Consider the following 72,089-nt stretch of genomic DNA (forward strand, 5'->3'; position numbering starts at 1 on the left):
AATCTAAACAAAGTGTACCAAGCTTTGATACTAATTGAAAAATAAAGTGACTTCTAATTTATCGTGTGTGTGTAATATATAACAAAATTTTGTAAAAATAGAATTTAAAAAACACAAATATTTTGTTAACGAAGTGAGAACTCAATTAAGAGGAAAACCATTTCGGGGCAGCCAAACCCATGATATCCACTATTTAGAAGACAAAGCAGTAGCACTCACATACCCTTATGCAGTGGTCGTACCTTGAACTCTAACGTGTAACCCAACACGAACGCCTCCCAATCAAGTCACCTACTTGAAAGGGTTTTCAATGGAATCTTTTACATTAGGACTCCTCCCTAAAATAGACTTCACACGAACACAACAATAGCACTTCGACAACAGCTTGAGAGTAAGTGGATCAGCACAACAACTCCTAAAATATACTCTCTAAGCTCTAAGGAATTCAATACTGAATTCTTACAAATTACATGCCTAGAGACCTCTATTTATAGGCTACAGAAGACCTAAATCGAGTCTGAATCGATTTTCTCTAGGTGGCATCCGGACGGACAACTGTGCAATTGGCTTTCCAAATTCGCTAAAATTCTTTCCTGAATAGAGCCGCTTCCGGACGGAGTTGCCCTAGCGTCCGGACAGTTGCACTTCTGCTGCACGCAATTTTCATAATGACTGAGTGTCCAGACAGTGTAGACTGACGTCCGGACGGTTGAGCGTCTTCTACACGACTTGCCTTATCAAGGATAGCGTCCAGATGGAATAACCACGTCGTCCGGACGGTTGCAGCTATCTTCCCATATCTGTGTTTGGAAAGGAAATGCCTTTACTTGTCGAACACTGAAAGACGTTCAAACGTGTTGTTGAGACGTTCAGACGAATGCAACCTGGAACAGTTCGAAGCTTCATGACACAAAAGGGAGTTCGAAAGGAAAGTTCTCATCGTCCGGACGGATTTTGCTTGTCTGACGAGCGTCCGGACGGAATACCACGTCGTCCGGATGGATGGAAAGGATCTGAACTTCACTGTCTTGCATTCTGCACAAAATCTTCTTGAAGCATATAACCAAAGTGTAGACTCTAAATATAACAGTATCCCTAAAAAGCAACATTACATAGAAGTAATTTTGTCCACCAGAATACAGCCAACCACAAACTAACACTCAGAAAAGTTATTATCAAGAATACGAGACAAGAGGTGCATCATAATTGAGTCTCGGGAATGCAGACATCCGAGGATCGAGATTCAATCAAGTCAGCCAAGGCCCAGGACAAACATGTCCTGGGAACTCAAGTATTAACCACATCCCAAGAAATCCATATTAGAGTTCTACTGAATTAAGATAGGAGTCATGGTCCGGATCTCTTGGGATCGCGCCCAGTTCCTGGAAATTTGGGATTGAAGCTAATCCCAGATTCATTGTTGAGAATCTCGAGATCGTTAAGGAAAGAATCCTGAGATTTGAAGATAGAAGAGTCCGAGTCTATGTTAGACTTTGACGGCACTCCTAAGTCAAAGAACACGAAACCCTAGTAGTAAGGGTGCTCATCATTCAGCCTATAAATAGGTCCATACCCCAAGTATAAAGACGGACTGAATTTTTTTGTGATTAAGCAGACTCTTTCTCTCAGAAACTACCTTAGGCATCAGAGAGAGACCCCCGGAAGGGTCTTCTAACTTTAATTGTTTTGCAGGATTCTTAGGAAGGCGTGAAGAACCTAGCAGGACATGCTGTGTTTATACCATATCAAAAATTGACTCACATGGTCTTCTGTAGGGTTGGCAATTTTTGACACGACCTGCGAACCTGGCACAAACACAACTCGAAAATACAGGGTTTGGGTTTGGGATTATCGGGTTCGGGTTATAATTTGGTCAACTCGATCATGACCCGATTATAATTATGTCTAGCGGGTCAACCCGCGGGTTGACCCGCTAACATGATTATAACACGGTTTGGCTCACTGTTATATGATATATATGTTGGAATCGTTGGATCGATGGATCTTGGGATGTTAAACACCCGAACCCATTTGTACACACGCCACTGAAAAACCTAGCCGCACATCATTCATTACTTTTCACGCCTCACAGTCACACACAGCTTTAAACTTCACAATGTTCACACACAGCATCAAAGGACGAATCCTAGGCATCATCCACCGACCACTTCAATTCAGACCCACCATTGTGATCATCCTTACCCGGAGAATCTGCAATTGCATAAGGAAGAGCCTTCATCGAAGGAGAAAGGGAGATCCCAGCAAACGACGAAGAGCAAAGGACGACATAACCTTCACTCACAGTCACGGCTTCACACTCCGTCTGACGCCCATCAACTCCACACTCTATCCATCCGGCACAACCCGTTATACTTAACGGGTTCATCGGGTCGTGTCGGGTAACCCGGTTTTCTATCGGGTCGTGTTAGGGTTATAGGCTTCAACTCGATTAATAATCGGGTCGGGTTCGGGTAAAACTTGTTGGCGGGTAAGTCAGGTTGACCCGAACCCGACTCGTTTACCTGAATTGCCAAGCCTAGTCTTCTCATTTTTATTCTGTTTGTAGCTTGATAAGAATGTTTTGTGCAACTTACTCAATTCTCGACACTATCTCGAATGAGGGAATCAACGATTCTCAACGTGGTGATGCTAAAGCGGCTTATATGGTATTGACATCATTTGATTTTGCATTGGATAAAACAGATTATGGGATTTACTAATTCTCTTTGCCATGCTTTGCAACAAAATTCTCAAGATATTTTAAATGTCATGTGTGCAGTTTCAACTGTAAAATTATTTATTTAAAAGTTGATAAATGAAGAGTGGGAGCCTTTCCTTGATACTGTTAAATCATTTTGTGAAAAAAAATGAAATTAATGTTCCTAATATGAATGCTCGTTACACTAGAGTTTGAGGTAGATCATGTGCGTGAAAGAAGATGTAAAAAAAAAAAAAAAAAGAACAATCATTCATTGTGACACAAAAAATAAAAATGTGGGACCAACCAAACAAGAAAGAAAAAAAAAATATGGAGGAAGGAGATTTGCGGATTTTTTTTTTTTCTCTTCTTGGGTCTCTTTCGCATAGGAGGCTGGACGTGAAAGTGAAGAGAAAAGGGGAGAGAGATTTTTTGGAGTTCTCCTCCATTTGGTGGCTCTTTTTTTTTTCTTTCTAAATTTATTTATTTTTAGCTTTTATTTTCCTTATAAATTTATTTATTTTTTTTGTGTTTAATGTTCAGCATTTTGATGATGTAATTTATTTCCATGGTTATCAGTAGCCAATCTTTTATCTAGGGCTATGGGTAAAGCCTAGCATTTTTATTATGTGATCTTGAGACTATTTTGGATGTACTTCATAAATTAATGACTGAATGTTGGGGATGATTTTAATTTTGAGAAAGATTTCATGTTGACTGGTTTTTGAATCATTATCAATTTTGTTTATATCAAATGATTATTTTTTGTTTGATTTGTTATAATTCTGTTAAATTACCACTTATCCCAAAAGTTTAGGGTCTGTTTGAGTTTACGATTTCAAAAAGTGCGATTTAAAATAATGATTTTAAAATGTGTGATTTGAAAAAGTGATTTTTAGAAACGCAGTTAAGTATTTGGCAAAATCGCAGTTTAGCCTTTAAAATCGCAAATTAGCCTTTAAAATTCTGCGTTTTCAAAAAAGCACTCCCTTACTTGCGATTTGAAAAAGGCATATTTTCTACGTTTTTAAATCGCAATTTTTAAAAATACAGTTCCCAAATGATTTATGTTCTGGGATTTGGTTTAAAATTACACTTATTGTCTACGAAATCGCAATCCAAAACGCACCCTTAAGCTGATAGGAAGATGCAAATTTAATCACTTAATTGATACTTTAACACTCTTCCTCACGTATGGGCTCAAACTTATTTTTAATAGGTGGGACCCAACACGTAGAATATTTAATTGAAATGGGAAGTAAATGACGAAGTCAAGGTTCGAACTCAGGACCTTTGGCTTTGATACTATGTTAAATTACTTCTTATCCCAAAGGCTTAAGCTGATAGGAAGAGGTAAATTTAATATTCAAATTTATACTGAATGCTTAATATTTTTTAACATGTCATTAAAATCAAATCTTCAATCAAACCCATCTTCAATCGACCTTATCTTTTAATTAGTGTTTTATTGTTAAATATTCTAATTAGGTGAGTTGATTCTCTATCTAGTTGAGTTAAAAATGTCTCAATAATATGTAATAGAATGGTAGGTGGATCCTTGAGGCCCTAGTTTTTTCATATTTATTTTCCTTAACTCTATTTTACTTGTTAATTTAATCAATCAATTGCTCCAATTCTTAGTGGAAAACAAAAACCTAATAATTTTTTTTTTCTGCACGATAATATAAATTTTACTTGAGTGTCTACCATTCTCTGTTGATCAACATCGCTTACCGAGAATTTTATTACTTACGATAGCTTGCACTTGGGTTTTGCAATCTTTTTTACGCAGAACATTTGGAGTAGTTACATTTTCCATAAGGTAACATTTGAACTTCAAGTCCATTTTTCACAAGGATTATACATTGACCCTTTTGTTTATTAAGCATTTTGTGAAGTCTTATCATGCTATGTTGAGTTCATGATTTATCACAGGAGGTAGTTATTTATTTTTATTTTTTAAAAAAAGTAAGAACTTGTCCATATTTTTCATGTTTTGTCATGTTGTTATGATTTAATATGTTTTCATATAGTTAGAGAAGCGCCGGCCCTAGAGAGAGTTTTGTTCCGGGGGGGGGGACGTTTCACGCCTCCCTCCCCCGGTGGTGTTTTTCCCCCCCTCCCCCTTGCCCTTTTAGGCTGGGGATGGTCTTTTGTTCCTCCCTAACTAGTGCCAGTGGAGTGTTTGTTTTCCTCCAGCCATTAGGTTTTTGGAGTTTTTGTTCCCCCGGGTTAGATCCGGTAGTGGTTGTTGTTCCCCGACAGAAGACTAAAACGGGATTTGGGTTGGGAAGCGACTCTCTGGTGTGTTTTTTTTTTTCCGGCGGAGTTTCTGACCTGTTTTCTTTGTTTGGGTTTCATTCTTTGGATCTGCTCACTTCGGCGGGTTCTTCCAAGACACGTGCCTCACCACAGTGGTCGCCGGCTCTTTTGGTCCAGCAGCCTCCAGCCAAGGCAGTTTCGGTCCTTCACGCTCGGTGCATGGCCTACACGCGCCAGGGAAGTCTTTCCCAGGACCAGCGTGTGTGTGTCACAGCTTGTCTTCCAAGGCGAGGTTTGGGGTTTTTCGGTGGATTCGAGGTCTTCTGGTGGATTTCTGCTGTTGAGGAGGTCTCCGGTGGCGGCGTGTGTACCACATGCGCCGTCGCCGGCGATGGCGCCACCCGATGCTGGTCCCGATTTGTGCTTCTGGTTTAGGGTGTTTTATTTCGTTCTTTTAGTGTTTTCTCACAGTTTGCCTTTGTGATGCTTAAAAGTTACTGGACTATTTGTTGGCCTAGGTGCTAGATCTGCCCTCTTCTATTTGTGAGTTGTGCTTTAAATGTAAAGAGTGGCTCATTGTTGTCCCTGTAACGATTTGTATTGTTTAGGTTGTTGTTTCAAGTCAGATTTATCTGGCTTAGGGTATTGGGGTCTTGAACCTCTTGTTTTTGTCCTTGCGCTGGGACTTTATTCATTAATATATGATGGCATATGCCATTTGTTAAAAAAAAAAAAAATGTTTTCATATAGTTATTACAGACTTTGGTGAAGCTAGTTATTATAGACATATGGTTTAATATGTTTTCATATATATATATAGTTAGATAGTCTTGCACCGAAGGTTAGGATACACGCATACTTAGCTTCATACATGAGTTTGGGAATTGCGCAGTGTGTAGATGGTTCGCGTGTTGACTTCCCTTTTTCTCTCTATGCCAACAGGTTGATATGACAAGGTCTTCAAGGAGAAAACACACTAGAGTCATAGAAGCGATGACAAAGGTAGCTTCCAGGTCGACTTATAAGACTACCCTAGGATTAGGCTCCAAGGAGGAGACAAAGCCTACCGAGGAGGAAGCTAGATTTAGGGATGATATGGTAGTTAGAAAGTATACAGAGCTCCTGCGCAACCTTGCTGTATAGGTAGAGCGCAAGGTGAACTTTGATGAGCTCATTGCGAACTATCCATCGGTCTTATAGGTCATCACCACGCAGGGTTATGTACATATGGTATCCAACACAGTCACGACATGACATGATACTATTATGATAGAGATTAGTCGTCATGATATGGCTCATGAGTCTTTTATCATCACAGATATTCTTGATGGGAAAGCCACCCCTTTTTGCTGCTCACTTGTCGTCTGCACTATCGGAGAAACAACATATCATTGTGGCTCGGTGTTGGATTGCAGGCGAATGAGTATCCCAGGTTCTGAACCCTTTGTACTTTGGTGATCCCATCTCCGCCCGCGGGTTGCGAGTGGGTCACTAGGAGATCTCGGCTTGCAGCCCACCTCGGGGGAGATCTCCCCCACCACTCATTGCGGGGGGATTTCACCCACGAGGTGGGTTCTCCGCCACCCATTGGGGGTGTGATCTCCCCTGTTGATGTTTTTGTTTTTATTTTGTTTATTTTTTTTAACCCTTTTAATTTTTTTTTTAAAATGTTGATGTGGCATGGGGGACACTTGTCGGTCTTCGAGAGGTCTTGACGTGGCATGTCGTCAAATTTTTGGACAAAATATGGACAAAAGAATTAAGTCCGATAATTAGACGACCCCAAATTTCACGTGTGATATTTTTTGAAAACCAAAATGTTCCGAAGCACAGGTACTAAAAAAATGTATTTAACGGTAAAAATTAAATGAAAAGATTGATTTGGCAAGCCGTAAAACTTATGGTGCGTTTGGATGCTAAAAGAATCAAGATTATTTTTGCTACAATGTCGGGTTTTTACGGGCAGGCAAGATGTTTGAATAAAATCCTAATTTGCCCCGAAGTAAACCCGTTTTACTTCAAATTTCAAGCTTCATCTCGAATTTCAACGCATGATTTGCTCTTCCAACGCACATTTCATTCACTTTTTTCATTGACCAAAGTGTCAAACAAGTAAGCGGCGTCTCATTTGTTTTTTGCGTGGACCAAGGCAGTAGACACGTACAATGCTCGGAGCTTCGGCGACGGTGGTGTGGTTTTAGGCGAGGTTCCAGCTACGATGGTCCTCGATGGTTGACGAGGTGAGAAAGCAACCCATTCGTCAGGTCGCCGAGCGTGCGTGGGACATTCACATGACCGCTCTTTACCCTCATGTGGACAGGTTGCTTGGCGCCTCCAAGGCGGTCGACGATGGTGGGGACGAGTGCATTGAAGTGGAGCTTGAGGTGGTCATCGGAGAGCTCCTTGTGAGACCTTGAAGTTATTGTCCTTGAGGAGATCCAAGCAGCAGTCCACCAGCGTCTTCATCTCCGCCGCGCTCAGGCTCTTCCACGAGCCCTCCAGCACCTTGTGTAGGCGCTCGGCGCCCGTCATCCGTTCCTTCATACGCGCCAGCTCCTATGCTTCCTCCATGGTCGCTCAGATTTGGTCAGGTTGAGTGTGTGAAAGAGAAAATGTAGAGAAACATGGGAGAGAGCGTGAGAGTGAAGCTTGGAGAACATGCTGGAAGGGTGTTTGATTTTTCTTGGATTTAATGAAATCCGTATTTTTTTAGCATATCGATTTTTTTTTTTTTATTGTTTAATATATCAATTTTTCTTGGATTTAAAAAGATCCATATTTTTCTTGAAATAAAAAAACATATTTATTTATGTTAAACAATTTATTTATAATTTATTCATATTTATTTATATTAAACAATTTATTTCAATAATTATTCCACACTAATTTTCATAACCCAATCATTATATACAACTTTTCATACCTCCAACCATTTCCTACTATGGTTATCCGTGAAAAAACAATCTCATAGAACTCTCATCCAAACATAATTTCAAATTCAATTTAAATTCTACTTATCACCTAAACACTTTTTATTTGCCTTGAAATTCGTAAACCAAATATTAATTCAATTTGGTTCCTCCATTGCCGCTCGGATTTGGTCAAGGTAAGTGTGTGAAAGAGAAAATGTAGAGAAATAGGGGAGAGAGCGTGAGAGTGAAGCTTGGAGAACATGCTGGAAGGGTGTTCGATTTTTCTTGGATTTAATGAAACCTGTATTTTTTTAGCGTATCGATTTTTTTATTGTTTAATATATCAATTTTTCTTGGATTTAAAAAAAATCCAAAATTTTCTTGAATTAAAAAAAACATATTTATTTATATTAATAATTTATTCATATTTATTTATATTAAATAATTTATTTCAATTATTATTCCACACTAATTTTCATAACCCTAATTATTATATACAACTTTTCATACCTCCTATAATTTCTTACAATGGTTATCCGTGAAAAAACAATCTCATACAACTCTTACCCAAACATAATTTTAAAATTAATTTAAATTTTACTCATCATCCAAACATCTTTTATTTTTCTTGAAATTCGTAAACCAAATAATAATTTAATTTTTAATTTCAAAAATTAAACACCCAAACGAACCTTTAGATATTTAATTATTAAAATTAAAAATTAAAAAGTTTTAATTTAGGGAACGGCCAAAACTTTGGAGGGATGACGAACAATTTTCCCATATTTTTTTTTTTTGAAATCAGAACAGTTTCCGTTTTACTGTTTTACAGATGCATAAATCACATGCCAACCCAAAATCATTAAAAAGAAAAAAGAAAAAATTGATTCGCTTAATCCAGACCCCCGGACTTATACGGTGGAGCGAAGGTCCGGGTCTTCAAACGCTGCCAAGAAATAGTAAAGCCCGAGTCGATAAGATTAATTATCAGAGGCCTTTTTTTCAGTAAGAGCATAACAATGGCCATGTCACTCGCTCAGGCCACCATCTTCTCCAGAACCTCACTCTTTCTCTCCAGAAATGCCCTCAGAAGCTTCACCTTTTGCGTCCCTTCCTCTTCTTCTTCTTCTGATAATCTTCGCCGCAAGAAATGGAGCCAACCGGTGGCTTCAGTGCTCGAACTGGGTGGCGTCAAGATTGCTCGAGAAGGTAACTTATCAGCTTCAAAAAGTTCATGATTTTATAATCTGAATTGGTCAGGGTCTTTTATTTTAGTTTATTATACTGTTTTAGATTGTTTGCCATTGAGATTTTTGTACCGAGTTTGCAATCTTACAATCGTGTTTGGTCCAAAGTTCAAAACTTTTTCTCTTAAACTAGGATGGGTATTATGTACATTTGCAGCTTTTGCACTGGCTGGTCTGGTTTTTGAATTCCCTCTCTCTCTCTCTCTCTCTCTCTCCCTCTCTTTTGTAGTTCTGTTGTACTTTCTCATTTTTCTGTTATGTTTATGCTGTACGATTGTAGTTTACGTACTTGGTGAACATTTATATTATTTTGATTGGTTAAGTTTCCTTGTCGTACTGTTTGGCATTCCCGTGCAGTCTTGAGCGGTTGCATTTTTCAGATTCTGTTTGATTTACTGTTGAGGGTGTCCATGAATTTAAGATTCATATGCTGGGTTTTCTAAATTTCTTTGACTGCTTTGATGTGTGGTTCTGGATTCTGGGTTGTAAAGGCATTCAACAATATTATGCCCATAAAATGTCAAATGCAAAATTTTATTACTGTTATGTTAGTCTGGGTTTTTGTGAGACCGAATTTCTGTGGGTTGCTTGCCCGAGTTACTATTTTGGAAATGCAGGTTCTTCACAAATAAGACTTCAACTTTAAATCATTTTGGCTGTTATACTGTGCTTGACTTTCAGTTTTGAGGATTGTGGGGCTTGTTTGAATGGCCATAAAACCATTACCCAAATGCAAACAATTCTTGAACCTGTTGAATTTTTACATCTGCCAGTATACTGTTTTAATTTTGTGCGCATAAATTCACCTAGTTTTCATATATTTGGATACTGGATTTGTAGATGTGGTGAGGGATGATCCTACAAACAATGTCCCGGATATAATTTTTTCGAGACTTGGAATGCAACTTCATAGGAGGGATCAGCACCCGCTTGGGATTCTGAAGAATGCAATACATGAGTACTTTGACACCAGTTATTCAAATAAGTTTGATAAATTTGATGATCTCTGCCCAATTGTATCTGTAAAACAGGTATCTATGCGAATTTATATAATCATTCATTCCAATTGCATGTTCATAATGTCTTTCTCTGTTTAACTAGTGTTGCTTATATGGCGACTAGAGATTTTTTTTGCATTTGCAACCATATATCATAACTATAGATTATACAGTTTGTATGCCACTTGTGTGTTGAACAAGGGTGAGATTACCTTCAGAAAACTTTGCCTGCAAGATTGGACCTCTGGTTTCCAAACAATAACTATCAGGACCATAACTTCCAAAATGAAGCTCTTGATCCCATGGTTAAATTTAAACTGTATGTCATTTTATGTTTTTAATAAACAAAGCAATAATCTAAGAATATTGTGCACGTGATTTTGATTAAATTATTACATAGCCATTTTTATGCTATCTCTCTCTCCCCATCCCCAACAATAATAATAATAAAAAAGGATCTTTGATCACTTCAAGTGCACGGCTTTGATGAATTCATCAGAATCACCTGACCTTTAATTTTCATGAGACACAATTCAAATTATAAGAGTTCAATATGTTTAGTTCTGTTTCTCATGATCTTATACTTCTATTTTGTTTGTTATCTGGATTGCATCTTCCTTACTGGTGATATACTTTGCTTTTCTCTCTCTGTCTCTCTTCCTATCATTTTTTAAATTATGATTATAGATACATGTTTATTGTGATAGTTTTGAACTTTTTGTTTTTTGGGTTTTCTTTTGTCTATTTCGTGATGGTAAGTTTACTTCTTGCAGAATTTTGATGATGTCTTGGTTCCTGCTGATCATGTAAGCAGGAGTTATAATGATACATACTATGTTGACTCTCAAACTGTTTTGAGGTGTCATACAAGTGCTCATCAGGCGGAGCTATTGAGAAATGGACACACTCATTTCCTTGTAACAGGAGATGTGTACCGTAGGGATTCCATAGACTCAACTCATTACCCTGTGTTTCATCAGGTTTCTAATATCTGATTCTGACCATCAGAATTATATCTTGTAGTTTCTTCTTCATTTTATTTGATGAATTTGTCTTGTGAATATTTAGATGGAAGGTGTTCGTGTGTTTTCACCAGATGATTGGGAAGCATCTGGCATAGATTCTACATCTTATGCAGCTGAGGACTTGAAGAAATGTCTTGAGGGCTTGGCACGTCACCTATTTGGTAAACTTTTGAGTGAACACCTTGTTGAGCAAATGCGCACATGTTAGAATCAGTTAGTAACCACAGAAGATGCTGAGTTGGGAAAAGAAAGAATGAATTTGAAAGGAAAAACTCAGTTATAGGTGGGAAAAAACACCAGCATAAGTTTGTTCTTTGGAGTTAAAGCTTGGGACAAATTTGTAATTTCCAAAATAATAGTATACACATCGCTCAATTTGAATTTGACGTATTTAAATTCTTAAAGTTATGATAAGATGTCACAATCTTTGTTCTAAGGCTTTATGCTTACCTTGTAATACTACTTTTTGAACACTATGAGTGAAATTTTGCTAAAATTATCAGGTGCTGTCGAAATGCGCTGGATTGATACTTATTTCCCTTTCACCAATCCATCATTTGAACTTGAGATATATTTTCAGGTATGCCATTTTCTTGGGATATATGTTTTCTTTAGCAGTTCATTTGTTCTGCCTTTCTTTAAAATTATACCACCTATTCTGAAGAACTTTGCTCCTCTTGTTTTGCCTCTTCCTTCTGTTTGGTCATTGTGAGAAAAGATTTAATTAGGTTAAAAAATGCAGGAAAATTAAAATTCATAAAAAGAAAGTAACATAAACTCTTCTTTTATTCAGGGGCCTATCTGATTCCTTGTGTTGCAAAAATTAAGAATCAAGCATTGATATGAAATCTGAAACTTTGTGAAAATGCTAATAAATAATATGAAATATGAAAAGCTAAATGTTACATTATCAATAGTAGATTAAGTTGCTTGAATGATACAAGTTCTCTTTCTCCAGATTACTTATAAAAAAAAAAAAGTTCTCTTTCTCCAGATTTGATATCCAAAAATAGTCTCTGATGTATTCCAATGCTATTTAGGTCCTTATAATTCAGTTGCTATCGCATGTGTGTACATCTCTTTCTTATGGTTTAATGTACCATATTATAAAAGAATTTTCACAGTTATATGTAGTGAATATTACTTATAAAGTATGGATGGTTGTGGGTGCATGCTTTCTAGCTGCAGCTGAAAGCAGATGCATGCAGACTCATTGATATATAGACCTGTGTTATACACAATAACTTACAAAGACATATATAGCCATGTCCCTTTGTCTAGCTCAGGATTCAGAGGACGTGTTCACGTTGTAGCGCAAATGTCCATTTTTGCTGATTATGGATATGTAGCTAGTGGTTCTATTATGATTTCAGAAAATTTTCTTTTCTTTTCCTCCTAATAAAAGTTAGCCTTCGCATTTCATGTGGCACAATATGGTTATTAATGTGAGATTTGTAATATCGTATTGACTTCAAGTAAAGGAGCCAGTTACAATATGTTGTATTCAACAAAGTACATTCTGCATTTTGTACAATCTGGTGTTGCTTGGATCCTATGCACTCCATATATGTTTTGGAATAAGTAAGCATTAGGAGGACGTTGCATAGTGTTTAATTTATAATACACTGTTCCATCATGCTCAATTTGCTAATACAGTATTCCGTGTTGATGATCTTGTGTAACCAATTACATGGGTATAAGGAAAGCTCAACTTGACTAAGCTTAATTCCAACTAAATTGGGATCAGCTCTATTTATCATCTTTCCAGCTAATTGGGGTTGAGTTAAATGTATCACTTTCACTAGCTATCCCATATAAGTTCATACTCTCTAAATTCTAGTTAAGGCGTTGCCTGTAAGGTATAAGGAAGGAATTGTTGCAAAGAATTTTTTTTTTTTTTGATAAGTAATAAAAATATATTAACAAAGCGTAAGGCGCCCCTAAATAAACAGGTAGTATACACAGGAACAATTAAACCGGCCCTAAAAAAGAGAGAAAGAAAACCAACAAACCTGCTAAACCCTAAAACCCTAAAACCCAAGAGGCACTCAACACTACATCATGTGAGCCTTCCCTTTCCAACACTGAGAAGGTGCGCTTGCATCGCCGTAGTTAATGGTGCTTTTCAAGTTTAAGAGCTCTCTCATACCTTTTGTCTTTTGGCACGCAACCAAAGTTTTCCGATGAAACTCCTCATCAATGGCATCCAGGATTGTCAAGGATGGATCCTCGCCCTCATCACCATCCAACGCCCAATCCAAGGGCATGTCGAGATGTAAAACACCCAAAGGGTAAGGGGATTCTTCATCCTCCCCATACCAAAACTCGTTGCTCTGATCCCACACTATGCTCTCCCCATTCAGGCCAAAGCCTACCAGCCACTTTTGAGACTAAATCAGACCATTAAACCCGGAATCCTCATCCTTTTCAACTTTAGGAGAGCTGCAACCACCCAAAAGAGAAGGAGTCCCTTCCACCCCAACTTCCTTAGCAACAACAGCCGATGACGACGCGACCGACACTTTAGTTGAGAGAGTGGGTTGCACTGACCGATTGAGAAACCCCCTACGAAGAAATCCCCTCGCTGGACAAGATTGCTTAACAACAGCCTTCATGGAAACTGCCTTACTGGGATCCTCCACCTTAGAGCGTTGCAAAGACTTGGTCTCATTGACAATATTTGTCCTCATTGCCGCCATCGTCTCTGCAAATAAGCTCTCATCCAAATGCACTGCTCTGCCTTCTCTGGCTCTCCTATTGTAACTCTGAAACGGCTTAGATACAACAACGCTGGAGTAGAGAGACATAGGCACCATTTGACAACCATTTCCTTTCCCCCTCTTTTTTTTTCACTTCTTCCAAAAAAGTCAACTCCCAAACATTCCAAATTTTTTTTTTTTTTATATTTTTTTTTTCACTTTTTATATCACATCAATCATTTTTTATTACTATTCAAATAATAATAAAAAAAAAACTTACTACAAAACAAAACTTTTTTAACTTTTCCATAAAACAATTCTAAACTTTTTTCTACTTTATATTACATCAATTACTTCTTACTATTATTCAAACAAAAATTCACAACACGACTTTTTATCAAACACACCCATAACCTTTCTCCCAACTCATCTACCCCAGAGAAAGTCACCGGAAGAAAAAGATATCTGCCTTGTGGAGGTAGACTGAATCCGATGCTCAATAGACCCATCACCAATACCTATTGGTGCCGAAGAAGACCCCTCAGACCTGAGGGAAACTTCCTCTTCAGCGTCTTTTGTTGTCCGAGAAAGGGGTATAGTGGCAGAAAACAACGGATCAGAAGAGAAAGTCGGCGAGGGAGGAAAAACAAACCTTGGAGAAACATGGTTTGCGATCAAGAGAGAAGGTAGAGCTACATCCTCCAACACCGACACCAAAACAGAATCTACTGAAATGGCCTGAGCTGAAACACACCCACCAGTGAAAGCAGACCTCACCTTAGAAGACCACGTTGCTGGGCTTCGAAATCCCCGATCGCAAAAGAAGACAGTGGTTCGACCGTTGATGGTGAAGAAACAAGCCTCACCTGAGGACCTACGACATCTTCAGGCAAGGAAATAGACCCAGGATCCAAAAAAACCTTAAGACTCGCTTCGGGTCCCGAACCCAGGCTAGAACCCATTTTCTCACAAACTAGTTTGGGCTTAGTTGCGAACCGGCTCAGACGAAACCCTTAAAAACCCACTGTGGGTAAATGATCCAGCCCATAACCAACCACCCGACCCACTTCGGCCTTAATCCGATTGCACAACTTTCTCCACGCAAACCCTAGAATCTTGTTTTGCGAGCGATTGACGAGAGTACCCTTCATCTTCTTCATTGGCCCAGAGCTCTCCTCTGAACCAGCATTCGCCCTCTTCTCCATCTCAGAACAATCCACTGCCAATCTCAAATTCTCAACTCCGTTCTCCCGCTCAAAACAAGCCGCCATCGGAAACAGATCAAGGAGGCCCAAAATCGGCTTCTTTAACCCCCAAGAGTCCGCGGGAGAACTGATTGTAGCTTGCACCACTTTTGCGAAAGAGCGCCTAGACGAAGAAGCCTTCACACCCTGCTCCCACCTGCTACCTTGCCGAAGAAATCTTAACAGAACCCTGCAACTTAGGCTTGGCTTGAAAAGGCACCAACAACTGACGCAACTCTCCCATAAACCTACGCCATCCCCACCCTCCACGACCCTCAGGAAGTTAGATGATACCTTTCCGACCACCCTCTGTAGAAACCACCACCTCCAGATTACGGCCGGCTTGATTTTCACCCCCACGGACCATTAGCACCTTCTCAACTTCACGATAAGGCTTGGTGAAGTCTTCTATACCTGGAGACTTCACCTCTTCAATTGTGTCCACCAGTCAAACAGAGCATTGGACACCCAAGAACACACACCCAAAAAAATCTTTCCTACTTTCCTCCAAACGAAATTCTGCCTTGTCTTCACGCACCGAAAAGAAGAATTTTTTCACTTCCACAGAGAAATGCCGCTCCATATCAGCACCGCATGATAGCTCCACACGCAACCCACTCCAGCACCAACAACCTCTTTTAGCTTCTTTCTTATCTTTCTTTTCCCTATTTTCACCATGTGAGTTTTGTGTTTATTGTTTTTAGGCTTAATATAGGCCTTTATAAAACTATTTGGTATCACTGGATTGAATGAGGCCAATTAAATTTTTAATAGACTTGTGTGTTGAAGGAGAGGGCATGGATAGGTGGGAGTTACAAAAACTTGAATTCAGTTTGATGTGTTTAAATATTTCTAAGAAGTTCTCCATTTTGACTTTACAACAATTTCGGTAAAAATCTAACTCGTTTGTCCTTTTCTCTTAGCTAGTTAGATGTCAATTTTTGGCCACCGGTACTTTTCTTTAAGAAAAATGCTACACTCCCCAAAATTTCTCTCCCACATTTGCTCCCCAAATGATGTGTCACAATCTTATAAGATGGTGACACATTTTCCAAAATAATAAATTACATAGGATTATACTTATCAAAAATAAATTACATAGGATTATGACACATAATTTGGGGTGCAAATTTGGTAGAGAAATTTTGGGAAGTGTAGCAGAAATCTCTTCTTAAATTCATAAGCTTTGATTAGTCTTAAGTAGATCTTCACAAGAAGTGTTTCAGAGCAACAAAGTGACATGGACACCAGACATGCATGTCTGTGTTTGTGTGCTTTCGGGAAGGTGTATGCAAGGGTTTATTTTGAAGAATGACTGTTAATAAGTACTAGGCTTTTTAGATATTCTGCTGGCTGACCATAAATTAGTTTGCTGTATAATCTCTGCTTGGGCTCACTGTTGGAATGACCCCTTGCAGAGCTGGCACCAGCTTGTACTGTCTACTTTTTGGACCAAACTATTCCTTTTCCCCATGAAAATTTGGAAATGGTCCCAAGGCATTATGGCTTCCTATGAAAGGTCATGCCACTAGAGATCTTTTGGGCCGCTTTATAAATCATGTTTCATTAACGATGGTTCTATATGAACCCTTAGAGGTTACCTTCTTTTCTGATTCTTTTTACTGTTTGCTACTGCTCATATTCAACTTTAAGCACATTCAAATTGACACCTGCCTAAATAAATTGTTGAAGTCTCGTAGTTAATGAACTACAATGCTTTGCACTTTGTTTGGTTTTTGCTTAATATATGAGTTGTTTTTTTTTAGAGTTAAAATACTTTTTTGCCCCCTGTGGTTTAAAGACTTTATTTTTTGTCTCTTGTAATTCATTTTGTATTGTAGATGGTACCTCGTTTATGACTAAAGACGGAGATGGTACCTCCGTCCACGTCATTGGCCTTAAAAACTGACACATGTTCCTATGCATAATTAAAAATAAAAAAATATAAAAAATTATTAAAAAAAAACTTTTAGAAAAAAAAAAGAAAAGAAAAAAAGAGGGTTGGCTCAAGTCACCCCCATGGCCGGTTTGGGGTGGTTCGGCCACCCCCAAAGAGCAAAATGAGGGTGGCCGAAACCATCCCCAAGGCTCATGGGGGTAGTTTCGGCCCACCCCCATTTTGTTATTTGGGGGTGGTCAAACCAACCCCAAGGACCATGGTAAGCCACTCCTTTTTTTTATTTATTTTTTATTTTTTTTATATTTATTTTATTTTAATTATGCATAGCGATACATGTCAGTTTTTTTTAGGCCAATGACGTGGATTTCCGTCAATTTTTGGACGGAGGTACCATCTTCGTTTTTTAGCCATAAATGAGATACCATCTACGATATGAAATAAACCACATGGGGCAAAAAATAAAGTTTTTAAACCACATGAGGGTCAAACATATTTAATCATTTTTTTTAAGTAACTGAAATATTATTAAAAGCGTAAGGCGTCCCTAGGTATACGCGAAGAATACAAGAGAAAACACCTACCTAACTAGAAGGAGAAAAAAGAACATGATAACAGAGTACCAAGGGAGAAATAAATGCAGTTGGCAAGAAAAAGAGTATAGAAGAGAAAGGACTCAAGGTCCTCCAACGTTCTCTTGCGGTCCTCAAGCAAGCAAGTCGACTAATCAGCTAGGGATAACTCAAGATAGACCAAAGCTCTTGAAAAAACATTTCATAAGATGCAAGCAACCTCAAAATGGAGAAGAATATGGTCTACAAACTCTCCATTCCTTTGACATATATAACACCGGCTAATTACAATGACATGCCGTTTCATAAGATTGTTTACGGTAAGGATCTTTTCTAGGACTGTTGACCAAGCAAAAGAAAACCATCGTCAAAGGAGCCTTAGTCCGCTAAATACTATTCTAAGGGAAGGAGAGGCATCAATACGAACTAGGACACTGTAGAAAGATCTAACATTGAACAACCCTTTTTTGTAGGGGTTCCACTAAAGCATGTTTTAATCTACCCGTCTCCTGCTAGTTGAATACAACAAGCTAAAGAATGAGGCAAAGACATCCACCTCTCAGTCATGAGCTACTCTAGCAAAGCTAATGGTCCACTAATTGGAGCCACCAGAAAGCTCCAGGTGGGCCACTACGGAGGCATCTTTCGTGCAAGCAATACCATATAAATCTGGAAAGGTTTCCTTCATAGCCTTATCCACCACAGGTCGTGCTAGGATCTAACCTTGGAGCCAACTCTCACCTCAAATTTGGTATGACTAGAAAACTTCCTCCAAGCCCTCGTAATATTCTTCTATAACCCCACCCCATACGCCCCAATAGGCTCATTTGAACACCACCCACCCCACGCATTGCCAAATTTGGCGTCTACCACAAGTTTCCACCAAGCCTCTCTCTCATGCGCATAGCGCCATAACCATTTTTTTTTTTTTGATAAGTAATTTAAAATTCAATAAAAAAGCGCAGAGGGGCGCAACCCTAATACACGGGAAGTATACAAGAGAGCCCCTAAACAGGAGGAACAACTAATAAATTAAGAAAGTCTACAAAAGTAGAAACACCTAGGTGGCAAAAATGGGGAGCTATCCATAGATATAACGTGTTAAGAAGACGCTTCCTTAAAACCACCATTACCGTCTCGACATCTTCAAAAAGCCTCGCATTCCGCTCCCTCCAAATGCTCCACAAAACACAGTGAGGAACTAAACGCCAAACATTTTTTGCTAGGCCATGCCCTCGAAAAGCACCCCAAGTAGTCAACAAACCCATCACCGATTGTGGCATGACCCATTCAACTCCAAACAAAGAAAACATAAAACTCCAAAGCTCACGGGCGGTGTCGCAATGAAGTAACAGATGATCAATAGACTCCCCCTTCTTTTTACACATACAACACCACTCAATAACCACAATATTCCTCTTTCGTAGATTGTCATGAGTCAAAATTTTTCCTAAAGCTGCAGTCCATACAAAGAACGCCACCCTTGTCGGAGCCTTAGCACACCATATCTTCTTCCACGGGAATGATGGACCTTCTTTCCGACTAAGTGCTTCATAATATGACCTTACTTCAAAATAGCTCCTTGAAGAGAGGTTCCAAACTAACTTGTCACCCTCTCCTTGTCGAATCGGAGTGGAGTACAACCGCTCGAAGAAAGAGAGCACCATCTCCAACTCCCAGTCCTGTAATTGCCGCGTAAAGAGAACATTCCAATGAATATTGCCATTATGAACAGCCATATTATCTACCACCATAGCCGCTTTGTTCCTCACAAGACTATACAGAACTGGAAAACAAAGCTTCAAAGAAATCTCCCCACACCACCGATCATGCCAGAAACTGATATATGAGCCATCCCCTACCACACACCGAACATAATTACAAAACTTCTCCCACCCTTTCCTAATATATTTCCAAACCCCTACTCCATAGGAACCCGACACCTCAATAGAGCACCACCCACCCTTTAGGCTCCCAAATTTGGCGTCAATCACCAAACGCCATAGAGCCTCTCTCTCCCTACCATATCTCCACAACCATTTACCTAAAAGAGCTTGGTTAAACAGGGAAAGATTGTGAACTCCCAATCCACCTGAATGCAACGGAGTACAAATCCTGTTCCATTTCACTAAATGAAATTTGGCCTCTTCCCCTATGCCACCCCATAGGAAATCCCTCTGGATTTTTTCAAGACGATTAGCCACCCTCAAAGGAATAGGGAACAGCGACAAGAGATACGTGGGGATATTGGACAGCGTGCTCTTAATAAGAGTCAACCGACCGCCCTTTGACAAATACATACGCTTCCAACCAGCCAGCTTCCTTTCCATTTTCTCAATCACCCCTTTCCAAGTACGAACGGACTTGTAAGAGGCACCCAAAGGCATACCCAAATATGTCATAGGAAGCGATCCAACCCTACAACCCATAAGATGGGCCAACCCTTCAACATCCTCCACCTCACCAATAGGAACAATTTCTGACTTTCCTAAATTAATCCTTAATCCCGAAACTGCCTCAAAACAAAGGAAAATGCACCTCAGATGTCGAATCTGTTCTTCTTCCGCTCCACAAAAAATCAACGTATCATCAGCAAACAATAAATGATTCACTACTATTGCCTCTGACTCACTATGTCCCACAGTAAAGCCTGTCATCGAACCCTGCTCCATCGCAGCAGCCAACATCCGACTCAAAGCCTCCATAACCACCACAAATAATAAAGGCGACAGAGGATCACCTTGTCGCAACCCGCGAGAGCTAGTAAAGAAACCCGTCGGAGTTCCATTGACAAGGATGGAGAATCTCACCGTAGAGATACAAAAACGAATCCAAGCTCTCCATTTCTCCCCAAAGCCACAACGTTGTAATAAGTAGAGTAAGAAGTCCCAATTCACATGATCATAGGCCTTTTCCAGATCCAGCTTACACAGCAACCCAGACTCCCCTGAACGGATTTGACTATCCACACATTCATTAGCAATAAGCACTGAATCCAAAATTTGTCGACCACCAATGAACGCATTTTGGGTGTTTGAGATAATCTTACCCAACACTGATTTAAACCTGTTCGCAAGGACTTTGGAAATAATCTTATAAATTCCCCCAATAAGACTGATAGGCCGAAAATCACTCACATCCACAGCATCATTCTTCTTTGGAATCAGAGAGACAAAAGTAGCATTAAAACTCTTTTCAAACTTGCCTCGAGAGTGAAAATCTGCAAAAACAGCCATAATGTCATGCTTTAAGATATCCCAACACTTCTGAAAAAAAGCCATAGTGAAACCGTCGGGGCCCGAAGCCTTATCTCCATTGAAATCTCTGATGACCTCCCACACCTCCTTCTCCTCAAACCCTCTCTCTATCCAGCTACTCTCATCTTCATCAATTGAAAGAAAAGAAAGGCCCTCTACCCTTGGCCGCCAAGAAGAATTCTCAACATACAAGTTTTTGAAAAATTGAACTATATGCTCCTGAATTTCCTTTGGGTCATTGGAGATTTCACCATCTATACTTATAGAATCCACTTGATTAAATTTGCGACGCGAGTTGGCCATCCTGTGAAAAAATTTTGTGTTCTTGTCCCCCTCCTTCAACCACAAAGCTCTGGATTTCTGTCTCCAAATTATTTCCTCACACAGAAGAGTTTTCTCCAGCTCTCTAGACATATCTATCTTGCGAACCTTCTCTTCCTCCTCTAGGCCTCGGTCTTCATCAACTGCATCCAGCTCACAAATGCCCTCCAATAATTCCTTCTTCTTCTTCCCTATATCACCAAACACTTCAGCATTCCATTTCTTCAAGTCCGTCTTCAATGCCTTCAGTTTAAACGCCAAAATGTGACTTGGAGAACCCGAACACTCATAAGACAACCACCACTTATTGATTTGCTCAACAAAGCCCTCATAATTCAGCCACATGTTCTCAAATTTAAAAGACCTTTTTCCTCCTCTTGGTGCCCCACAATCCAAAAACAAAGGGAAGTGATCGGACAGAAGTCTTGGAAGCCTCCTTTGGACTACTTCGGGGTAGTGTTCCTCCCACTCCACAGAAATTAAGAATCTATCAATTCTAGACCATGTGTGGTTATTCGACCATGTAAATTGGCCATCTTGAAGAGGTAGATCCACCAAGTTCTGCATGAAGATGAAGTCTGAAAATTCTTCCATAGCAGCTGAGAAACTGGCCATGCCCGACCTCTCACTCGGAAAACGAACAACATTAAAATCTCCCCCAATACACCACGGCACCTCCCAACAATTCATCAATCCAGCTAACTCAATCCATAAATCCCTCCTATCCCTGTCATCATTAGGGCCATAAACCCCCCCAAACGCCCAAGAAACATTATCACCAATGTTGCGGAAAGAACAAGCAACCGTATATCTACCTATACATTCCTCCAATTTCTCCACCACTCTCCTATCCCACATAAGTAAGATCCCACCCGATGCTCCATTGGCTCCCAAATAACACCAATCAACCTGATTACACCCCCATAAACTCCGCACCACCTCCCTTGAGATTATTGCCATCTTAGTCTCCACCAAACAAACAATATCCGCCCTCCATTCTCTTAGAAGCCCTCTAATTTCTACTCTTTTTTTCATCTCATTAATCCCTCTAACATTCCACGAAATTAGTTTAGGCATCATAATTGCATACAGAACCCCTTCCTTTGTTGCGACCTCTAGCCGATAGAGCCCCTTTCTTCTCATAATTCAAGGACCAAGCCAACCTGTTTAGTTCTCTCTTCCCTTTTGCCTCTTTGTTCAACGGACACAAAGTCTGAGGACTGGCCGAGGATCTTCCTCCAGCAGCTTCTATCTCCTCAAACATAGCTAACATTCTGTCCTCAAATCCTTCGCAAGATAATCCGATAGCCTGATAACATCTCATAACTTTTTCCACCACCCATCTAGGTGATATCCTGAGTTTTTCTCCCCCTTTTGCTGCCAAAGGTGTGATTTCCAGCGGTGCACCACTCGCCCCCTCCTCGTTAGAATTATTTTCTACTAGTTCTAACAGGAGATCGCTTCTAACATCCTGTGTACCACTGTCCAGTAGAACTTCTCCCTCATCTGTTACACCAGCATCTTCCCCAAGGCAGCTCTCCCCTCGATTTCCCACTAAAACAGGTTCACATAACACCATCTGCAAATTGTTAATGTCCATCATCTTTGTCACTGAGCTTGTACCCACAGCAGGAGCACCCATCTCATTACAAGAACATTCTGTTACCAGGAGCTCCGGCAAGACTCCCGATACCTGCTCCCCTACTTCAGTAATGATGTTACCCTTCAAAGAGCCATCGTCCACCTGAATAGCCACTGCTGTATCTTCTCCTTCTTCACCACACACCACGACCTCAGGCATACTCAGCCGAAGGGAATTTTCTGGTTTCCCATCCCTCACGCTCCGACCCACTACCGTGACCTGTCCCTGTTTTCTTGTCCAAATAGCCTTAGAAATTCCAGACTTCCGGCGTTGATACACCCGTTGAAAACCACGACTGGAATGATCTGGACCAGACCCACATGCAGAGGCGCCGGAATCCTTGGCTTTACGCACCAGATGTGCTGCGGAAGTTGACGCTCCAGCATGCAAAGAAAACACAGGGGTCGGAATGGGTCTTAGGCATGATCCAGCTTTAGTTTTAACAATAAACTTGGGCTTTTTAATGGGAAAACCCAGTGGGGCTTTGCCTTTAGAATCATGGGCCATTTTAGAGGATTTGGAGATGGGCCGGGTATCCTTGAAGCCCATAAAGGCCTGCTTGGTCTTAGGAGCAGCGTGAGAAGCAAACTGCTTCTGACTGAAATCCAGGTGTCCTTCCTCCAGCAAGAGAAGATCCGTGAGACAAAGGCCTATCTCCTCGTGCAGAACTGCCAACGACTCCCTTAGCCTACGAACCCCTAGCCTATCACCAGAGAAGACATTGCGTGAAGCAGCGGAAGACGTGTTGGCAGACCCAGCAGCTTCTCTCCTTGGGAATGAGTCCTGCGACTTTCCCGATGCGTGAGACATCAGAGCTGGTTTCTTCTTCAACCCCTTCGCCGGAAAAACTTCTCTGGACATGCTATCGTGAGCCGCCGAAAGAGGAAACATCGACGAAGAAGGGGCCGGACACACAGGAGCCTTTGCATGAGCACGAGAATCCTTAACCGGATCCTGCACCTGATAAAGTTCCTTCTTCTCTGTTTCCTTTGAACCTTCCAACCACCTTGGAATTCTTGCTAACTGCTGACTGGAAGGACCAAACAGCTCTTCATTCCCTGGCCGAGTCGAAGTTAACACCTCTGCAAAACTCCTCCTTGTCTCCGCTTTAGTCCCAGCTAGTAGAACATTCGGTGCACTAATCTGCTTTGTGACCCTGGACTGATCCGCTTGAAGATGACTGATGGCTAGGCGGAGCTCCACCTCAAACCTCTCCCAACCCTCACCGTATCTCCCTTTCGGCACTAAAATGGAACCATATTTCTTCCTGCCCTCATATTCTTCAATAAGCAGGAAAAAACCATGCCTATTAGAGCATTGTTGTCCAAGAATACGTGGGAAGCCAGCAACGGATTGATTCCAAAAGACTCTAGAATCCTGAACCGAAACTAACTCATCAAACGACTTGACCAACCAGACTGCCTCATCTCTACGTAGAAGGATAGACCTCGTCACTCCTTTGCATTTTTCTCGTATCCGAATCCCAGTACAACCACCCACCACCGACAAGTCGAAGTCCTTAGACTCAACAGACAAACGACTCACAGACCACACCATTGTTTCACTGACTAGAATTCCCTATATCTGGAGAGAAAAATATTTTGTTTTAAAAAATAGAGAGCTTCTACAACCTTATATTAAAATTATACGAACATATTTCTCTCCTTTTCTTTTTCTTGGTGAACTCTAACAAATACATGATGGAAAATTCAAAAAACTATAGCTTCCACCAACCAACACTCCAGCGCCATAACCATTTTCCTAGGAGAGCACGGTTGAACCTCTGTAGGTTTTGAATTCCCAATCCTCCCTCAGAGATTAGAGAGCAAACCTTGGACCAACTTACCAGGTGAAATTTGAACTCTACGTCGAGCCCCCCAATAAGAAATCTCGTTGAAGCTTCTCTATTCGGTTTGCAACACCCACAAGGAGAGGGAAAAGGGACGTGAAATACATAGGTAAATTAGAAATGGTGCTCTTGATAAGGGTAATCCTACCTCCCTTGGACAAGTACATCATTTTCCAATTAGCTAGCCATCTCTCTATCTTTTCAATAACACTGTACCAAATAGACTTGGCCTTTAAGGAGGTTCACAACGGGAGACCAAAATACTTCACAGGTAAAGAAAAATCCTACAGCCCATAATGCCCGCCAATCCATCCACATTCTCAACATTACCCACTGGAACCAATTCCGATTTAGCCAGATTAATCTTCAATCCAAATACTGCTTCGAAGCATAAAAATAAAGCACACTAATAACGAAGGTGGTCAGGCTTGGCCCCATAGCAAACCAAAATGTCATCCACAAATGAGGTGTGAGATGTTAACCTCCCGAAACCTCACAAAAAAGCCTGAAAGAAAACCCCCCTCAATAGCTGTAGAAATCATTCTACTTAAGGCCTCCATAATAATAACAAAGAGAAAAGGCAACAAAAGGGTTTCCTTGTCTCAGACCAGGGAAACTACCGAAGAAACTGGACGGAGTGCTATTTGCCAAAACAGAGAAGTGCATCGAAGAAATACAATGCGTTCTCAAAGAATGTCATTTCTCCCCAAAACCACACCTCCTCAACAAGTAAAGTAAGAAATCTCAATTGACATGATCATAGGCATTCTCAATATCCAGCTTTCAGAGCACCCCAGGCTCATCGGATCTGATCCTACTATCTAGACATTCATTAGCAATGAGCATAAAATCAAGGATTTTTCTACCTCTGACAAAAGCATTCCGGGGCTTTGAAATAATCTTCTCGACGACCCTTTTTAACCTATTAGCAAGGACTTTAGCAATAATCTTGTAAACTCCACTCACAAGACTGATAGGGTGAAAGTCCTTAAGATCAATGGCCCCAGTTTTCTTTGGAATGAGGGAAATGAAGGTGGCATTGAGACTTTTCTCAAACATGCCACTAGCATGTTGTTTTTAAGCTATATATATATTCTCAATTCATCTGAACCAACTTTTAATCCCAATCAAATTGGGTAGGCTCTATGTCTAAGCTATACTCATTGAGTTGGAAGCTAATTTGCATTCACAAATGTATTTGAAACCAATGGCTATTTTTTGTATATAATTTGCTATGTCCTTGTCTATATGTTATAGATTCTTCAATTCTTTTTGTAGTACTGAATGTAATTCATTATTCAATGTCCAATATCATGTCAGGAGAAATGGCTGGAGGTTTTGGGTTGTGGTGTGATGGAGCAAGAAATATTAAAGAGAAGTGGCAAAGTGAATAATGTTGCCTGGGCTTTTGGTCTTGGATTGGAGCGGTTAGCAATGGTTCTATTTGACATACCAGATATTAGGCTTTTCTGGTCAACTGATGAGCGATTTACCTCGCAGGTCATTCTTGAATCCATTAAATGAAAATGTTTTTTATTTTCTTCCTTCTGTGTGCTATTTGTTTGTGAATTGAAGGTGTATTTACAATTTGAATATCTGATTACATACTTAGAATCCATAAAATCCAGCGGGACCTGAATATCTAATTTAAAGCTTATGTATACAGTTCTCCAAGGGCCAGCTGGGAGTCAAATTCAAGTCATTTTCGAAGGTATCATTGACAATTTTTTTTTTTCCTTCGAAATTTAATTGAAAATTTTGGGCAGCAGTCTCCTTATTGAAGAGGAAAATATTGCACTGTTGTTTTTGTTGCCATGCTTTTGTACATGTTGTGCACAGAAACTCTTTTGTCAAATGAAATTGAACTTCTTTCTTTGGCCGAAAGAAAAAGCAGGAAACCAAAAAAAGAAGAAAAAGCCTTGTGACAGGATTTTATTTTCAACATTTTTATTTCTATTTTATCTTTTGAGGATTTGATGTGCTCCTTTTGTTTAAGGTTGTCTTTGCAGTATTGGCTTCTATACATACCTGTTAAATAGGGTCTTGGCATCTAACTGCTACTTGTAAACACTTGTTTGAAATTATTGTTCTTTTGCAGTTTCCTCCTTGTTACAAGGATATAAGTTTTTGGATCAGTGAATCATTCACTGAGAACAATTTATGTGAAATTGTCAGAGGAATTGCTGGAGATCTTGCTGAAGAGGTAAATGTCATTCCTAGTGAAATGTTTCTAGAACTGTGGACTTGTATATTTATTCATTGGATTGACCCATTTATTCATGTAGTTTGTTATGCATGGTCACTTTATCCATTGTGAATTGCTGATTGAGGGGGACGCTGTGCCTGCGCATTTAGTGGAAATGAAGGGACTTAATTGAGTCCTTTTTCTGAAATTGTTATTATTATTATTATTTTACGAGTTGCAGGGAATTTTTTCTTTTTCTATTTATTTATTTATTTTTTTTATGTATGCATGCATGTACTTATGTATTGTTTTTACCTGATTTCTCCTTACAAGAGATGGATTTGTATGTTAGCATGTTGTGAAAAACAAAATAAAACATTTTTTATGTGTAACTTTTTTTTTGATAATTAATAATTTATTGAAAAGAAAAACTGGCACAACCCTTGTCCGCAAAATGTATAGAAGAGAGACAACCACATTAAAGGTGTCTATAATCTAAAAAGTTTACAAGGGCTAAAAGATTCGAAAAGGAGGAAGAAGGAACATAGACTACAACCCAATCTAAGAGTGATCTCAGAAAAGTGGATTTTAAAGAAAGTATAGGGGTCTCAAAGTAGCAACGTTTCCTTTTTCTCCAAATGTTACATTAAAAACGAATGAATAACTTGTTAAATAACTACTTATCCTAAAAGTTTAAGCTGATAGAAAGATTTAAAAATTTAATAATTTAATTAGCATTTCAACACTCCCCCTCACGTGTGGGCCGAAACTCATTTTTAATAGGTGATGCCCAACACCTGGAATATTTAACTGAAATGGGAAGTAAATGAAAGAGACAAGATTCGAATTCGGGACCTTTGCTATGATACCATGTTAAATCACTACTTATCCTAAAAGCTTAAGTTGATAGAAATAGGTAAATGTAATCATTTAATTAGCGTTTTAACATAACTTTGTAGATAGTATGTCTACACCCCTTATTCTTCCAACAATGTAACAACTCTAGTATGTTTCTAGGCGTAGTGCATGAAACTCCGAATAAGCTGATAGCCATGTTCCAAAGAAAATTGGTGTATTCGTAGTGGATGAGGAGATGATTCATGGTCTCCTCATTCTTTTTGCAAAGGAAACACCAATCAACAAGAGTAAAACCACGGCTTCTAAAATTGTCAACCGTGAGGATTCTACCCAAAGTTACTGAGGCGGAGCCTTGACCTTCCAAATACTTTTCCAAGGAAAAGAGCAACTCTCTCCAGCCCGTAATATTTTATATTAGTTTTGCATTTCAAAATTGTGACTAGTAGCTGAGAGCTGGAATCTTTAGACTCTTTCCTCAATCTATTATACTATTCAAGGACTCATCTTGGGGAGGCAGATAGAATGTTGTGGACTCCACGTGCTAATCATGTTTAGACTATGGAATCTACTAGAAGGGGTCATTGTGATTGTGTTTGATGTTCTCTTCAGCTTGGTTAGTGGTTCTAAACTCTCCATTATTCATAAAAAAAAGGGTTCTAAACAGTCCTGGTTTTAATATTTTTATTTTTAATAATCTTTTCCTCTTAGTAAACTTACTCACGCATTCAAGGGGATCGTTAACTTGTTATGATCCTTGTGTCTCACATGGGTTAAGTCTAATCTTAACCATGTGTATATAAGCTCTTAGGCACCCTCCCCTTGCAAGCTGGTTTTCAAGAGTGAGTTCTACCTGAGGTTTGTATCATTGGTTATCAGAGTCAGTCACGGCGTCAAGAATGGAATCGGATTCAGTTCGAGCATGTGATCGAATAGGTTGCGGCTTTGTGGTCGAGTCATGGTGGGGGCGACCTATAAGTCAGATTAAAATGTCTTGGCACTATGTATGAGTATATTATTAATTGAATACTAATAGAGGAGTGGAGCTGCCAAAAGAGAAAGGGTTACCATCGGGTCATTGTCGATAGAGTGGGCCGCTGTGGACATTGGTTGTGGAGCGTGGTGGTATGGTACGATCCTTGGGTCCCACATGGTTTTAATCTAATCTTAACCATGTGTATATAAGCTCTTGAGCACATTCTCCTTACAATATGGTTTTTAAGGGTGAGTTACCAAATGATACAAATTTTGAGTAGAACTCACCCTTGTAAACCAACTTGCAAGGGGAGGGTGCTCAAGTGCTTATATACACATGGTTAAAATTAGACTTAACTTATGTGGGACACAAAATTGTAACATAACCCCTTACCTTGGCGGCCACTCCAATACTTATGGTTGCTGGAGATGCCATTTGACCCTAAGTTTTTTTTTTTTTTTTTTTGGAATAATTCAGATCTTATTAAAGAAAAAAAGAAAAAGAAAAAAGGGTTAAACCTTCGTACACGAAAATTATACAAGAGGGACTAAACCTTATAAGCTGCTACAATGTAAAAAGTAAATCAAATCAACCAGATTTGTTGAGACAAAGTTAGGAACATTAACAAGAACCCATCCCAAGAGAGATCTCAAAAAAGAAGATTTTAGAAAGAGTACATTTGTCTCACTATCCTCGAAACGACGACGATTCATTTATCTCCAAATGCTCAACATTAAGAGGGTAGGAATAACTTTCCAGATTGCCTCTTTGGGATGTCCCCTCCCTTGTGCTATCCAGCAATGAAGAAGCTCTTGGATGTTGCTAGGCATAACCCACGAGAGTCCAAAAAGGTTAAGAATCAATTGCCAGAGAGCCGAAGTATACTCGCAGTGGATGAGAAGGTGATTAGTCGTTTCCTCATTTGTTTTACACAGACAACATCAGTTAGCTAGAGAGAATCCCCTCTTTCTAACCAAGTGCTGCTGTCCGCAAGAACAAAGCAACATGAGGAGGCCCCTTGACCTTCTCAAACACTTTTCGAAAGGAAAGAACTGTGCTCACCTGATTGTAACAAAGTATAATAACTCTTCATTGTAAACCTATGACTGCTAGAGGGAGCCCACAACATGTTGTCCACTTCCCCCGGATGCGTCTTCGAGGAATACAAGAGACTGAAAAAAGAGTCAAAAGATTCCAGTTCCCAATTGTGGGTAGCCCTAATGAAACTAGGATTCCAATGGATATGGGAACTGGATAGGTACAACTAATTAGACACAGAGGCCTCGTTGTTTTGCGCAATGGAATAGAGTTCGGGAAAAGAATGCTTAAGTGGCTCTTTTCCACACCATATGTCATGCCAGAAACTAATGTGTGAACCATCCCCAACCTTGTAAGATAGAAAATTAGAAAAAGAACCCCAACCATTTATAATATTCCTCCAAAGGCTCACCCCATTAGGACCTCGAGCTCCCTCTGGGCACCAACCCCCTCTCTTGAGCCAATACTTTGAATCAATTAACTGTCTCCATAAGGAATGTTGCTCATGCCCAAATCTCCGAAGCCATTTACCCAGAAGAGCCTTGTTGAATACCATCAACTTTTTAATACCCAACCACCCACCCCCCCCCCCCCCTCTGGCAAGTAGATCTTTTTCCAGCTAGCCAACCTTTTTTCCATTCTCTCGACTACCCCATCCCAAATGGCTCTCGATTTGAAGGGGGCACCAAGAAGAAGACCCAGGTACTTCATAGGAAAAGAAGAAATTCTACAACTGAGAATACCGGCCAGCTCATGTGATCCAGATTATTGACCCAAAGTTTGTTGGCACTTTCCTAGTTTTAGTTTACTTTCAAGAAATGATTCAACTTTCTTCTGTTCAATAGGCTTCAACACTTTAACCTTGTTAGCATATATTGGTCTAATAAAACGACCTCCAAGGGGATCTAATGCCATTTGGCAGTTCTTGGGAAGAGTGGTGTTCTAATGAGCCTCCTTGAATGTATAGGGTTGGTTTATAGAAGAATATTAGAAGAGGTTGGGGCGTTGGGGGATGTTCTATAGCTAAACTAGATTTGAGGTGGGGAATATCACCAAGTTTAGTTTCTAATCTTTACTTATAAAAAAAAAAAAGAATATCTCCAAGTTTAGTTTCTAGCATGATTTGTGGTGTGAAGATATGGATCTAAAGGACACCTTCCTAGGTTTATTTGGCATTGCGTGTGCAAAAGATGCTTTTGTTGCGGCACACTTAGAGTTCTTGGGTGGCTCTACTTAGTAGAATGTAAGTTTTACTAGAGTGGCTCATAATTGGGAGGTGGATGTCTTTACCTCTTTTTTCAAGGTGTTGTATTTAGTTAGAGTGAGACGAGAAGGTGAAGACAAGTTTTTGTGGGTCCCCGCCAAAAGAGGTTTGTTTGTTGTGAGATCCTTACCATGGATAATCTGAGGAAATGACACGTCATTATTGTTGATTGTTGTTGTATGTGCAAAAGAAACAGAAGTCCGTAGACATCTTCTTCTCCATTATGAGGTGGTCAATGCCTTATGGGATGTCTTCTTCAGTCGATTTGGGTTGTCTTGGATTATGCTTGAATGAGTAATCGAATTACGTGTGTTGGTGGACTATCGAGAGTGCTCGGAGTGCTATTATGTGGAAGATGCTGCCTTCATACGTCTTGTGGTGCTGTGGAAGGAAAATAATGATAGAAGTTTTGAGGACTGTGAGAGGACTTTGGAGGAGATTAAGTCGTTTTTTATTTGTTTATTTTATACTTTGATCTTGGGACAGTAGCGCTTTTGTTAATCCTTTGGTGATTAGTCACCATGATTTCATTGTTCTCTTTTCTCTTTTTAGTTAAGTGTATTCTCATATATACTTTCTGAGTACTTGGAGGAGCCTTATACTTTTTGAAAATATAAACCAGACTCCAAACAACACCTAGAAGGAGGGGGTTGAATAGGTGTATGACAATATAATGCGAAATTAAAAATTTAATCAACTGCAAACAAACAATCATCAAAATATGAAAAGCAATAAAGCAATTGATACAAATATTTGGTGACGAAGTGGGAAACTATTTGACCTCATAAGAGAAAAACTACTACGGGGTAGCCAACTGAGGAAATCAATCCAATAACGAAGAATCCGCGAATTACAAGATGTTAATACTCACAAAACCTTTGCAGTCGTCACACTCTTGAATTACAACAAGTGACCCACTTGTCTGCTTATCTCCTATAACCTTTGGAGAGTTATTCTTTTTGATCTCCTTAACCGGAACTCCAGTTAGCTTCAATTGTTCAAAGTTGATGGTTAAACAATAACCAAAACTCTAAGAGAGATTTATCATTAACAGTCCAGGTCTAACCTCTCTTAGCACACTGAATTTTAGAGTAGAATCCTTAATAAATTCATGCCTGGAATTTCTTTTAAATAGACCTCTGAAGAAAACCCAGTTTGAGTTGGAATAGGATTTTAGAAAAATTCGCCTAGATTTTTGGTTTTATATTGCGGGGCAATTTTGGCATAGTAAACGTTTGAATTAGGGAAAACCAATTTCAAAGATATTTGTTGCCTTTCGTGTTAGCTTTCCAACACCGCTGATTTCACTGTAATCCGATACTTGAGCCGTAAGTTATGGTTAAAATACGGAGACGTGCTCAATCTGAAATTGACAAATCCGATTTTAACTCCACTTAATGAAATTCCAATTCGCTCATTTCCTTGATTGATTAGGCTTAACCACATCGTCTGGTCTTCCAATTTGAGTTGGATTCAGTCTTAGATAAAATTCTTCACTAACTTAACTAGTAAACTAAAACTTACAACTAAATATGTTTTGGCTCCGAATTTGTCAACTCTAAAATCTTAACACTTTCAATGATATCTCAAGTACTTATCAAAAAATAAAAACATAAAAGAACCTCCAAATGTCTAGCAACTTTTGTTTAAGGTTCAAAAAATTTAATCACTAACACTGTCTCTTTTTTTGGCAAATGACCGTCTGGGAGATAGTGAGAAGTTCAGCAAGGTGTGATTGTCAACATATTGGTAGTCTCTTGATAACATTATTGCTGCTTTACAAATCATGAGATGGATAGTGAAGGATTCAAGAGTGGTTGTTGGAAATGGCTTTTAGGATGTGTTTCATGGTCCGCTTTGTGAGCTTTGTCATTCTTGTCAATAAGGTCTATAGGACCTGATCTGGTTTATCTCAAGGCAGTGGAGAAAATTTCTTTCCTCTCTATCATCTATGTCAATACTTAAGTTGAAGGGAATATTTGATGTACTTGCTCTTGACAGGTATGAGGGAGAGCATTGTTAGTAATTACTATACATGTATAAGATATTCATACGTACATAACTTGAGAAGAAAAACAAGAACCTTATATGGAAAGAAAAAACTTTATTTACGTTGCCAAACCTTTATTCTGCACATATAGGTTTGTTGTATCGTATATGTTATTCGACAACATAGCCTAAAGAAGGATGTCTTATGCTCATTCCTTGCTCGATGAGCAAACCTCTTGTCTCTTACCTCAACCTACCTTTGCTGCCCATTCCCTGCTCAATGAGCAAACCTTTGCTACCACCAGTTGCAATGCAAGTGGCTTCTAGAGCTGAGCAATTTTTGACCGACCCATCCTACTGTAGCCTCTATTGACCCATCAAGGTTGGTTATCGACCAAAGGCGGAGCGGCAAATTTGCCTACCGAAAGGATTGGATCAAGGGTTAGTATATTGACTCAACTACCCTCTCCCCCTTTCCCCATGAAGCCCATCTATTTCTCCCTTCCTATTAGTGGATAAGTGGATGGTGAATGGGTGATTTTGGGTAGATCGGTGGGTGGCAATGGTTATTTTGGGTAGCGGTAATTTAGTTGTGGCCTAAGTGCGACCCAACCGTTTAGTCAAATTAAAATCAACCAACCCCCATCAAATCGGCTCGGTTTGGCCTTAGGGCTTGGTTTCAGTTTTTTTTTTCCTAATCAAGTATAATAGGGGAAACAAGGGAGGGGGAAATACATCAAATGAAAAACAAAAAATATGGGTGGGGCTGCCCAACAAACACTGCAATACAACCAGTAAGTGTAATAAAAACCTAAAAACTACTGGGAATGGGCCAAATCAATGGCCCGCCCCATTGGATTCTTGGCTCATCGGCCAAGGAAGGGGCCGCCTGAAATGACGGTTTGTAGAGACAGTCCGGAGGTGGATCTACTTGTAGCAACTAGCAAACTTGAGAACCATAGCAGGGAGGGGAGCACTCGTAGTAGCTGAATTGGTGCTACTAAAGTTGAGCACCACTGGGATGTCCGACGAGGGTCGTACCTAGTGATGAAGGTGCAAAGGACAACACATTTGGATATGGATGTTGATAGAACAAGGATAATTTGGCTATTAAACCGTGCTCATCTATGTGAGTTCTCATTGATATTTATAGAAGAATACAAGAGAGTTTGAATAACAATACATAACTGCATTTACTTCCTATTCAATAGGACTAGAACTCTTATCTAACTTATCTCTTATCTATCTATCATAGAGTTCGAGTTCTAATATAACTGAACCTTATCTAGCTTAACACTAGAGTTTGAGTAGAAGTTGATTTCCTAGGTAGGATCCTTAATACCCTCCCGCAAGATCAACGGGGAAGATCGCACGTTGAGCTTGAAACATAGGTGCTGAAAACGTTGGGAGACTAGTGGTTTAGTAAGAACATCAGCAAGTTGATCTGAACTAGGAATGAATCGGATTTCCAAGGATTTATCAGCTACTCGATCACGAACAAAGTGAAAATCGATCTCCACATGCTTTGTACGAGCATGAAAAACCGGATTAACCGACATGTATGTAGCTCCAATATTATCACACCAAAGTGTTGGTGGAGAACGTAAACTGATTCCAAGTTCTTGAAGTAAAGCACGAATCCATAGGAGTTCGGCAGTGGTGTTTGCAACTGCTTTATACTCTGCTTCTGTTGAGGACCTAGATACTGTAGGTTGTTTGCGTGAGCTCCAAGACACCAAATTAGAACCAAGAAAAACACAATATGCACCTGTGGATCGTCGATCATCTGGACATCCAGCCCAGTCAGCATCCGAGTATGCTTGCAACTGAAGAGAAGAAGTACGGCTAATAAGAAGACCATGAGAAAGCGTGTGTTTCAAGTACCGAAGGATTCTTTTAACTGCTTGCCAATGAGGCTGAAGAGGGCGGTGCATAAACTGGCACACTCTATTTGCTGCAAACCCTAAATCTGGTCTGGTGAAAGAGAGATACTGCAATGACCCTACAGTGCTGCGATATAGGGTTGGATCTTCCATTGGATCACCAGAGAAGGCAGAGAGACTTGAAGAAGACGCCATTGGAGAAGAGATAGGCTTGGCTTCATGCATATTTGTTTTCTTCAAGAGATCCAATATAAATCGTTTCTGAGAGAGAAGAAGACCCGCTTCAACTTTATTGACTTCAACACCTAAAAAATAGTGAAGATCACCTAATTCTTTTACGGCAAAATCAACACTGAGAAGCTTCAAAAGTTCTGTAATTGCAGCTGGATCCGATGCTGTGATTATTATGTCATCGACATAAATTAGGAGATAAATAGTTACTGTCTTGGTGCGATAAATGAAGAGAGAAGTGTCGGCCTTAGAACCCACAAAACCAATCTGAAGTACCTTATTACTGAGGCGAGAAAACCAAGCGCGGGGGGCTTGTTTTAAGCCATAAATCGCCTTTTGAAGCTTGCACACATGATTAGGAAAGCTGGGATGAAGAAAACCAGGTGGTTGGACCATGTATACATCCTCGGATAGAAAACCATGCAAGAATGCATTCTGAATATCAATCTGCTTGATTGACCAACCTGCTGAAAAGGCAAGAGAAAGAACTGTCCGAATGGTTGTAGGCTTGACAACAGGACTATAGGTCTCTCCAAAATCAACACCGGCCTGTTGATGAAAGCCCTTAGCAACTAGACGTGCTTTATGTCGTTCTATGGACCCATCAGCTTTCCTCTTAAGCTTAAATACCCATTTACAGCCTACAAGATTCTGAGAAGGCTGCTTAGCAACAAGAGACCAGGTTCGGTTTTGAAGGAGAGCATTAAATTCAACTTGCATAACATTTCTCCATTCCGGAACTTTTACTGCATTGGAGAAGCAAGTTGGTTCAATAAGAGCTGAATCTGTTTCTGCCACTAAAACCTGTGGAACTGGGTATCGGACGGTGCCATCTGTAAGTTGCCTTTGCTGAAAAATGTGATTCATTGACCTTGTACGCATGGGATGTACCCGAACAGGAAGACTATCCGTGTGAGAGTTGGAATTAGGCAGGCTAATCTCAGCAGAGGTAGGAGAAGGAGAACTAGAAAAAGAATTAGAAGGAGAGACAACTGCTGGAATTTGTACCTGAGAAGTGACAAGAGGTGTTGGAAGTAAAGGAGGAAGAACCGGTGCCTGAACTGGTGAAGGAGAAGGAGAAACAGGAGAGACAGCAGCAAAGGGAAATTGATCTTCATGGAAGATGACATCTCGGGAGATGTACACCCAGCGAGAATCAATGTGAAGACATTTATAGCCTTTATGATGTTGACTATACCCAAGAAAGAGACACTCTTTGGAACGTGGGGAAAACTTATGAGAATTATAGGGTCTTAAGTTTGGAAAGCAAGCACAGCCGAACACCTTAAGAAACTTATAATCCGGAATTTGATTAAAAAGTTTCTTAAAATGTGATTTATTTTGTAACAAAGGTGTTGGCAAATGGTTAATAAGATAGCATGAAGTGAGACAGGTCTCATCCCAGAATTTTTGAGGGAGATGGCTTTCAGCCAAGAGAGCTAGAGTAGTGTCAATGAGATGCCTATGTTTTCTTTCGACACATGCTTGTTGTTGGTGTGTATGAGGACAAGAGATACGATGAGTTATGCCATGAGTTTGAAAATACGAATGAAGGGTGCGATATTCGCCACCCCAATCAGATTGAACGCTTATTATTTTGGAATTTAGTAGATGTTCAACCATGGTTTGAAATTGGAGAAAGGTTGGCATAACATCAAATTTAGCTTGAATTGGATAAACCCAAGTGTAACGACTATAAGCATCAGTAAAGGACACATAAAACCGATTTCCATTAATTGAAAGAGTTGGGGAAGGTCCCCATACATCGGAATAAACTAATTCTAAAGGTTTACAAATGCTGGAAGTAGAAGAAGAAAACGGCAATTGATGACCCTTAGCTTGTGGATAGATCTTGCAAGGGGTGAATGCCTTATTTGAATGAACTGGAAGCTGAAACTGAGAAATAACGCGGCGGACTGTTCGAAATGCAGGGTGACCTAAGCGCTTGTGCCAAGAAGCAGGTGATGTACGATCACCAACAAGTGCTTGATTTATTGATGAAGAACCAGACGAGGGAAGAAGGTGATAGAGACCATCTTTAGTGTGCCCTTGATGGAGGATGATCCCGGTTTGAGAGTCCTTGATTACTAAGTAAGATGAGTGAAATTCAAAAAAGACAGAATTATCAAGGGCAAATTGTCTAACTGAAAGGAGATTTTTACAGATTAAGGGAACCCGAAGGAGTTGATTTAGGACAAAAGTACGACGAGAAAGATTTAAAGAAGCTGAACCAATATGAGATATAGGCAAACCTGTTCCATCACCCACACGAATTTGATCCTGCCCATGATAGTCCTCATGAGAGACATTGAGATGCTGCAACGCATTCATCATATGATGGGTAGCCCCAGTGTCGGGGTACCAAGATTCCTCAGCTGGTAGAACCGGAGATGTATAGTAGGCCTGTGGAGAGAGCTGCTGTTGTGGTGGCTGAGTCTGTTCAGAGAAGGACATATCCTGTCTATGGTAACAGCGAATAGCAGAGTGACCAGGTTTGCCACAAATCTGACATGAAGGCCGAGTGGAAGAAGCTGCATCTGGAGAGAAGTAAGAACTACGGCCGCGGTTGCTGGAGTAAGACCCACGGCCTCGGTTGTAAGGACGACCACCACGTCCGCGAAATCCACGTCTCCGAGAAGGTGAACCGTGGGTGGTGAAGTTTGCAGCCGGGGGAAGAGCATCAATAGCTGGAAGTTGCTGGTCCAGGCGCATCTCATGGGCGAGAAGGTGACCGTAGAGTTCATCAATGGACAAGGGATCGACTCGGGTTGTGACAGACGTCACAAAGGGATCATATTCTGACCCGAGACCTTTGAGAAGAAAAGACACGCTCTCAAAATCATTGAGAGGCTGACCGGCGGCTGCAAGGGTGTCACTTAACGTCTTGATAGTCTGGAAGTACTCAGTGATTGAGTTGGAGCCCTCCTTGACAGTGGCGAGTTGAAAGTAAATCTGCATGACACGGGCACGAGCTTGAGAAGCAAACATGGTGAGAAACATGTTCCAGAGAGCAGCAGCCGAGACACATCCAACAGCATGGACGACGTAGGGCTCGGACAGGGTGGAAATAAGGATGCTCAGGATCATCTGATCACGTTGAGTCCAGGCAAGGAAGTCAGGGTTGACTATGGTGGCAGGAGCACCAGCAGTTGAGTTGGGATTGGGAATAGTCTGTGCAGGAGGTAGTGAGGAGCCATCAAGAAAGCCATAGGCGTCTTGGCCCTTGATATATGCGAGAATCTGAGTTTTCCAGGCATTGAAATTGCCTTTGGAGAGTTTAATACTAAGGTTGTGATTCATATTTGGGACGGTGAAGACAACTGTGGGTTGGGTAGGTGGCGGGGGAGGCTGTGAAGCGTTGGAGGCTGCTGAGGCAGATGACTCGGAGTCTGAATTGGCCATGGATCACAACGTTAGTCGGTGAGAGGGCTCTGATACCATGATAGAACAAGGATAATTTGGCTATTAAACGGTGCTCATCTATGTGAGTTCTCATTGATATATATAGAAGAATACAAGAGATTTTGAATAACAATACATAACTGCATCTACTTCCTATTCAATAGGACTAGAACTCTTATCTAACTTATCTCTTATCTATCTATCATAGAGTTTGAGTTCTAATATAACTGAACCTTATTTAGCTTAACACTAGAGTTTGAGTAGAAGTTGATTTCCTAGGTAGGATCCTTAATAGATGTCTCCATAGACAAAAAGGAGTGCAACTATGGAGATCTAGTTGAGAGGGAGCAAGGGAGCCAGAGAACTGTTGTGGGAGCCAAAACAGGGGGTAGCAAGTGAGGAGCACGCGTGGCAGTGGGGGTAGGCATCAAATGGATCAAGGGCTGGAGGGTGGGGGAAGCTGGTGCATTGGTGGCAGAGTGAGTGGATGCACGCTAGATCTGGCTTCCAAGTTGCAAACAAAAAAGGAAAAAGAGGGAGAAAGAAGAGAGGAAAGAAGGGAAGAGAGGGGGGGGGGGGGGGGGGTGCGAAGGAGGAGGGAGGAGATTGAACTCCTCCCCAGGGTCGGTATTCAAAGGGAGGAATCATGCACTCAGAGAGGGAAATCACTCGAGAGGGGAAGAGAGAAACAAGAGCTCTGGAAGGCTCTTCGGTGGTTTTGTTCTAGGTTGATGGTTGGATTTTGTCTATCGACCCTGTCAATTCAGCTGTCAAAGTTTTGCTATCATCAACCTAAGTGGGTTAGCTCTAACCACTGTTGGCTTCTATGTTGATCAATGCCTACTTCCATTGGCAACACAACCGGCATCTTTTGACTATTATCTTCAATATTTACAATCAAGACCTACGGTGGGTTTGGCAAATTTTCAAAAAATGATTTTCGCTTCATAAATGTTGAAAACTCTTTTTAAATATTAGTTATCCAAACGAATTTTTGATGCGACCCCTACCACTACACTTTTCACAACAAATTACAAAACTCATTTCAAAACACAAAACACTTGTCAAAAATAACTTCTTCTTTTTTTAGGTGTGGAGACTTTCTATGTACTTTTTTTTTTCCTTCCAGGTAGGAGGCTGCCTATTTACATGTAAAAAACAAAAAAAAATGAAAAATTTAAAAATTTAAAAAAATTGGTTTGGTGGCCACTGGTGGCTGCTTGGCTGCCTGACCCATGATGGCGGTGGCTACCTTTGTGGCTACTGATCTGTCTTGTGGCCATCGTTATCTATGTTGGCTCCCAAATCAATTTGGCATCCCTCATTGGCCACCAGGGTTATTTGGTGGCCCCGCAATGGCAGCGAAGACTGTTTGGTGGCCTCATGTTGCCCGCCAGGACCATCTGATGTGGCCACTCTGATTGTTGTTGCCAGTGGCTACCATCGTGGTGTGTAAACTCCAGTGGTTTTTTTTTTCCTGTTATTTTGGGTAACACTTCAATTTTTTGTTTTTTAGAAATATTTTTCAAAATGTTATACGAATTTTATTTTGTGGACCCCGCAGATAACACCTTTTTCAAATGTAATCCCTACCAAATCAATTCTCAATTTTATCTTTTTCAAAACAGTTTTCAAAACTGAAAATACTTTCAAAACTTTACCGATCCAACCCTTTTTTGAATTTTCATTCATCTTTCTTTGCTGTATGGTCTATATATCAGGAGTTTACTGTAAGTTGAATGATTAGTTCTGGATGTGTATCGATATAAATTCTGTCCGGGTGACTTTATATTTAACCAAAAGGATACTACCGAGTCCCACAAGGAATGTCCTACTCCATTTTTTTTGTTCCAAAATCTTTTGTAAAGTTATTGTCTGTCACTCTTCCCAAATTCTCTCTAATGATGCAGGTCCTTTCCATCATCCCACATTTTGAGTTAATGCAAAAAGTGCAATGTAGGAAATTGCATCCGAATATTTACTTAGTAAATTTTGAAATCTTCAAAGAGAACTTTGTAGGATTAAATATTTAATGAGTCGATTCAAAAAAAGATTGTATTTATGATCAAAGGTGATATATTACTTATAAAAAAAAAAAAAGGTGATATATTAGAAGACAGAACCTAAGATACATTGCCTTAAGTTTGATTCCAAACTTCCACTCAGAAAAAGATATTATGCATATTCGCATCTGGAACTGCACTTTTGCTCTTTCCATTCCCCCTTTTTGGGTTCTTCTCTGTTGAAAGATTGACCATGGAAGTGTTAAGTGGGAATAAATCTTGAGGTGAGGATTGGTTGTTTTGTACTTACTGAGTGTTTGCGTGTAGTTCTATTTTGGCTAATATTCTGGTTGCTGCATTGAAGTTCAAATTGTTGAATGAGAAGCTATCCAACTATTTTACTATGAACAGATTTTCAGAGTTGAGGAAGGAAAAGACAGGTCATTGGATGACGTTTGTTGTCTCAAAGCTGATGATGGTTTGAATGTCACTTTAGTTATCTTACATCTCTTGTTTGTACTTGGTCAAGAGATTTTGTGTTTAAACTATGGATACTTCGTTTCATAGATGTCAGTTTGGCAGGTTTCTTTACATATTTGTATTTTACTCTTGAATACTGTCCCAGGGTTGGTGATGATTTAGTTACATGGAGAAGAAAAAGTTGATCAGTTGTTACAAGATTGAATGAAGAGGCTAAGTAGCTATAGCTTGTAGTGTTTGATATCATTGATCAAGATGTTGCTCTTGCAGTCTTTTTGCACCACAGTTGACCTTATAAACATATATTGCTAAAGCAGAACTGCTATTACTCTTGTTCTGCTTTATTAAAATTAGTTGAATTTATTCCCTATTTAACATTCAGTTTTTTTTTTTTTTTTTTGCTTCCTCTATGAGGTTGGAAGGGTTGGGATTGTTTTGGAATCACGAGTAATGTGAAATGGCATATATTCTCTTCTCTTCAGGCATATGAACAATCTTGTCTTTAGATATCATTGGCAAGTTGGGAATAATTTGTATATGATCATCTCCATCTTTGAAATTAATAAATATCATAATTTCATGAGGCTTTTAACCTTGTTCTCCAAATATTTGAGTTCAGAGTATTGCTTCAGATTGGGTGCCTTGAGGAATGGATCCTATACTCAGCAATATATCTTCTGACCCAAAATGGAAATTTGGCTCTGAAGCATGTCTAATACTAAAACATGTTTGTGATTCTCAGGTGCAATTGATAGACAATTTCACCAACAAGAAAGGAATGACCAGTCATTGTTATAGGATTGCATATCGATCCATGGAACGTTCACTCACAGATGAGGAAATTAATGACTTGCAGGTATTTCATATCATAGGATTTTGCCGACATTTCCTTTTCTTGAGTATTTTTTGATGAAGATGACTAATAACCTCAATAATATCTTTTTTTTGTTATAAAAAAATTGTGGTGTGCAGTGGAATGTAAGAGAGCAGGTGCAGAGCAGGCTGAATGTTGTTCTAAGATGAGGGCTCCTGGTGCGGTTTTCAACTCATGTAAATTTCTTCATATTATATATTTGCTAATTTACAGTTTTTACTTATTATGATATAGATTTAAGTTATTTTTGTAATACAGTTTTAAGCCAGTAATGACAAGCAAAGCACCCCCCAAGATTGAAGGGGACACAAATTTCCTCAACAATAAGGTGATCCAACAGTTTTGTTTTAGTATCTTTAATTTGCTATGGTGCTACCTTTTCTCTGATGAGTTTGATAGCAATCACCTTTTCTTAAGATAAAAGCACTTTGTCCAAATTTTACCACTGGTGATTTCACATGACGCCTGTAAATTCCAATGCTACTTCACAAAACTGTGGTAATGAACAATCACAACCCTCTGATGGTAGTATTTTCCTACCTTTCTCTTAAACATGTGATTAATAGTTTTCTTCCAACTGGAGGTGGATTTTACTAGTCTATTTTATTGAATAGTGCATATTGAGGCTATGTTAGGACATAATATATTTATATCCTAGTATCTTCAAATGAGGAACCTATTGATTGACTCCTAAAAATAAGGAAAGAAAATATAACAAAAACTGAACCAAAACCCTAATTGCCACATAAAATTAGGGTATAACTTGTTTTACTTCATCTTCTGCGACTGAATATTTTGAGTATGCCTTAACCTCAATAAGTTTTGCTTTTTTTTTCTTCTTTTTTTATTTTATTTTTATAGAGTTTCTATAGCTATCAAGTAGAACCTTTCTCCATTGAATGTGTAAGAATGTAATTTTTCTTTGGCAAAACACCCCTTTACTCCACTCTGGTAAAAAATTTCCATTTTTTTTTTTGTTCACTTTAGGTAGAGACAAAGATTACACAATTGCTTCTCTTCAATGCACCCCTCATTTAATAATTAAATTATCTTTATTATAAGAGAATATGCAAATGAAAACTAGTTCTTGTAAGGATAATGCTATTTTAATTTCGTACCACTTTTGATAATTTTGTGCTCACTTCTCTTAAATGGTGGGTTCTTATTGAGTCTCACCATGTGCGAGGTGACTAAAGTATAAAAGAATGGTACTGGAATATCATTTTTCTTTTGCAGTGCTTATCTTTGAAAATTAAAGCAATTTATACCTAATTGAGTGACTTGATAGTTTACACATAGGTAGGGGTGTAAATGAGCTGAGCTATTCACGAGATTACTCAGGATCGGCTTGACTAAACGCGACTTTTGCTCGATTCGATCATTAAATGAGCTGTTCGTGAACATAAAATTAAGTTTCATTATTAAACAATGCAAACTCGTATAAACTCAATTCGATTCGGTTATTGTTCGTGAACTCACTCGTATAAGGATCGACTTGCTTATTAAGGCTCAACTTGTATATATTTATTAATATATACATAGCCACGCATGCGCATATATATATATATATATACAATAAAATGAAAAACAAAAATAGAATGGTGAATTAATATATGATCACAGTCAAATCCAAATACCACATCAAACTTGTTTGTTTATTTATATATTATGATTTTTTGTTCTCTCTAGATCTCCATTTTTGTACTCGTAGAAGTAATAAATATGCATGGGAGCTTGGACTTTGATAAATAGGCTGGAATTTTACAGTCGACGGCGCACGTTGATTGAGGGTGGTGCTGACACTCACTTTTACCAAAAAAATCGTTTTTACAATGATGAACCTGGGCCGTGCTTTATTTATTTATTTATTTTGGTTAAATATTTGATGTTAATTTCGGAATGTGGGTTACAACCCTACCCAAAGTCTTACATTGGAAGTTTTATGAGGTGGCTCGTAATCATGAGCTCCCTCTAATTGATATGATCGAACGAATAAAATTGAATCATTAAATATGTAATTATAATCAGGGGTTTGGAACAAAAGTGAAACTGGTTTCACCTAGATATGCGAGGAGGGGAAAAATTTCAAGAAATATTTTTACCCGCGAACCAAAACCTGACGCCTGGCACTCTCATCACTTTTCTCTTCTTTTTTTTTTTCTACTCATTTCCACTTCTTCGTTCTCTCTCACCTGCGTACAACCTGAATTTTTCTTTCACAACATACATAAATGCACACAGCCCTAGCAAACTCACGGCAACTCTCACAATTCCATTTCTCATCGCGTATATGAATATGAGGTTTTGTTCTTACAACTCTTCTTCGATTGAAGCAAGAAAGTGCTAAGATGGGATGTGGACAACATTGTTCAGGACGGGGACTACTTTATCCTCATCACCGTACGATCCGAAGGCAACTATGAGGAAGGGTTATCAAGTTGAGCTAGAATCAAGTACTCGAGTTTGAGCTTGGCCAAAATGCTTGAACCCGAACTTGAGCTCGCATATGGATCCTACCCTGGCGAGTTGAGCTCTAACATAAAGTGGAGGCTCGAGTCAAGCTCGAGCCAGACAAAAAAAAAGAAAAAGAAGAAGAAAAACCCAAGCCGAGCTCGAACATGGAAGTAATTACTCAAGATCGGCTCGTTTACACCCTTACTTGACATTGGTGAACAAAGTATTCTTAAAAAGGAAATAAGAAGAAACAAGTATAGAAAGAAAGTGTCAATCCCATTGATCCAGTTTGTGTGAAAACCAAAACCTTACAAAATAGATGTGCGAAAGTTCCATAATCTTGTGGTTCATATTGCAATTATAGCAATATTATGACAAGACCAGGAAGGTAACTGTAGGGAATACATGGACTCACAAATGTACCTCTACAAATCCCTCTATTTTAACAATTGTGGACAGGAAAACCGTTTTCAGTTAAGGGAAATGATTTTTCTACATTACATTACCCTACACTAAGACACATAGGGTGAGGACTCATGCATGTAGGTTTCATACATGTAGGTCCCATATACATGGGTACCACACCTAATGTGTCTTGGTGTAGGATTGATGTAGGATAATGTGATGTAAGAATAATACATCCCTTCCAGTTATCAATTGTCTTTCCACGTTGAGGTGAAGGACCGAAGGTGGCGTGTTGCCCTAGGGTAATAGAGAGAAAAATTGGAAGTTGTGGAATGGTAGAGAATCTAATGATATCTCAACTGTTACACCTTTCCTTTCATATTCCTAGGAGAAGAGAATGACAATGGACCCGTGACTTGTTTACGGCCAAATGCAACCCAAAAGGAAAAGATGAAATCTCTGCGGTGGAGCCCATTGAGGCTGTAGAAATGGATCATAATGTTCAAAGTGATGCAGCAAGTTTGTGCAACAATGCCCATAAAAGGCTGAGAAGTTATCTCTCAAACGATGGAAACGTCGGACACGAGAGAGGCTATCTGTCCTACATGCATGGCTGAAATGGAACAAATTAAACGGAGTCTCAATAGAGGACGTTATAAGTACTGTTGTTACAAGGTGGGGTGGGTGGATGTTGAAAGTTAACAATTGAAACCCCAACACCTGGAATATACAACAGTTTATAATATCAAATTAAAAATAATGTAATCAAACTTCAAAGGATAAAAATATCAATCACTTCAGCAACACAGTTTTTGTTGGCCAAGAGGGAAACCTTTGACAACTTAAAAGAAAAACTTCTCTGGTGCAACCAAATCCAAGAATCCAAAACGAAGTATAAATACAGTGATAAAGACGTACGCTAACAACCCTGTAACGCTAAGACTTGTTGTGCAGATAAGGTCTCCACTCATCTTCCTGCCTCTTAATTAGCATGCTCCAACTCCTTGCTGGTCAAACTTGTAGAAGAGTACTCCTTACCGACCCCCCAGTAGACTTCGTTGATTAACAACACGTGCGATCTCCCTGTGGCTTGATCTCAAACTCCAAGAACCTTCAACACATGAACTTCTAGGCTCACACCCCAAGTTCCTTGTATGTCAAGACAATTAAGGACTTGGTACACAACAATGTCTCTCAACTCTTCTTAAGTGTTGTTGAAAGTATTTTCTTTTAAGAGATGTGAAAGATATGAGCATAACCAATCCTTTAAAAAGGAAATTCATATGTTTTGCATGGCAGCGTCCAGACATGTAAAAGGCATACGTGGATATGATTAGGGTTTCATGCCTGATTAGCCTTTCATATTTGAAATCAGGGCACATGCACTCTTGGGTTTGGACTACGTCCAGACATGTGATGTGACCTCCATGTTCGAGCATCACTGCCAATGATGGTTCATGATCTAGACATGTCTGCAGGCATGCTAGGACAAGGTAAGGAAGATGTACTCCTTGCTTTAGCCCATGTCCGGACATAATTAACCTTGTTCTAACACCAGTCTTCAATACAGACCATGTCCGCTGACATGTCCAGACATCACAAGAAACATGTACTCGTTGGAGTTCCTTATGTCCGGATAGCAATACTTGCTAATGTTTTTGTTTTACAAATATGCATCTCCAAACGGGAATTTCACTGTTCTTAGCTTCTTTTGCAAAGAGATAAAATAAATGATTAGATTGTATTTGTTAATGTTTTTGTTTTGAGGAGAAAAAAAAAAATTAATAATCCAGCCTTAGTTTTTAACCTCACATAACTTATTACTTGACATCATGACAACTTTTATAATCAAAGTTACAAATAATACACTTATTATATGAGAGTTACTTGGAGATGGGGTAAGCATTTTGTAGGGATATTTGGATCTGAAACTAATTGAAATGGGTGGGATACCCTACATATTAGAGGCCATGAAAGTCGGTTTTGTAGAGTAGGTGGTGTGGGGGATAAATTGAATTTGGAAAAGATGTGGCAGCAGCATCTCTTTTGTCAGAAAGTGTTACAATAACTAACAAACTGAGCTCACATTATGATGGTGACTGAACATGAAAAAAAGAGAAATTATTATGAAAGAAAGAGACTTTTTTAGATGCCAAACCATCAGAAACAAAAAAAAGTAGAGGTGACACAATAAGCCGCCAAGAGAGAGAGAGGGAGAGTGCTTGCCCAATCAAGCTGCTCCAACTTGGCAAAAAGACTGGCAGGTGTAGCTCTGTGATAGGTCTGTCATGACTCAGGACTTACCTAGCCTCTCTCCATCTCTTTGATTTCGTAGGCGTATGTCTCCCAAGTCCCATCCAATGCATGTCCCCAGCGGCAGCCACCCACTACTCAGTTTGCAGAGCGTTAATGGGACTGCCTTTTGTTTTTTTGCTTTTACACTGCATATCAATCATTACGAAATTGAAATATATATATATATATAGGTAAGTGGAAGATGTATTGGATATAAATAAAACATACCATGTGAATAAGAAGAGTTCTATTAATTCAATTCTCATGAAATTGTGGTTCACATTTTCTTGTCCCTCCCCAACTCTATAGTTCTTCTAGTTTGTGCTCTTTTTGGGACTAACAACTGGACCTCCCTTCGTTTTTCTCTATGTGATAAATGCAAAATTTAGTCATTTTAGGCCTAAATTATAAAGGGCTCCTTACGTTATAAAAAATAATTCAAAAGTTTTTAAGGTAGACCAAAATAACATTTACTCACAGTTAAATTCTGTTAAAACACTTTACAGATCTCATTTGTGTGCCACGTCATCACTAATAGAATAATGACATGTGTCATTATTTTTAAAAATATATATATAAAAAAAATTAAAAATATAAATATATAAGTGGCTCGCAGGCCACTCCCTTTCTTTTCTTTTCTTTTTTTTTTGTTCTCTTTATTTTTAAAACAAAATTAATTTTTTAAAGTTCTTATAATTTTTCGATTTTATATATTTTATACATTTTTTTTATTATTAAGAGTGACACGTGTCATCATTTTATTAGTGATGATGTGGCACACTAACGAAATCCGTGAAATGTTTTGACGAAATTTGACTGCAGTGACTAAATTGTTATTTTGGTCTATCTGAGGACTTCTTAGTTATTTTTTATATCGCAATAAGCGATTTTTAATTTAAGCCAACCACATGGACTGATTTCGGATTTATTCAGTTCTCTTTTTTAGACTCCACACTGTTCATGTATTTTAGCAACTTTTTAAAGCAATTTTAGGTACTTGATTTCTTCCAAAATCAATTATATTTATGGGAACGGTTCCTTTGACTAGTGACTTTAAAAGATGAAACAATTTTAATTTTTTATTATTATTTTTTTACATGGAAAGGAACTACAAGCTATAGCCGAAGCAAGCTCGTGGCTTAAAGAAAGCAACAACAAACAAGGGTTGGGCAACTCAATAGAAATTAACTAAGAATGAAAGTATGCGAAAGTAATGCATCAAATTAAGATGCGGGCCAATTAATGCTTGGCACGGATGCCAAGAATCCGGGTCACCAATAAAGGTGGTTAATTGTGTATAAAGAGTCCAGAGAACTCGAATACCGATATAGAGAAATGCATGGAGAAGACACAGAAAATAAAAAGCCTAGAAATACAAAGATAAAACAAATACAACACAGCACCGGAGGAAGGAAGGGGATGGGAGTTGCCAAGGGCGGCGCGTGAAGACAACATGCCACCACTGGAAGACCTCTCTCCAACAATGGTCACTAGGGACTGCCAGAACCGTCAAAACCAAGGGCGGGAGAAGGCTGGAGGAAGCGTGGCCACTACGCGCCAACAAGCGAGACTCACTCGCAGACGCGTGCATGCCACGCTCCGGTGCGAGGACAGCGGGAGAGAGCGCGGCTGGTGTCAGTGAAGACGAAAGATGCCGATGAACACGATGGAGAGGCAAGTGTCGTGCAAAATTTGACTGAAGAGTGTAGATCTAGCTTTGAAAATTTTGACTCAAGAACCTAGCCAAATTTCGTGAAAGACATGGTGGAGGAGGGATAAGGCCGATGAGATCTGTGTTAATTAGGGTCACTGAACTCCCCCCTAATGTACAACCATATTCATTCTAAACAAGATTTTTCTCAAGATCACCACAAACAATTCAAATTCTTTAGTAAATCTTTTTTCTTGGATCCAACGGTTTGATAGGTGATCGACGCAACCATGTATGAGTGGTGGTTACATAGACGGCATCCTTAGTGGTGTGGATCACCTAGTTTTTAAAGCAGGTCACGCCACTAGCGATGATAGTATGCATGCTTCCCCGAGGCACTGGCGTCGTACTATAAGTCTGATGAGACAATGCAAACCCTATCAAGAAGATTTTAAGGGCTCAAGTAGACCATATGGAAGAAAGTTATGAAAAAAATAAAATACTGTGACTCCTAATTTAATTGTGATATGTGTGTGGTCAACAATGTAACAAAATATTAAATGCGGAACTTAAAAGAGACAAATATTTTGTTGACAAAGTGGAAACTCTTATCAAAAGAAAAATCATTCCGGGGCAGCCAAACGTAGGAAATCCACTATTTAGAAGACAAAACTAGTTACAAGGCAGTAATACTCACATAACCCGATGCAGTAGTCGTACCTTTAACTTTGACACGTACCTATACGTGAACGCTTCCCAACTAGACTTTCTGTCTAAAGAGGTCTTCAATGGACTCCTTTAGCTTAAGGCTCCTCTCTAAGCTAGATTTCAGTTGATCAAATTACGCATAAGAAAACACTCTAAGAGAACTAGCAAATATAACAATCTTTGTCTAAACACCCTCTCTTAGCACAATGAAATTCAGTACCGAATTCTTACAAATAAGCAGCCTAGAAGCCCCTTTAAATAGACTTCAGAAAACTTAGTTCTACTCAAAATTGGATTTCGTAGGCGGCATCTGGACCTAGCTTCTATCGTCCGAACTTGTAACTAAAACTTTGAGTAAACACTGAAGCGTGTCCAGACTTGCAACCCTAGCGTACGGACGGTTGCATAAAGTACTTCCAATGTCCGCAGTCATCACATTTGCGTCCGGACCTATTTGCAGACTTTTGCTCTCTGTGGCTCGTGTCTGCTGGGCCGTTCGGACTCTTTCAGACTTTTGCTCTCGGACTTCATCGTCTGTTGTGCTGTTCGGACCTTCATAGGACTTTTACTTTCTGAGCTAGGCGCCTGGACCTTGGCATCTGGGCGTCCAGATGGGCTGTAGGGAAAACCGACTTTCTGAGCTGTAAAGTCTCTAGAATATTTTCTTCAACAGGAACTTGCCTTCTTAAGAGATATTATGTGCAGATACTTGTCATGATCAGTCCTTTCTATAAAGGGATGATATATATTCTGTGATATTCTTCTGGAAGACCCTGGAAATACGATGTTCCTATTTAAGCAGTGCCCTGAAAAGGAATCTTTTTGTCAACAGAATAAGAACCAATCAGGAAGAATTAATTATGCAGAATATTTTCCACATCACAGATCTTTCATTTCTTGATTAATATTCTGCAATATTTTCACAACTCAGCTCTTTCCTTTTGGTAAAGAATATTTTGAAATATTATTTATTTCTTGGCTCTTTCCTTTTCTTGAGGAATACTCTGCAATATTCTTCCTTGCTTGGCTCTTTTCTTTCTTGAATAAATCAATTAAGTTTTGACACCGAATTTACCAATAATTAAAAACCCAACATTATGCGTTATGAATAATTATGAATAGTGTTTTAAATATCTAATTAGCATGTCAAATGTTTATATTCTTTAAATTAAGGTTCACTTCATGATGAATTCCATGATAATTTACTTACTAAGTCATGGACTTACGTAGTTACCTTTTTACCAATAAAACATATGAGTTTTTGCAGTTTATCAGGTCATCAAGGAGAAAGATTGAAGCGATTTGTAATGTAACGACCTGCACTTTTACAAAAAGGCGTAAGTAAAAATTTCGATTTTCACGTATCGTTATGACATCAACAACGACGTCATCAGAGTATAAATTGACAGTGGAATATATATATATATATATATATATATATATATATATATATATATATGTATATATATATATATATATATTTTAACATTAACACATCAGAGCTGACTGAATAACCTCAATATATAAAATAATAACCATTTATTCTGATATAATAAAATACATCCAAATAACAACATACGTACCACATGCGGCACAAACATTACATAACCATTGTATATAATATCTACATACTAAAGGTCTCGTCCATAACCTAGCAGCTCTAGCTTTCGTTCCTACAAAACTCGCATGTGATTGTGGTTAACACCACCCATACTGTGGTCGAGTGAGTCAATGGTCCTCAACCACATAGTAACATACTGATTTATTTAACAATAGACCATGCATTCAAATGATGTCAGTTATATTTCCAAACATATAATCGCATCCGCATATAATCAGGCTTGTTCCTCTACTTTAACTATTCACATACTCAAAACCATATCTCTTGTTAACACATCATTAGCGCTATCTTCTCCGCTAATTTAATACTTTATTAGCGCTATCTTCTCTGCTAATTTATCACATCATTAGTCAACCACACACCTCATTCTTCTATCACTGCTTTTCTTTATTATTCCTTCAACCTTTGGTTCATCCGTCGGTCTTATCAATGGATCGATGCCTTAGTACCTAAACTTTCGGCTTATCCATCGGTCTAGTCAACCTCTTGACGCCTTGGTACATAAACCTCAGTTCGTCAGTTGGTTTACTCAATCCACCAACGCCTTGGTACCTAAACCTCCATTCCTTTTATTAAGACTTATACCACACCACAATATAATCATGCAAACAGCATCACATCTATAATCTCAACCAGAATATGTTACACATATTAAATGTCAAACCCCACTTAGCATATAATCAAATAAAACAGAGATCACTACATTGCTAAAGACTAAACCACACGTATTATCCTTAGTGAGTAAGAAATACTCACAGTTCTTTCCTGCTACAAAGATTGATCCACATATATATTCACTGCAATATACATATATAATACAAGCAAATAGTGAATCAGTACAATTCACTAAACATAGATTTAACCATATACTCATTTCTGATTTCTTAATCCTATTATTATTTTGACATAGTAACAGCATATAAAATTCTTCAATTATAATGTCATATATTTCATGTGGGTATTATAACTGCATTCATTATTAAATTACCAAAATACCATTTTTATAAAAATGATTCTTTTTAATCGGGCATCACATAATCAATACATGGTTAAAACTACACAGTCCTAGATCAGCAAATCCACAATATTCCTCATATCACAGTCCATTCGGCCAACCACTACAATTCTAAAATTCCCAACTATTCACAACAACATAGTTTATATATCTAAAACCCAAATCACCCAACTTTTCATACTACCCAAATATTTGGTCAATTAGACTTCAAACACTCAACCAACAACAGGGGATTAAACTCCACTTTGAAAACCTTATTTTAAAAACATAACTTAAATCATCAAAGGATAAGGATCTTATCCAAAATATTTAAAATATCTTTTTAGGATATTTTGTAAAATATCTCAAAATATCTTTTGAGATATTTTGTAACACAACACTAAAAACAATCTCTCTTTTCTTTCTTAATCCGTTTTACTATCCTTAAAACGTTATTTCCTTTTCATATCACAGTCTACCACTTATGACATAAAAACCAACTTAAGAGCTTTAGAAACTTACCATGAGCAAACCCAAGAGAGATGAGATCCGACTAAAGAGTATGATGAAGAGGATCCTTTCCCTTTTCTTGTACCAATTCGAGAGGTAGAGAGAGAGAGAGTTAGAGATATCTATATATATTCATGAAGAAGAAAAGAGAGTTCTTCTTCTTCTGAACCAAAACTAAAAGATAAAGAGTAAGAGCTTTTCATGCTACTGCATCCATGGAGAAGGTGATGCAGAGAGGCATGAAAGAACTATAGAAATTAAGAGAAGAGAGGAGAGAACTTACCAAAGGCTGCTGTCCAAGGGAGAAGAAGATGCAATTCTTCTTCTTGATTTCCTTCTTTTAGATTCAATTATGCACAACAAAGAAAGGAAGAAAGCTACTGTTTGAGGGAAGATCAGAGCTTTAATGTTCTGTTTTCTATTGCAAAAACAGAAGATAAACACTAAGGGAGAAAGAGAGAACCGAGATAGAGATTTGAGATAATTTCTCCAAGAGAAGAAGAATATGCGATTTGTGAGAGGAGCCATCCTTATATAGAGAAATAAACGGTCCAGATCAATCCATTTTGATTTGATCTAATGGCTTAGAAACCAACTTGGAGGACAAATTTGATGACACACCCAAGTAATCATCACCTTTTTCAAATATCTTCTTATCTTATCTTCAATCCTATTTTATCTAATTAAGATGATAAAGCATATATGGTTAGGATTGATCAAAAACTAATCAATGGCTATAGAGATGTTGAACTGGGCTATGAATCATCAAATGAAATGATGATGAGTTGATAAAAATCCAAATATAACTGTTCAGGTGATAATTTGCATTTCTGTAGAAAGTCGCTCGATCGACTTTTACACAGGGGAATAATAGATCGATCGATCGATTCTGGCTTTTATTAAATTGTTCGATTCCTTTATCGCACAATCGATTTTGAGAACACTATATAATCGCTAGATCAATTATTATGTCGATCGATCGATTCTACTTAGCTAGAATCCCAATCCATTTTAAACTCTAAATATATTATTACTAAGTATTTGATCTCTTTAAACATATCTTGATGAATATTTATGAATAAATATTCATATTTAGTTTATTAGACCATAAATTCGATTTTAAAATATTTTATTTAATATCTTGAAATACGGGGTGTTACATGTAAGGCTAAAAATGCTAAGCGAAAAGCTTGTATAGACATGTTTACATAGTATAGTTTAGACGATAATGACTATTGTGAATTACTTTCTCTTGGAAGCTTTGTGTTTATATTTGATGATAGATGATAATGTTGATGTTATTTAGTTTCGGCTCATATTATTATTATTATTTTTTTCCGCTAACAAACTGACTAATAAAAGTCAATCTCCAAAATAATGAGGCTTTCAATCAGCCTCATGCACAAATCCCTACACAGGGATAGGGATCCTCATCCTTATCTTCTCTTGTTGCATTTGTAAAATTTTCATAATTTTATAGGTGGATATGTGAGTCCACAGCTCAACAAGTTTAAGCATACTAAGCACTTTATAATATGTGCCCTCTTTATAAAATACCTCCAACTAGTGTTTATAATAACAACTATTTATTCAAAGTTTTTAAAACATAGCTTGCCACCAAAATGTCATAGATGTCAAAATAACCACTTATAGAAAAGTTTGTACATAAATATATAGTATTATATTTTCCTGTCATTTCTTTAACATGTACATAGAACTCCACATTTCATAATATGGAGCATTAAAATAGTTCATAACATGATAATGAAAACAACAGTTATAAACATTGCATATTCAATTCATGCTTTACATATTACATACATTATCATATTCATGCATCATACTTTCACAATTCATGTCATTTTCACATAGACAAGTGTATCCATACTCCTACTTGAACGTCGGAGTTTGTTAAGTGTATACCTCTACTTAAGTGCCGGGTTGTTAGGCAACTTTCTTTCCCCTTCTGAACATTGGAGTGTTAGGCGTATAATCCCATCTAACTGTTGGCCTTTCACATATATTCACACATCTTTTCATATATATATATATATATTTTCATTCATTTACATATTTCATAAAATTTGGTTTCCCTTCCAAATCTCAACTATTTATAAAAATCGGTTTCCTTTAAAAATCATACTTTCCTGTCCACACACATGTAAAACATTCCAAAATATCATTAACATTCATTAGTAAATCACATAGCACAATAAATCATAGATCTCGTGCTTTTGTATCATTGTCTCGTGCTTTTGAAAAATCGTGCATGTAACGCCCGGTAATTTCAATCTCTTAAGAAATTATTGATATTATTGAGCAGACAATATTCATAGGTTTTTATAAGCAAACCTAAAGTTGTTTTGAAAACTTAAAAGATCAAAACCTAAAAACCCTTAAAAACCTAAAAGTAATATTTAAACTTTAAACTTTGATTGAACCGAAAACTGGTCAAACAGACTCAGATTTAGTTGATTCAAAGACTGTTGTCCTCACAATAAAAATATTTATCACATGATAAAATTTTGTGAAAAGTCCATAGGTTGACTTTTTGGATTTATAGTTGACTATTTAGGTGCCAAATGATACTTTTGTTGAACTTTAACCTCTAAATTTAGGCTTGATAAATATGTTTTTATGGCTTATAATTACTCAATATAGTATATATATAGTTTATACTTGAATCCTGTGAAGTCAAAATCCAATTTAGTAACATATGACTTTTTTTATCCAAAACCGGTGCTTAAATGACCCAACTGTCAAATTAAACGAAAAACTATCGAAGAAAAATATTTCCATACTTCTAGAAACATTTATGTATAAAAAACAAAAAGTATTAATAAAGGAAGAATATCACAAAGAGTAATCATGATAAGAAAGAAAAATCAATAAAGCAAGTGTGAACGCAGAAAGTAGTTTAAAGATATTTTGGCTTAAAAGACAGAAACTTTGACTGGACCAGAACGGAGTTAAAACGAATCCGAAATGAGTCAAACCAAAAAGAGAAAGTGTTAGTCTTAAAGTCCTCTATCTACATTCAAAATTTCACGTCAATCGGAGTAGGTTTGACCATCAAAAAATTGCTCGGAGTAGGCTGCCCTCTAGTTGGACGAAAATCCTAAAATTTTAATAGATAATAAAAGTAAGGTCTAGTTTGCAAGAAATTATCTAATAAGTTAATTCTTTTATTACATTTCGCACCTTCTACCCCTACCTGCCTTCTATAAATAAGCATGCAAGGGTCTTTGTTTTTCCACACAAATCATAGACAACTTCTATGAAAGCGTTTGTTTTGGTTTTCTCTCCATTTTTCTCTCATTTTACCACACGACTACTTTGGTGTTCTTGAAGTTTATTTTTCTCTCTGAATCAGATTGGTAAGTAATCTTGATACATGGAGTGACTTCTTAGATATTTCTAAGAAAGTGTTTAATTCACTTCCGCTATATAGAGTCCAAAAACTCAAAAGATATAGTTTGAACGTGAAACTTTCAAAGGAATATCTTATGAATCACTTGGCACCTCTTCTATACTATTTGATTTCATTAATTGTGTATTTATTATATAGCTCTCCATATAAATTGTTAAGATTCATGTTTGAGCATTATGTCACGCGTTTCGATGCTTAACCATGAATCAAAGTAGTGATTTTAATTAATTTAATGACTTTTGTAAAATAGTGAATATATTCTTGTTAATATTTATCTATTTTTATCATTTATTGCATTACTATGGAGTTAGTTTTACCACCTGTATCTATTTTATCATTTATTGCATTACTACGGAGTTGGTTCTACCACCTGTATCTATTTTATCATTTATTGCATTCCTAAAGGGTTGGTTCTACCACCTTATTACCCTATCCTTTGCATCATAATATCATTCTGTTGGGATTCATGTTTTAGTGTTATGTCACCAAGAGCACTATGCTGTGTTTCAGTGCTTAAACATAAATCGTTGTAGTATTTATATTATCATGTTATTTTCTTGTTTTACACTTACAATTCTTGTGGACAATCATAATGCTCTAAAATTCTTATTAAGTGCTTTGACTAAAAGACTTATGTTTAAACATTATGTCACCACATTTCGGTGTTTGAACATAAAGCTTAAATGTCAAAAGACGTATAAGTAATCACCTTTTAATAGTGATGACTAAAAAAGATGAATAAATGGATGTAAAAATAAACAATTTTAATATTGGAAAAAGGACTGATGAATATATTATCTTCTTTGTATATATTTATTTATGACAGAAAATGAGCTAAGAAATTACACCAAGGAGAGTAAGTATGAAGTTACTTATTGAGGAATGATTCCATGTTTCATTAGGATTGTGTGGTGTGTGTTCATTGCATGTGGTTGTTCATGCATTGCATGTTGTGTCCAATTAATATAACGGCTGATGAGATAGCCATCAACAAGCTGATATAGTAGCAAGTGAAAGGAAGGCTAGTCAGTAGACCCAGGGGGTTCATAGTGACCCAGGAGAGTCCGAAGTCCTAATATATAACTAATGCTGGGACCGGTAGGATTCTAGTAAAAACATGGAAGACTTTAAGTGTGAGGCAAAGGACATGAACGGGTTTGGATACCTAAGAACGAGAGGTTTGAAGTAAGATGATCATAAAACACAAATTAAATGGTTATTACGATGCATATACACACAACCTTTGCATTTGTATTATTTATGAACTGTTATTAATCTAATGGTAACTTAGTTATGAAAATGGATGACTCACTTGTTTGTCTATGTAAATATGATGACGTCATATTTGCATAGTTACTGATGCAGATCTAGAGAATAAAAGCATGGACCCATATGCCAGTTTTGATGGTTTTTGAAACCATTATCGAACTATTATGTGCTAGATTAGATATTACTAGTTGTATTTATGTGTGTCTGGTTTTACGGCATGTGAATATTTATAACGATGTCATGTTTGGCATGTTTTATGTTATATGCTTATGTGCCTTCTGTGATATTAATTTTGATGCACCTAGTGTGCATATGGCATGTAAAGATAAACCTAAAGTAACTTTTAATAAATTACCGAGGTATTTCAGTCAGCTCTAATGTGTTATGCTATCAATTCCTAAGACTATAGAAAAAAAAATATTCCGCTACGAGAATTTATCTTTGATGTAGTAATGTCACATGGAAACCGGAGGTTTCTGCTTACGAATTTGCAAGCTCAAATTTGGGGCGTTATAGTGCAGAGTCAATAAGTTTATACTTTCCACTTTGGTTTATACTCAGGTATTGACTCCTCAGAACAAACTTCATACTCTCTGCATTTCATGTTGTTTTTAATGGTTAGACTCACACCATTTCTTTTAAAACCCTAAACCTTAATAAAAAACCCTAGGATCCTAAAATACTTCAAAAGTGTTTATTCTTAAGACTTTAGATGCAACTAGGGTTTTATAAAAATATCGTTTTTAAGTCTCTTTGTAATCTTGAAAACACTCGGGCAGCATAATGTGTTTACGTTTGTAAACCAATCTCATGCAGAACCACTTTTACATGACTTTTTAAAGATAATTTCTAAAACTCATTTTTACATTAACCACATAAAATAGCGATATTATTTACATGTTTATGGGGCATCATTTCCATACTATAAACATGCTAAAGCATTAACAATGCTATTTGAACATTATAACAACAATGTAGCATAGCCATATATAAAATTTTATGGGGTGTTACTATAAATATATATAGCTATTACAAATACAAAACCAATTAAAATGAAATAAACTTGTCATTTCGATTATACATTTTCTTTCGAATCAATATTTCTTTGCAATGCAGTTTGGGCTTGATAGAATAAGTAGAAGCAATAGATTAGCATAAAAAATCGGTTTTCTACTAACAGAAACCGAGTCAAGAACTAAATCCCACTAAACTTGACTCCACCACTAAATCCAACTAAATTCACCATTTAATCAAACTTTTTGAAATTTGAAGCACAATAGGGTACAAAAGCAAGATTTGGGCGAGATAGAGGAAAAGAGACAAACCAACGGCGTCAAGGTGGGGCGAGCGGTGGCATCAAGGATGAGAGCGAGAGAGAGAGAGAGAGGAGTGAAAATGAAAGAGTGTTCGAGAGATAGAGTTTTCTTACTAATTCTCCGAGAATTATTCCACGTGCCATTCCATTTTTCGGTGCATCTCCTAGAACGTTGATAATTTCTCGGCGTATGTAAATTAATGTCAAAAAATTAGCGGCGTATGAGTAAAACGCCGATAAATACACCTTTCTTGACGTAGCAATTGAACCTTGAAAAAAAAAAAAAAAACTGTAAATTACCCATTTTTTGTAGTGTTTTATTCTTAATTTTGTTTGGAATAGTAGGATTTAAGGTTTTCGGGATTTGAAAAAGAAGAAAGACTTTTTTTTTTTCTTCACTTTCTAGGTAGACAGATATAGAAGGCAAAAGTGATAGAGAGTCCCACACAAAGCCCAATTCCTCAGGTGAGCTGTGGTTAGACTCTTGGTAAAGAATCAAGATAAGTTCATCCCAATTGATTAGCAAAATCCATTGTCTTGAAGCGGCCACTCAAAGGGGTGTTTATCTCTATTGTCTTATCATTTAAATAAATGTAGTTGATGAGTAATTAGTTACCAAAGTATCAATATTTATAATTTGTGAGAAGAGATTTTTCTCTTTAAGGTGTGGCTCCTCGTCCACTTTTCGTCCTATTTTTGGCCGGTAAGACTCTAGTCAACGTGATTTTATCTATCTATCTTAAAAGATTATTCTCCTTGTGTCCTGCGTCAAAAAGACTCCGAACGGTACCTAAGGAAAGTAGTAAGTTTGCATTATACAAAAAATTGAGTATGCATGTGAGCTGGAAAGTGAAAATTGGGGTCCCAAGTTGATGGTTGGAGCAGGGATGTGCAATTGGGTAATAAACTGCGACCAATTGGGAAAAAAGGGGCGTCTTTATTGAATGTGGAACCCTGCCAATTTACCAGTCAGACTCTTCAGTTGTATGGTTTCAAAGCGAGCCCTAATTCGAGCACTCCAAAACAGAGGGTCCCTACTTTGATTGGGTACGGTGACCTGCATCCACGAGTCACGAGCTAGCCTCTTCGCTGATTGATTAAACCTTTTTTTTTTTTTTTTTATTTTTATTTTTTTTAAAGGCGGATGACAAAATTAGGAAACAACAGCAACAACAACTTGTGATCAAATCAATAGCAGTGTTATATGATTTTATTTTATGACCCAGACCCACTCTTTTTTAGATTTCCTCGAACTTATTCCACCTTGAAACTCTAAAACACACTTTTTATTTGTTTTATGTAATTTATTTTTGCCTTGGAATGCTCATTCAATGAAACCCCATTCCCATCCATCCATCCATCCATCCAGGGACATTGCTTTCTGGCTTTCTGCAAGTGCTGCATGGGAGCCCATGATATAGGCCCATGGGCTGTGTTCCCTTCATTTGTCCCCTCCTCACTTTATGCAGGGGAGGTGCTTCTTTCTTTTTTCCAACGATTACACCAAGGGAAAAGAAATACTTTCTCTGCAAATTAGTTATTCTTTCATCATGACAAGGGATTTTCCAAATTGTGAAATTCCAGAAAGTGAAAATTTGGTTGCCAAGGTAAAAATATTGTTTACATAATTGTGTCATCATTGAGGTAAACATTTATATTAGATAGAAATGCTACCATAGCTACAGTGATTAAGTAGAGTCAATTTTTTTTTTTTTTTTTTTTTTTTTTTTTTTTTTTATTTATTTTTTTTTTTTTAAGTGGTTAGGCGTGAATTAAGGTGAGAACTCAACTCCTAAAATGAGAATTCTTAATTTTATTAATATTAGCTGCTTTTAAGTCTCATTGATACTTTAATGGAGCTTGATCAGGTTATGGGTCAGTCAGATTTGAGAGAGGGCTTACAGTTTCCACTGTCGAAGGCCCTCCCAACAGGCAGGTGCTACTATGGTCATGCGCAAGCAGAATAACTATGACTGGTCTCTTATGCTGTCATTTTGCTATATATTAAAAAAAAAATTAAAAAATAAAGTAACGCTACCCTAGTTCAAAATGACTCATACTTAAGAGAAATGCTATATAATATATTTCCATCAAGCTCCCATTTTACTAAACCGATTGTATTTTATTAAATTGATGTGGTAGTGCTTATCAGGCGCCCTTAGATATGTTTTTAATAAAAAATAAAAAAAAAATTGATTTAAGAACCAATGAACATTGTTAGATCAACTAAATAAAATTCAAGTGCATTAATTAATAAAAGTATATATATATAAAGATTACTCTATAGTTTATAAAGTGGAGTGTTAAAGTCAAAAGAAAAATATATACGGTTTCATTTTTTAAAAGATCCCATTCCCATGGCTTAATACTTTATAATCATCGCCTTATGATTTGAAAGAAGAAGCAGGAGGTTGGGGGGTAACAATGATATATATAATATAGAGTCACAGCCTCTCAGGTGTTAACAAAATATTCTGCATGGTTTTTGACACGTGGAACAACCCCGGCGCATTCCACCAATGATGCTGTGGTCTCTGACCAGGTTTATGATAGGTCCTTGTACCCATGGAAGCAGAATAGAATGTGACATGCCATGTGAACCCCCTGACTCCACCTGTCTATTTTCATAAGTAGGCCCTCATCACATGTTGCCACTCATAAATCAACTGCCACGTGGCATAACTATTTTTTTCCTTTTTTTTTTTTTTAATTTTTATTAATGAAATGAAAGCATAGAAATCATCATTTGTCATAAATGACTTTTATCATTATTTAGCGAGCGGTTGATCTTGAACACCGGATAATTAAATATGATTAGAATTTGGACATCAACGACTCTGATTGGCTTCAGATATTATATATTTGTGGATAAAAATAATTACATGGGAGGAAAAAGTACATTTTCATGTATATTATTTCCATGTTTACTTTCATTTATCTTTGACTGGTCTAATTAAAGCACTCTTCAGTACTGCTTTCCTTCAGTTGTCATATCTACACTTTTGGATGAGATGGAGGCCAGGGATGCAAGGAATCTAGCTTCCCCAATCGAACCTTACATTATTAATTTAATTTATCAACATATTCGCCGCATTAAATAACGTTCACCATGATTGAGTTATCGAGTTTTAGCACCCATGGCGTCCATGAAAAAGAATGGAAGCACTGATTCATCAAAAAAAGAAAACAAAAAAAAAAAAAAAAAAAAGAATGGAAGCGCCGGCACCAGCTACCAACAGACATCTTATCACCAAGATAGTTTTTACTTATAACCTCTCTTTCATCATTTATAATTCATACAATATTCTAGCTTGTTTGAAATTTATATATTTGTATATTATATATATTACACTTACCTCATCAATATGACCATATTTGCTGTAGGGTACTCCGGAGAGCGAAAAAAAAAAGATAAATGATTCTGAATACTTTTCAATAAGATAACAATTAATATTCGAACTACCCCTAATAGTCCCTAATGGTCGTGGGGTGGTTTAACCACTCCCTATATCTGGGGTGCCAAACCAGTACCTTACCATTTGAGATTTTACCGCTAGGAGTTATCACCTATAAAATTTATATTGATTATGGTAAAAGTACTCCTCATGAGATTTGTATATTAGACTGACCTCCATATTACCATGGATGGAGAGAGAGAACAAATATAGGTAGCTAAAGTTGTTAGAATATATAATAAATAATTTAATTCACATATTCTTATCGGTTTAAATTTTTAGTATAAGTGTTGATTTAACATGATATAAAAGCTACTTAAAAAAAAAAAAAAACATAATATAAGAGCCAAAGGGCAAAGGTCCTGAACTCGAAGCTTAATTGATTCTGTCATTTACCTTTCATTTCAATTAAATATTTTACGTGTTAAATTTCACTAATTAAGGAGAAGTTTGGACCCGAACATAAAAAAGAAAAAAGAAAAAAAAAAGTAATAATTAAATTCACTTCTTACTGCCTGCTGCTTTAAGTTTTTAAGACAAATTGATCGCATCATTTGATGGTAAACGAGAAGGCAAGGAGGTTAAAAAAAACAAAAAAAAAACTCCGAGAATACATACTAGTGGGGTTAAAGAAGCATACGTTAGGGTGACAGAAATAATTCGTTAAAAAAAGATTCGAAACACAGCAAAGCCTTGGGTTTATGATTGTCATCTAGTGCCACTGTGCCTGCAGTGTCCAGCAAAACAAAGTGTGAGACTGGTTATACCGCGTACCATACCCCCTCCCTCCCCCTTCATTTTCACTCCTGCTTTCTTCACTTTACCTCTAATTACCACCTCCTTCATTTTCATCCTCTAGTTTTTTCTCTTTTTTTTTTTTTTTTTTTTTTTCAACCAAATGTTCAGATTTTATTTTTAAATTTTTTTTTTATTTTTTTATATAAGAAACTGAGAAAGTAGAATAAAATTAAGTTTAAACAGTCAAAAAAATTACAAAAAATGTTTTTCGGAACCGGCCGGCCTTGACATCCTATGAATAACATTTGAGTCGATATACAAATTTATGGTCTGTTTGTTTCGACTTGAAATGTTTTCCGTTATAAATTATTTTTCGATGAAATCACTTTTTCAGAAAAAATGATTTTCTTGAAAATATTTTTCAGTGTTTGGCTCTTACGAAAAAATCATCAATGGCAAAAAACCACCGGTGACAAGATTTCGTCACTGGCTAGCAGGATTTCGGCAATAGAGGTCGGAATCCGGCAGCATTGGCCAAATTTCGGTGATCATCGTTGGAATTCGGGCGGTGCCAGAATCTGAACATTTCCACCGGATTCCAGCTGACTAGATTCCGGCCAGTACAACTGGAATTTGGCACAAGTGGCCAAATTTTGGCGAATTTGGCCAGAATCAAGCGTCGGACGTTGCTAGATTCTAGCACTGGCCGGATTCCGGCCTGTTTCGCCAAGCCGGAATCTAGCTTTTATTCCGGCCTGTTTCGCCAAGCCGGAATCTAGCTTGATGGATGCCGGCGATGGTCGGCAGAATCCATCAATCGAATACCAAAATTTTATGGACCTTCGGCGGTAGATTCGGCCTACCAACAAACTCTAATGTCCGGCAACGATGGATTCCAACAAGCATGCGTGCAAGAATGAAGAGTTTAAATCTAAAAAATGATTTACGGTATTCAAAACCGTAAAATCTTTTTCCAAAAATTAAAGAAGCTTTTACAGTTAAACTGAAATGATTTCTGTTGACCATAATTTTCGGTTGTACTAAATACCGAAAAATACAAAAAATATTTTCTAAAAAATATTTTACGCTCAAATAAACAGAACATTAGGATTCCATTAGGTGGAAAAATTGCACTCACTATTCATTTCAAATGCCCAAAATATTTTTATTACTACAAACTTTTTTAAAAAATTTAGAATCCAAAATTGAGTTGAGTCTAGCTACTTCCAAACAAATGGGTTCAACCTCTTATATATCACTGAAATCAACTTATCTTCACTGTTGTGTGCAAAAGCTAGCATCACAATTTTCCTTTTTCTTTTAAAACAATTTCCTAAGTTTAAGCCCTTTTTTTTTTTTTTTTTGATTAATAAAAAGTATTAATTAAGCAACATATTTTATTGAATTTTTCAAATAAATCATATTTCCGTACCAAATTTCTTGGTACTACAAACTTTTGTCCCTGGAATCTTACCAAAACTCGGTAAAGGCATGCACATGTGTAAAATCCATATATATATATATATATATATATATATATATATGTATGTATTTCCTCTTGGTTTCGGAATTTAACAATTGGGATTAATTGTTAATTTGTTAAAAAATAAAAAAAGAAAAAGAAAAAGAAAAAGGCAAACAAACAAACAAAAAAACAATAGAAATGGAATATTCTTCTTCTTTTCTTTTTTTTTCCCTTCAATTTCAGTTTGAAATTTGAAAATGGACTGTCATTTTCAGGAGGTAATTAAGCCTTAAGCTATCTACCACAGTACTAGTGTAATCATATTTACTTACATCTAATAAATAAGCAGTAAAAGCTTAGTACTAAATAAAAATGAGACCAACCAATATTTAGGTGGGGACAAGGTGCAATGTATATATGTATGTGCGTCCACCTGCCACATTTTGTCCGTTGGAGCCTTTGGCGTTTGTCGTAAAAACAGTGTCGTTTGTTGGACCGCCGTACCCAGGTCGCATGGCTTGCACAGTGCATTCTATACCTATGTTGCTCGGCTTTGGAACGTGTAGTGCAAAGTAGGTGCCAAAAGAATTTAATTTTATGGGGTCAAAACATTTCCAAACAAGGCAAAATTACAAAATTAAAATATTTTTCCCTAATTACCTTTAACCTTTCCCGTGAATCCTCGTTCCTCCTCCCAAGGACTTCAATTTGTGTTTTTATTGAAACCAAGCATGTAATTATTGCTATCTGTTTTCCTTACTTTTTCTGCCTCCCAATTATTAATGGTCATGTCCAATTGTATAGATAATGAGAGACGATTGTTGTACATATTTTGTACGTTATTTTTTTGAATTATTATTAAATTTGCAAGAATTTATATATGAGTTTTACAAATTAAATTGAATGATTGATTTAAAAAAAATAATATAAAAGAGACATACAAAAATAATTTCTCATTATAAAATAGATGAAAGCTCGTCTTGACGTGACAAATTTAAGTTGTATTAAAATATTTACATAAAATTATATAGATAAATTTTAATATGATTTATTTAGTTAAACGAGTGAGTTTCTTTAATTTTAGTTTGCTAATTTTATGTTTGGGTTGTGCGGATTTACGGATCATGTAAATTTTTTTGTAATCCTAATGGTCACGTGTTGAAAGAATAAGCTTATACTCTAAAGATCAATCTTAATTTAAACAATTTAATTAAAATGGTCAAATCTCTCGATCTTAATTAATCTACTAATTTTGTGTCAAATTTACGGGTCGTATAAAAAATTACTAGCTTCAAATAAAAGCATTTGAATCCATTTGAACTGAAGAGAAGCCGGTTAGTTTAAATAGAAGGGTAAAATTATTTCAAAAAATATCAAAAAACAATTTTACTCTTATTTTTATACTAATCGGCTCTTCTCCGATTCAGTTGTCCCATCTTTTGGAGAGAGAAAAGGATTTAATCAATTCTAGTTCTTTGAACTTAATTTATGCAGTAAATCATAAAGGCAGGATCAAAATCATTCGAAAAAAAAAAAACTATCAAAATACCACAAGAATAGGGTAGACTAGACATTATGGGGATGTAGTTCATGTTAGAAAAATTAATATAAAAACGAAAAAAAAAAAAGGATAAGAGAAAGAAAAATACAATTAATGGATTAGATTAACTAAAATGTATATTTTTCTCATAGACATATACCAGTATAATTATGAAGTACTCACCAAAAAGTTCACATATATTCTCAAAAAAATTAACAAAAAAATAATAAAAAATCATTGTTAACAGAAAAAAGGAGAAAATAATATATATATATAAGACAAAAGGTTTTATGTCAGATAAATAGCATATACAGTGGCAAAATCCATTACATGGCCGGATACAAAATTGGTGGGAGTGAAGACTGAAGAGGCTAGCCTTGAGATTCAGTCCATCTTCAACCACCTAAGGTGAGTAACGGAATTGCCCCATGCACATTAATTCCGGTGGCAAATTAAGGACACTCAAACTCAATACAAACAAACACTAGCATAGGATAAATATCAACCACGATCGACGACCAGCGTTAATTTGACCTAATTAATTAATAATCTATAATTATTACATTTAGTACGTACTAATTTATAATTAAATTTTAATTCCCTATCTCTTCAATTTCCAAAGTTTAAGAAAGAGGAGCCCTCTGAGGAGCTCCCTTTCTCCTGCTGCTGAGAGAGAGAACAATCCCGGGGAGGAAGCCACCTTTCTTCTTCTTCTTCACCACCTCCGGTTGCTCACGTGGAATTACCGAATTGCTCGTTGCCTCCTCATTGGAGCACGATGAACCTATGTATTGAGATGGATGATCTTCTAGGATGCCATCATCATCAATGATCTCCGACCCATCCATGCGTAATCCCTCAAATTCCGAAATTGCAAAATCGGATTCATCATACCGATACAAAATGCCAGATAGATATTCTCCCCGGTACACCATATGGTTAACCTGCAAAAATTAACACAAACACTGTTAATTTTTCACACGACCCAGTTGAACACAAAGACTGATATAGTCTTATACATACCAATGCCTCGATATGTCGTGAACGCAACACACGACATTTAAGGCTCAACACAACGTGGAACTAGCAAATAAAAGCATATGAGTCTCACTCGTTTAATTAAACGGGGTGGGTTATGACTGATCAATATAGTCTTATATTTATTCATCGACATGAACTGAGAAAAGAAAAGACCCATTTGGGAATTTTTCTTCCAACATCAAATGGGATTCTTCCATGAGTATGCGAACAGCGAGACATAATATAAAAGAGTTGAGATAGGCAAGGAATTAAGGGAGGAGGCCAGGGAAGTGATGAAATGGACCTTGCATGAGAGTGAACAGAAGTTGAATGGCTCCTGGAGAATCCTGTCACAAGTAAAGCATATGTTGGCAGAGCCCTTGGAAGACCTAGACTGTGGCCTCTGATTCAAGAATATAACCTTGGCACTGTTTATGGTATACGGCTGCCAAACAAGGAAAGAGTTTTGAGTATTTTTATGCACAAAACAATCAAAATAATTATCCATTACCAATATTTCTCAAAAGTAGTAGTAGAACAACCTGAATAGATGAGCAGTCAATGAGCTTCTCGAGATCACCCAATCGAACGACGTCGTGGTAAACATATCGTCTCACCTGGATATAAATAACCACAATACATATACGATCATCTTTTATGGCAACTTGCTACTTAATTAATTACTCGACAATGTGATACAACAGAATGAGGCTCAATGATTACCGACGGTGGAGCACAGTTTGATTACCTGAATTAGTGTAGTAAAAAAAGAAAAATAACAGCATCGATCTTGGGGTAATTATTTGAACCTTTTATTAAGGTGAAAAACAAATGAACTCATGAGAATAATATTACGGAGGTGGGGTTCTTTATGAGAACGATAAATACGACAATGAAATGTGAAAAACTGGGTCAAACTTTCGCTTTCGTTGAAAGCAACAGCTGAAGAACCTTTGCAGGGAAATAGGGAGGATAAATAAGAAAATCTGACATAAATGGGAAAGAAACCAAACCTAAAAAGTGGTAATCAAGGAAGACATGGTGAACCATTTCTGGTATGCCTTTTACACATTTTAAAAAATAAAATAAATACAATAATTTGACTAAGACCACTAACATAAGACAATCTTGGACGGATCCACAAGAATTGGCAAATATTTAAATAAAAAACAGTCAAGATTTTTTTTTTTTTTTTTTTTTTTTTTTTTTTTTTTCTTTTTCTTTCTTCTGATCTCAAACAGTATAGATCCAATTTAGTATGGGAACAAAGAAGGAACATCTTATCTCAATGTTTGTGTGTTTGATAATATATAAAACAACACCAAGGGATTTAGAGAATCAAGCACAGAGATTTTGATGAATTCTGTAAGCATTAATATTGGTTAAATTCCTTATAAACAAAGGTTAATGCCTAATATAATTAGTTCATAAACCTTCTGAAATGTGAATTCTTTTTTCTTTTATGTTTCTTTTATATAAACAACCATAACAGAAGAAGAGACAACAGCAAGTATCACAAAAGAAAATTAAAAAAGAAAAAAGAGAAGAGGAAGCCCTAAAAATAAAAATATCTTGAGAAATTGTGCCAATTCTCAAAAAAAAAAAAAAAAAAACTACATACCCAGTAACCCAGAACAAAGTTGAGGTAAGAAAGGCGTACAAAAAGCATGTGGAAAGTGAAAATTAAGTAAAAGAGAGATTTTTCCAAGCAATCATAAAAAGAAGATTTTGGAGTCTGGAGATATACCCAAACATAACTGCACTTGAATTTGATTTTCGAAAGAAGCTAAATTCCTAGTACCCAGTAAAGAATTGAGTGTGAAGTAGCTGAAAAACAGTTAAAAACAGCAGAAAAGGGGAAGAAAAATGGTTTGAAAAGCTTGACGTGGGTTGAAATGAAATGGATTTTTGGAGATGGGGCTGGTAATTATAGCTAGTAATTAATAAATTACCTGGAGAAGAGGGTGAGAGCGGTGAGAAGAGAGGCAGTGGGGGCAAATACTAAGACAACAGCGCAAGCAAAAGACGTTCTTCTCGTTCTTCCTGCGATTATCGTGGACCCCACAGGCGCCAAAGAATGTCTCAGCCATCAGCCCTTCCAGCCATGCAGGCTTCATGTTCATGTTCATGTCGTTGTTCGTCGTCACTTCTTCCATACCTGAAGCCCATGACTCTCTCCCCATCTCTCTAGCTTTCTGCAACAATTAATTCCGATCGAGTGTGTAAAGAAAGAAAAAAGCCTAAACACTGCTGGCCTCAGCTATATATTTATGAGCATGAGCTTTTCCTACAACTACAAAAGTCCTTTTCTCTTGCTACCTGCTCTTTTTATAGCAGAGGAGCTTCCAGATTCTTGTCGTTTCCAGGCTCAAAAGGAGAGTGTCTATTTTCTTTTGTGTCGTTTCTTTTCTTCCCTTCTGGATAAAAATGAACGAATGACTCAGAGAGAGAGAGAGAGAGAAACAATTTTCTTTTTATTTTTTATTTTGATTTTATGGATATTTTGTATTTAAATTGTTTGTTAATTTTTTGTTTTGAAAAAAAGAAAGCAAAAGACCAAATATAAAATTTTTAACAAAGGGAGTCAAAGTCTTTCTAAAGTTTAGTTTTATAGCAATTAATGCAATCTTCTTGTGGTCAAATTCTAAGGATAAATAATATCAACCTATTAGGGTTGTAACTAATTAATCACATGCATAATTTCATTTTATTATGAACTAATTGTGTATTTTCACTTACACTATCATGATTGTGTATTCAAAAATTGATTTTCTTTATTCATTTTTAATTAAAAATAATACTAATTTAATAACAATATTTATTATTGTTTAGTCTTTTATTTTGGATGATCAATAAGTGATAGAATTAAGGGAGGCTAGCTAACTAGGCATAAAACTATTTAGTAGCATTTGATTGGTTCGGATGTAATGTGTAACACTTTTTGATATATATGTTCATCAAGAGATTATGTTTATTAATGGGTTTTGGGGATTTTTTTTTTAAAAAAATTTTGATTTGAAAAAATATTTTTGTTTTTGTATTTTTAGGAGTGTTTTGTATTTTAAATTATTTGTTAATTAATATATCCGTGTTGAGAATAAAAAACAAAAGACAGAAAATAGAAATAAAAATACAAACAAACATGACTAATTTGAGGTTCTGTATTTTAGGACCTAACCATAAAGAGAGAAAATTTATTTTCTCCAAATTAAAAGCTTCAAATCTCTTATATATGTCTGATCAATTGGAAACTTTTTTTTTTTCTCTAACAAAAAAAAGAAAGATAATTTTTCTTATCGATGTTAATTATCTCTCAATTCAGTTCCTCTATTTCAAAGCAAATTATCTCGATACCTGTTTTGCAGAAATGATATTTTTATATCTCTTATACATTTTATTTTTAAATCCATCTTTAAATTTATGAGACTCACGTTGAGCTTTATAAATTCAATAATAAACTTAAAACCTGGTTGGATTATTTGCAATTGCCCATTACATTAATCAAAATAAACCTAGGAGCAAAAAGCCAAAATTATGTACTCTCCATAGAAAAAAAAGAGGTACAATTTCATGAGTATTTATTCATAAGAAATGGTGCTGTAACTTGGCTGGTTTGTCTCTTTTGGCAATTTCCAATAGGTAAAGTAGCACTACCTCGGTTTGAAAGCTTGCCACATGACATAAAGGTCATTTATTTGTATCTATGCATACTTGCCTGTCCTTTTTTCAAGTATTTTTTTTTTTTTACTTTTAATTTTATTATTTGAGGCTGAGAATATACACTTGGACTGTCTTTTTTTAACGTACTAAATTCATTGAAATGCTAAAATAAATAATATTGTATGTATTGAATGAATCAAACTACCTAATTGTAGTCATGTTGTCTCTATTAGTTTTTTGGGAGGTGTGTCCAATTTGGAATTACCAGAAAGCTCTCAATTAATCTCCTACATTTACTAAGCTGAGCACTAACAAAAGTGGATACTAGATTTTTTAAGGATCAGGGCTTTTTTAAATTATTTTTAAGAGAATTCGAATAAGTGATTATAAGAGAATTCTTATGGGATCTATCTGACCAAATAAAAATCAAGTTGTCAAACTATTTATCGGGTCAGGTGGATCCCATAAGTGGTTTCTTTCATAATCACCTGTTTAAATTCTCTCAAATTCAAACATATAATTTGAAAGGATCCTGATTCATTTATAAATGGCTTAAGAGCTAAATCATCTATGACCCTTTAGAGAGAGAGGGAGAGAGAGAAAAAATTTCATTTGACTTTAGATATTTTGTAAAGGACTAATGCTAAATACTCAACTCACATCTTATTTTCATATAATTGGATTGATGTTATGGTGCCTATCAACCCTTATTTTTATTTTTTATTTTTTTAAGACGTGCTGCACATCCTACACTAATTCTTCTCTCATCTTACATGACCCCACAGATTTAATGGTGATTTTAAAATGTGAGAGGATAAGAGAAATACCATTAGAGGAAATAAATCATTTCTCTTTTTAATAAAGGCTGATCAAAGGACTTTTAGGCACTAGCTAACACATCAGCCTAGACTGTCCAGTTGTATGAGATTGAGATGGAAGTTGAATATCACTATTAAATTTTAGAAGAAATGCTATTGAATTTTGAATATAATGAATATATAGTTAAGAGTATTTGTAGCATTTCTTCCAAGTAAATTTACCATAAAAATTAGTCTTATGCTATATATATTGTGTCCAAAATATGCCTTAGCTTAATGCAAATGGTACATCCATAACTTTTACGAAAATCGAGAACAATTCTTCAAAAAACATAACGACAAAGATTCAAATGTTTAAAGATATCCATTCATATATTTAGGGTATTTTAGTTAACATGTTGCCAATTTTGATCGTCAATTGAGGATCAAGCAAGGCAACAAATTGAATGTCTGAAACTTCACCGACCATGTCAATGTAGGAATTTGTGTTAAATTAGAGGGGAGTTGCACGTGAAATACATCGTGCAACTACCTTTCCCAAATATTCTCCACCGGAAAAATTGAAAATAATTTAATTTAAAAAAAAAAAAACAAATGATTAGACAATAATATTTTTTTTTTTTGAATAACATCTTTAAAAAAAAAAAAAAAAATTTTGTATTTTTGTAGTATGTTTCCACCTTCAGTACAATTTGTAGCCCAAGTATACGTTATGGGCTTGGGCCAGATCAAAGCAGAGACAAAATATTGTGGAACTAGGTATAAAGACCTGAGCTGAGCCCAAATTTGATACTGGGAGTTCTGTATAACTTGCCCAAAAAGTGCACTGCTTATTTTTAAAACACTTCATTTATTCAACGGAGAATGGATGCATACATAAACCTTAAACCGGCACTAATTAATCATCGTGAACTAGCTTAAGAGTTTGTTTGGGTTTG

General features: G+C 37.2%; 2 protein-coding genes across 4 annotated transcripts; one reads left to right on the forward strand and one right to left on the reverse strand.

Annotated features, from left to right (window-relative positions):
* The first annotated feature begins 8,743 nt into the window (after positions 1-8,743).
* On the forward strand, positions 8,744-42,380 carry LOC133867683 (phenylalanine--tRNA ligase, chloroplastic/mitochondrial). Of its 3 annotated transcripts, none has more exons than XM_062304441.1 (11): positions 8,744-9,081; positions 9,960-10,150; positions 10,891-11,097; positions 11,186-11,303; positions 11,646-11,722; positions 25,944-26,123; positions 26,290-26,334; positions 26,722-26,826; positions 41,672-41,785; positions 41,902-41,979; positions 42,062-42,380. In XM_062304441.1, exons 1-10 carry the CDS (start codon positions 8,892-8,894, stop codon positions 41,950-41,952), a joined length of 1,278 nt encoding a protein of 425 aa, XP_062160425.1. In that variant the 5' UTR covers positions 8,744-8,891; the 3' UTR covers positions 41,953-41,979; positions 42,062-42,380. The 3 variants fall into 3 exon arrangements, with proteins under 3 accessions (XP_062160425.1, XP_062160426.1, XP_062160424.1); XM_062304442.1 differs by having other exon boundaries at positions 41,902-41,961; positions 42,038-42,380; XM_062304440.1 differs by having other exon boundaries at positions 41,902-41,961.
* Positions 42,381-65,903: 23,523 nt separating this feature from the next.
* LOC133869536 (protein RGF1 INDUCIBLE TRANSCRIPTION FACTOR 1) lies at positions 65,904-69,052 on the reverse strand. Its single transcript, XM_062306560.1, has 4 exons — positions 68,626-69,052; positions 67,216-67,290; positions 66,978-67,118; positions 65,904-66,597 (listed from the first exon to the last, which is right to left on the reverse strand). Exons 1-4 carry the CDS (start codon positions 68,854-68,856, stop codon positions 66,277-66,279), a joined length of 768 nt encoding a protein of 255 aa, XP_062162544.1. The 5' UTR covers positions 68,857-69,052; the 3' UTR covers positions 65,904-66,276.
* Positions 69,053-72,089: the final 3,037 nt, after the last annotated feature.

Source organism: Alnus glutinosa, chromosome 5 (genome assembly GCF_958979055.1).
Source record: "Alnus glutinosa chromosome 5, dhAlnGlut1.1, whole genome shotgun sequence".
Taxonomy (NCBI): Eukaryota; Viridiplantae; Streptophyta; class Magnoliopsida; order Fagales; family Betulaceae; genus Alnus; species Alnus glutinosa.

Coding starts and splice junctions, on each gene's coding strand:
- LOC133869536 (XM_062306560.1), bottom strand. CDS start 68,856: ATGGGGAGAGAGTCATGGGCTTCAGGTATGGAAGAAGTGACGACGAAC. Junction 67,291..68,625: donor GCTCTCACCCTCTTCTCCAG/GTAATTTATTAA, acceptor ATTTATATCCAG/GTGAGACGATATGTTTACCA. Junction 67,119..67,215: donor TTGACTGCTCATCTATTCAG/GTTGTTCTACTA, acceptor CTTGTTTGGCAG/CCGTATACCATAAACAGTGC.
- LOC133867683 (XM_062304441.1), top strand. CDS start 8,892: ATGGCCATGTCACTCGCTCAGGCCACCATCTTCTCCAGAACCTCACTC. Junction 10,151..10,890: donor CAATTGTATCTGTAAAACAG/GTATCTATGCGA, acceptor TACTTCTTGCAG/AATTTTGATGATGTCTTGGT. Junction 11,098..11,185: donor ATTACCCTGTGTTTCATCAG/GTTTCTAATATC, acceptor GTGAATATTTAG/ATGGAAGGTGTTCGTGTGTT.